The sequence below is a fragment of the Carcharhinus amblyrhynchos genome, chromosome 6 (genome assembly GCF_965287045.1).
Source record: "Carcharhinus amblyrhynchos chromosome 6, sCarAmb.v2.hapA, whole genome shotgun sequence".
Lineage (NCBI taxonomy): Eukaryota > Metazoa > Chordata > Chondrichthyes > Carcharhiniformes > Carcharhinidae > Carcharhinus > Carcharhinus amblyrhynchos.
The window spans coordinates 102089571-102161659 of record NC_137329.1 but is presented as its reverse complement, the minus strand read 5'-3'; the positions used below and the strand labels follow the sequence as shown (position 1 = coordinate 102161659).

Below are 72089 nucleotides of genomic sequence, written 5' to 3'. Positions count from 1 at the left end.
AGAACCCCCAGGCGAGATGGGATGGTAATAGCTGACACCACTCGCCCTGGTTAATATCATGCCTGGAAGTACCTTTGATCTGCCCCATCAGAATGCAGACCTTGTTGTCTTGCGTTCTCCATGATGCGCTTCAGCACTATGCAAGGTCGGGACTTATGCTCTTTGGCTGGGCTGAAGTGGGGGGAAGATGCAGGTTAGATGCCATGAGACAATAGAGGCTCAGCGCTATTCATCCTACTGGAGTGGAAGCTATGTGGCGATGTGGTTGTAGTGTCAGAGGGGGTGGTGTGAGGGAGAGCAAGAATTCACACGGGTAATGGGGATGCACACCTTGCTGCCTGAGATGATCGTCAAGGGCGTCCCATGGGACGGTCTGGAAATTGAGGGCCCCGGCCTGCTTTCGGGCAGCATGTTATTGCAATGCTGCCTTCATCAGTGTGTGGGGCTGGAGGACTGTCGCTCACAGGAAGGGGCAACTCAAGGAGGCTGGACACCCCCAGGATCTCCTGGATGGAAGGACCTGGGCTATGAACGCAGACAATCCTCATCCCTTCAGGTACCCGATGGGCCCGGTGGACCTTCATGGGATAGAAGGGCAGCTGGAGTGAGGTCCAGAAGCCCCACTATCCTTTGGTGTAGACACACATGGGTTCCCACAAGTGCCCACACCATGTAGTTGAAGCCCTCCACCATAGATTCATGCCCTCAGGTGAGGAGGTCGTGAGCTGAGCCATGGTGTGGACATCCCCAGACATGGAATGCACATCCTGTGCCAACGTTTCCACTGCGGATGCACATTCTTGACCTCACTGCACTGAAGTGATGCACCATCTGCTCTGATAGAAGGCAATGGGATCCTGCTGCTACAAGAGGGAGTGGTTGAAGTGAATAATATAGCTGAGAAACTAGGTAAGTATCTGAGGGAGAAGGGAGTAGTGGGTTTACAATGGTAGATTTAAATGAGAAAAGATGGAAGGAGAGTCGAGTAGAAGAATGGTTTGGCCAAATTCGTTGGGCCAAATGGCCCATTTCTACATGTTATGTGATCCTATGTAATATATTGACTAATAGTTGATTTCTAGATCTTAGAATTTGGATCTAGTGGTGATGAGGAACAGCTCCCTTCACAAGAAGGGCAGGACCCCAGGCATCCAGGGCGCACAGGAGAGGAAAAGGGTTCTCAGTATAGTATCTACCACCAGAGATGGAGCTATTTTCAGATGATCGAGACCCACAGCAGACTGAAACTCTCTAGGGATTGGTGACCTTGCCTTGTAGCATTGATTGCCATGTCATGCCAATAGCAGTCAAAGTCACCATGGCCTTGCAGCTTCTTGCTTCTGGCTCTTTCCAATGGTGGCATCTTGCAAATGGTTGCACACAACTTGCACTTTGCTGATCTATGATGATGTCTTTGCCAGAGCTGGAAAGCATATTCATTTGAGAATGGGCATGGCCTTACAGGAAACAGCTTCTGATTTCCTACCATAATCCAAAGATGTGCAGATTAGAAGAATTGGCCATACTATAAATTGCCACTTAGTGTCAGGGGGATTAGCATGGTAACTATGTGGGGTTACGGGGATTGAGCCTGGGTAGGATTGTTGACAGTGCAAGCTCAATGGGCTGAATGGCCTTCTCTGGTACTGTAGGAGTTCTATATATGTTATATCATTGCTGGATTTCAGCCTGGTGCCAGACAATATCAACTGCACCCATGTGACGATCAAGCCAGTGAAATCCTTTAATAGGGAAGGGCGTTCAGTCCCTCAACATCCAACTGGGTTTACAGCCAAACCAAGACCTCTCACTGTGCTCACTTTCCCGACAGCTGTCATGACTTCTTCATCCTCCACAGTCCAGACAGGTTCAGATCTTCACTCCATTCTCTAGAATGCTGGATCCTAGGGGTCAAGGAACAGCCCTTGAAAACATAGCTACCCACCCCACCACAGAATTCCCAGATATAGGCACCGAGACAATGATCAATCCAAGTTGCTCAGTTGGGAAATCTGGATATTGGCCTTCTGGGGATGACATTTCGGTGCTCAGACCGGTTGAGTGGCAGCCTCCTGCATGCTCCATTAGATGGCCCTCTAGAGAGATGTGGATCTTGAGGACAGTGAGGCCCTGGAAGGTTATAACACACTGGGGAAGGAGCAGAAGTAGAAAATGAGAGGAGAAGAGGAGAAGGTGGAGGAAGGTGACATTGAACAAAGAGATGCCCCTTGCCGCATGACATGGTGCCTTCTCCTGCCACCCTCTGACCTTTCCCTCATGGCCTCCAGCATTTATGCTCCAGTTGCCCCACGTGCCAGACCCCCTAGCTGCCCTACGACATCTCACTTCTCTTTGATGGCAAAAATCTATAGATCACTTGCTTTGGACAAGCTTCCCTGATGGCTGCTGTGGGGAGACTAAATCAGTCCCAAGCTTTGGGCCCACGTCCATTACTCCCTCTGGCTCGACAGTGGACAGGAAAGACATCTCGATACTAATTAAGGGCTTCCCCACACAAAAACCCAAACTCAAAAACCCAGAGCAGTGTTTCTGACCCAAGATCAGATGCAGATCCTGTCTTTCACCCTCTTGTGGCAAGAATTCAACCCCTGAAGATAACCTTTCGCAGCATTGTTAGACCACTAAAATCACGGCGGCATCACTCCCAAATGTCACATGAAACACAGCATGAAAACACAGCATTTAGTCACATGTAACGTGATCATCTAAAAATCTTTTGCTGGTCAGCTCTCAGATTTGTTTGAAATTTCGAAATTAAATTAAAAGAAAAGCAGCTGATCATATTAAAATCCCGAAGTTGATACACAATAAATGCATGAAAAGGGTATCTGTTCAGAGTTTAACTCTCATACTGAGACACAGAGAGACAAATCATGGAGCACTTCCGAAAATGTTAAAACTTAAAACATATTAAATGCTGATTTGATTATGCCGAGCCTTCCAGTCTCGAGACTTGACTGGCTAGGAACCTACATAGAACTAGAATTTACATCAAAGAAGCTGATCTTTTGGACCAACTGACCTTTGCTGGTGTTTATGCTTCACACAAATCTCCTCCCACCCCACATCATCTCACTTACTCCACATACTTTTCTATTCCTTTCACCCTCCGCCATTTCAGATATTTTAGATTAACGCAAGTTCCCCATCCCAAACACTCTCAGGATGAAAAGGTTTGCTTTAAATCTGTATCTTGCCTGTCACAATTGTCACAGTGGTGGTGAGGACTCACCAGATCACGCCTTGACCTGACTCCTTGCTCTTCTGGCACCTTCTTCTCCTTTGAGCTGCTCACCTTGTTCCCCGCCTCTCACCCCTCATTTAAAATCCTCGTCCGCTCCAGCCCTCCCAAGCATATTGAAAACATTTTCACCCTGATATCTTCACTGCCTTCCTCCTTCAGCATCCTCACTGAACACATTCTAATCCTCGCTGATTTCAACCTCATTCTCAGATCATCATGGGTTTTACTCCTCAGAATTCACTGCCCTCTTATCCTTACTCCTCCATGTAAACTCCTCAACTTATATTCAGCACCACCCATTTGACTTTGATTTGATTTGATTTATTATTGTCACATGTATTAGTATACAGTGAAAAATATTGATTCTTACACACTAGACAGACAAAGCATACCGTACATAGAGAAGGAAAGGAGACAGTGCAGAGTGTTGTGATATAGTCATTGGGTGTAGAGAAAGATCAACTTAATACGAGGTAGGTCCATCCAAAGTCTGATAGCAGCAGGAAAGAAGTTTTCCTTGAGTGGATTGGTACATGTTCTCAGACTTTTCCCAACAGAAGAAAGTAGAAGAGAGTATGTCCAGGGTGTATGGGTTCTTTGATTATGCTGGCTGCTCTTCCGAGGCAGTGGCAAGTATAGACAGAGTCAGTACATGGGAGGCTGGTTTGCGTGATGGACTGGGCTTCATTCATGATTGTTTGTAGTTTTTTGCAGTCTTGGGCAGAGCAGGAGAAAAACCAAGTTGTGATGCAACCAGAAAGAATGCTTTCAATGGTGCATCTGTAGAAGTTGGTGGGAGTTGATGAAAGTTCGTTTGCAAGTGCAGTAGGCAATTAACAAGCCAAATGAAATTTTGTCTTTCATTTTCAGAGGGTTGGAGTTTAAAAACAGAGAGGTTATGTTGCAGGTGTACAAGGTGCTGGTGAGGCCACAGCTGGAGGACTGTACAGTTTTGATCTCCTTATTTGAGAAAGGATATATTGGCAGTGGCGAGGGTGCAGAGGAGATTCACTAGTTTGATTCTAGAGTTTAGAGGGTTGGCTTATGAGGAAAGACTGAGTAGACTGGGACTATACTCATTGGAATTTATAAGAATGAGGGGAGATCTTATAGAAACATATAAAATTATGAAGGGAATAGATAAGATAGGAACCATAGCATCCAACCCTTGGTTTTGAACTCAATCTTCTACCCAACTTTACAGATACCCTTAAATTTGGATGGCAGGAGTTTTAAGAACAAACGTGCCGGACCTTCCTCTTTGCTTCAGAAAAAGCAATTTGGATCCTTTCCTGACCCCAGGAGCACAAACCCGTCTCAATCCTACAAAGTTTTCATCTTTGAGAAATGTAGGAAGGCAAGGTTTGCTTCTGCAGCCTTGCTGGGCAGGCCTGAGACAGTGTGTGAGGCAGACAGGTGGTGATGCAGGCTTGTTAGATGGCCTACCTCATCTCTCTGGTACTTGGCCATCCTCTACATGATTGTTGAACTCTTTATCCCACTCACCACCCCCCCAATCAGTTCTCCCCCAACCCCATGCCCCTCCATGGCCTCATATCCTCATGTCCCCTCCATGCCCCCTCATATCACACAAGACACACCATCTGATCCACATCCAGCAAGGTTTGGGCTGATGCAGGGGGCAGTTAGGTTCGTTGGTTGCTATGCTTGTTAACCAGAAAATGCATGCCATGGGTTATGTGGCAGAGTTTTTTGTGTAGTATAAAAGTTGGTCTCAGTACAGTTAGTGCTTGATAATGAGAACAGTTGCAACATTATTTAACATTCTGGATTTTTAAATTATTATTAATCATCTTATCACTGCATTCATGTGATCTTTGAGTCTTATGAGATTTAATTCAATTTCTCTCCTTTGCTGTGCATGCATCACAGTGTTTCTTTATCTTTGGTACAGCAGTTAAAATGGCAAAATAACTTAAATAAATGGGAGTTTAATGGATTTTTAAACAAAACCACAACACCAATGAAATATTAACAATTAAGCAAATAATTTCCCTACTTTTGTAGGAATATATCTTTCCTTTTGTATCAAATTACATTAGAATCTCACATTTCCACTCATCTAATTTTAATCTAAGTTTAATGTTTCAAGGTTTAAAATCATTTGGGAAATTTCAAGTCAGACAATAATTTCACTACAGAGTGTAAAACTTATATTTTCATATGTTGCGACTTTAAAAATTAAAATTACCATTTATTTTATAGATTAAAGAGAGTAACCACCAAACAAAAGTTTACTAACACTTGCTTATTAAATGGTTATTTTTATTGATGAGTTCATTCTAAAGAACTTACATAAAGAAAATATAATTACACCACACAGGAATTAATGCTGATGAACCTAGGGGGACACAGTGGCACAGTGGTTACCACTGCCACCTCACAATATCAGGGACTTGGGTTCAATTCCCAGCTTGGGTCACTGTCTCTGCGAAATGATTATGTTGTCTGTGTGGGTTTCCTCCAGGTGCTTTGTTTTCCTCTCACAGTCTGAAAGGCATGCTGGTTAGGTGCATTGGCCATGCTAAATTCTCCCTCAGTGTACCCAAGAAGGTAATAAGAAGTCTCACAACACTCACTGCCGGACCCAAGAAGGTGCCAGAGTGTGGCAACTTGGAGATTTTCACAGTAACTTCATTGCCATGTTAATGTAAGCCAACTTGTGACATTGAATCATTATAGTACAGAAGGAGGCCATTTGGCCCATCAAGCCTGTTATTGACCACAATCCCACCCAGGTCCTGTTCCTGCAACCCTACATATTTATCCTGTTAATCTCCCTGACACCAGGGTCAATTTTAAATAAACTTTAACTTCACTAAGACGTCTGCAGGATATTGTACTTCTGGGTTATGCGTAACAAACAGTATATTCTTGGGTTTATCTCATCAACATATGTATCAACACCCTTCATTTATAAGCATGGACAAAATGGAGACATTATCAGTAAGGAATAATTTATTATAATTTATTATTCCTTCAGCAATTTTATCCAGGTTGCATTAATCCTTACTGCTTAAAAGATTTAGCTTGCCTATTTCCTTAAAGGGCAAACTTAGTTTCTCTGTAATGTCTGTTTATCTGGAGTGCTAATTGCATGATTGCTGTTCTACATTTATATTGGCAGACTGCACTGCAGGCTGACTCATCTTAGCTGCAGTGGAGAGGAAGATCTGACCTCTCAGCTTGCCTCCACTTCTCTTCCCAGGACAGAATTTTTAACAGTGTATTAAGAGTTTTTATTGGTGTCTAAAAAAAGCTTAACTTCGGAATGCAAGACGTCAGGAAGGAAGTGGTCTCACATTGGGGAAGCCTTTCAATGCTGTACACTGATTTATAGGCAAGAGTTTACATGAGAATTTTCTTGCACCATTGCATGATGTGGTTGTCCTTGTCATGCAGTTTAATATTTTTTGATTTGACAGCCAGGAAAAAAAAGAGGGATTAGAATTTGTGAAAAGAACTGGCATGGATTGGGACAAAATATAACAACAAAGTCTTGCCCTTAACTGGAGCCCACTCAACCCCCAGGTCCCTTGAACGACCCTTCCACTGCAGCCTGGCAGTGACAGAGGGGTAAATAGCAGCTGGATCTATCTCCTTGACCCCCACCCCCTGCCCTGACAAGCCAGGGGGTAGAGCACTGTTGGCATTGGCAAGGCATCTGAGTTGAGTGGAGGGATGTAAGTGGGGTCCTGAGGGGGAAGGGAGCTGAGCGGAGTGTCTGAGGGGAAGGGAGGGCTGAATGGTGAGTCTGAAGGGAGGGGGTGCTAAGTGGGGTGTCTCGGGGGTGTGGGGGCTGAGTGGGAGGTCTGAGGGGGAGGGGGGGCTGAGCGGGTAATCTGAGGGGAATGAGGCTGAGTGGGGAGTCTGAGGGGAAGGGGGGACTGAGTGGGGAGTCTGAGGGGAAGGGGGGACTGAGTGGGGAGTCTGAGAGGGCTGGGAGCTGAATGGGAGGAGGGGCTGAGTGGGAGGTCTGAGGAGGTTGGGGGGGCTGAATGGGGAGGATGGCTGAGTGGACAGTCTGAGGGGTGAGGAAAGTTGAGTAGGGATCTGAGGGGGGTGGAGGCTGAGTGGGAGGTCTGAAAGGGAAAAGGGCTGATTGGGGAGTCTGAGGGGGAAATGGGCCTCAATGGGGTGTCAGAAGGGAGGGGGCGGCTGAGTAGGGAGTCTGATGGAGAAGGGGGTCACAGTGAGGAATCTGAAGGGAAGGGGCTGAGTGGGAGGGCTGAGGGGAAAGGGAGCCTGTTTGGGAGGTCACAAGGGGAAGGGAGGATGATAGGAGATCTGGGGATGGAGGTTAGTTTGGCTCACTCTCACGCCTGGTGGTGTGAGAGAGTTGTGATTTACCCATAATTTGTTGGTGGGGGGAGGGTGCCCATCCTTGACCAGGGATTAGTGGTGGTCCCCTAGTCAGCGGAGGGGAGGGAAGCGCTATGTCATTTTTTTTGGTGGGAGAGGGCCTGTCTCTGAGCGAGGAGATCAGGGAGCCTTTTAAAATGGTGACCTGATCTCTGAACAGCAGGGCTGGCCTGCGGGTTGCTCAAAATGAGTTTATTAACATACTTCAGATGGGTGAATTCTACCTGACGGCCTCTGCCAGTGCCTATGGAAAACATTCCCATTTTTCCATTAGCGTGGACAATTAGTCCTAGTTCAGGAGAATCACAGCCAGAGGCAGCGAAGGAACTGTATCATCTCTTGGTCACTCCATTGAACAAGTTCCGATAATTGTCCCTTCAAAAGAAAATTACAAGGAAAACCAGTGAAAAGTGGATATTATGGGACCCAGATGGTTCTTCAATTTTATCCAATTGATAGCTGACGCATACTGACAAGAAAGATCTCAGGCTCATCCTCGGTCTGTGCTCTGCTCATTTATTTTAACTGTGCTGGGGATAGGAGGTTAAAAATCAGCCTTTAACAATCTGGCCACAGTCAATGTCAAGGTTGACTTGAGAAAATATTGGATGTTTCCCAGTGCCCAGTGGCAAGAGAACCAGAGAGGGAATTAAACTTTCTTTAGAAGTGAGTTGTTATGATCTGAACCTAAAGAGGTGATTGGAGCAGATTTCAAGGGGGCTATTGGAGAGACACTTGTCTCTGGAGAAAGAATAGGGGAGTGGGGACAACTGGATAGAGCAGACAAAGAGTCAGCACAGATACAATGAGACTAATGGCCTCCTTCAGCGCTACGTGTTTCTGTGACTGCATGAATGACCTCTTCACAAGAATCAAAACCTTCATGAATGGAGCACGAGAAAGTTTAAAGGTTATTTATTAGTATCACATGCAATGAGATTGTGAGATTGTGGTCGGTACAGGCTCGATGGGCTGAATGGTCTCCTTCTGTATGAAGTGATTCTATAATTAGTGTCACAAGTTGGCTTACATTAACACTGCAATGAAGTTACTGTGGAAATTCCTGAGTCACCAAATTCTGGCACCTTTTCGGGTACGTTGAAGAAGAATTTAGCATGGCCAATGCACTTAACCAGCATGTCTTTCGGACCGCTGGAGGAAACCGGAGCACCCGGAAGAAACCTGCACAGATATAGGAAGAACGTGCAGACTCCAGACAGTGACCCAAGCTGGGAAATGAACCCCCGTTCCTGGCTCTGTGAGGCAACAGCGCTATCCAATGTGCCACCGTGCCACCTAGGGACTTTAAAATTAAAAAGAAGTCAAAATACTTTACCAGGAATTTAAAAATAAGTGCACCTACACCTGTGAGATAAACAGGTTGAGATTCTCATGTTAAAGGGGAAGTCAATGGAATTGTTCAAGATTATAAAAGGGTAAACAAGAAGAAATTATCTCCAGTGGTGGAATGGTCAATAACAAAAGTGATTGATGACAGGACCAGTGGCAACACGTTATTTTAAACTTTGAGTTGTTATAGGCTGACTGAAAGAGTCATGGAAACAGAATAACTTTCCAATGAGTTTTGGACAAATATTTGAAGAAGAAATAATTGCAGGTCTCGGGGGGAAAAGACAGAGGAATGGAATTAATTGGATAGGTCCTTCAAAGAGGCAGCAGAGGCACAAAGTACAAAATGGCCTCTTTCTGTTCTGTATCTTCGACCATTCCATGATTCTATGATTAAAGAACAGTGAACATGGCAACATACAAAAACGAATCAATTAGAATCAAGCGTAAAGGAAAAGAAATAACAGAACACAAGATTGTATCACTATAACAGTGAACAAATTAAGGAAATAATAAAGGCTGGAACTCACAAAATTATACCTGGTAAAACACAAACCTCATTTTATATGTTTTACGCTGACACTAAACTGCAGGGCAGCCCATGTAGGAAAGTCGTTCATCAGTTCAAATACAAGGTGTCACTAATTTTATTGTTTTAGAACAAATGCTAGGAAATTATTCTTTGGACAATGTGATATAATATTCAGTTTTGGCAGTCAGCAATGCCTTAATGTTATTTTTTGAAAGTTTTGGAATGGGAAGTTATGACTCATTTTCCACATAACATTGCTCTAGCCAAGCCGTACGCTGTATTTTTTTAGATGAAATGTAAAGATTCTTCTCAATTTCCCAGATTCCCAGCCAGTAAAAAAGCATGCACTAAAAATGAGTCATTTTTTTTTTAATCTCAGCAAAGTATCTTAGCAGCTGTGGAAACTGTGCCTCTGTTTTGTTTACAACATCAGGTAAAAGGAAATGTTCTTTGCCCTGTTCAGATGGGGAAACAAAAGCAAGGTCGCCCATTCGATGTTATCACCAGGTGTTTTTGCATTCGACATCAACCGCACTTCAGTCAAAAATGCTTTGTGTGGACTCCAAGGACATATCTCAAATTTTTCCCTGCAATGCCACCATCAACCCTTTGCTGTAGCATCACACAGCTCAGACTGCATGCTGTCTCCAAGACTATAGAGTCAATGATATAAGACCATAATATATAGGAGCCGAATTAGGCCACTTGGCCCATCGAGTCTGCTTTGCCATTCAATCATGCCTGATTTTTCTTCATCCCCATAACCCCTGATCCCCTTATTAATCAAGAACCCATCTATCTCTGTCTCAAAGACATCCTGATCTACATTGAATGATTTTGGTAGGACCAAAGAACTAATGTTGTGCAGGAAATATGACTCCAAAACCGATATCCTCTGGAATGAGACCTAAGAGAGTCAAACAAGGAAGATTCAAGGTGTAACAGGAAGGATCTCAGGATCCTGGAGGATTGGTATGAGTTGTGGAAAATACAGTGGCTATACAGGAGAAGTGGACTCCAACTGAACTGAATGCAAGTCAGTATTTTTCTACCAATGTTAGAACTATGGATGCGAGTTTCAATTAGTAAATTCAATGAGAGGGTAGGGGTGTGGAAAGCTAAACTGGTGACAGAGAGGAGAGAAGGTAACAACTTGTATTTATATTGCACTTTTAACATAGTAAATCTTTACAAAACACTTCATGGGAATGGACAAGAAGAGAGGTCACACAACACTAGATTATAGTCCAACAGGTTGATTTGAAATCACGAGCTTTTGGAGCGCTGCTCCTTTGTCAGGTGAGGTGACTTCCCTTTTCATGGGAACGTTATCAAACAAAATCTAATCCTGAGTCACACAAGGAAATTTTAGGGCAGAAAGGATTTTAAGGAGTGTGTAGGGCCTTGGACACCATACTAAACCCTTGAGTGAGTATATTCTTACTGAGGAATAACCACATTGGCAAAAAGCACAATCACTAATTTAGAATCCAACTAACATTTATTGGACAATAAAGAACATTTCATTTGTCAAGGCATGGCACAATACTGTTTCAGAGAAAACAGGGTTCAATTTGAACAGTACCAATTTCTCCTCTCACCACCTATCCATAAACAGATAGGTCGCTTGATTTTGAATTGCTTCCTGCTTTATAAGCTGTGATGTATTTCCCAATCCCTCAATTTTAGTGTGATCAAATTTTAATAATAACCCCAACAGGAAATTCGAGATATGATGAATTATAGAATCATAGGATCCCTATAGAAACAGGCTTTTCGGCACATCGAGTCCGTACTGACTCTACAAAAGAGCATCCCATCCAGACTCAATCCCCATAACCCCATGTACCCCTTAATCTCCTTAACCTACACACCTTGGGACACTAAAAGACAATTTAACAAGGCCAATCACCCTAAGCTGCACATTTTTGGACTGTGGGAGGAAACCAGAGCATCTAGAGGAAACCCATGCAGATATGAGGAGGATGTGCAATCTCCACACAGTCACCCAAGGCTGGAATTGAACCTGGGTCGCTGGCACTGTGTAGTTGCAGTGCTAACCACTGTGTTGTGTGCAGCCCTGAACTCAAAGGACTGGTTTAATTGCACAGAGGCAAATATGGGAGAAGGGTTGCAAATCTACCTCCTTTGCACTCATAAAGTAAAAGAGGGATAGAGAAAATAAATATTGAGGGTTAATACCACAGAGTAAACAATTGTTTCACGTGGAATCCAGAGTCCAGAATCAGAGTCCAATGAGGAATTCCTTCACAGAGGTCAGCAGGCTGAAAACTGATGCTGCTTCATCTACTTTTCCAGTGGAGTCACCGTCACGAGAAGTTGGAGATGAATCAACCTTGTAGGCAATGGTATAGATGTTCCAATAGAAACAGTGTAAATCGGGCGAGGTATTCAATCTGGGCAGAGCTCCTTTTCTGTGCTGCTGCTTGTAGATGCTCTAAAGCAAGACATCATTACGAGGGAGGAAGTGTTAGGTGTATTAAAAAGTATTAACGTAGACAAATTCTTAGGACTAGATGGCATCTATCCCAGATTACTAAGGGAGACAAGAGATGAAATTCCCCTGCCTCTATTAGAAATCTTTGTTTCCTAGTTGGCCGCAGTGAGATTCCAGAGGATTGGAGGACAGCCAATATTGTCCCATTATTTAAGAAGGGTAGCAAGGAAACCCAGGTAATTATAGGCCAGTGAACGTGATAGTGAAATTGCTGGAGAAGATTCTGAGGGATAGGATCTATACACATTTGGAACAGAATGGTCTTATTAGTGATGGACAGCATTGCTTTGAGGGAGTCATGTCTCACTAATTTCACTGAGTTTTTTGAGGAGGTGGCAAAAATGATTGACAAGGGAAGGGCCATGGATGTTGTCTAAATGGACTTTAGTAATGGTTTTGATAAAGCACCTCATGGTGGACTGGTGCAGATGGTTAAATCACACAGGATCAAGTATGAACTAGCTAGATGGATTCAGAACTGGCTTGGCCATTGGAGACAGAGGATAGTGCTGGAAGGGTGTTTTTCTGAATGGAGGTCTGTAACTAGTGGTGTTCCACGGAGTTCAGTGTTGGGACCTCTGCTGTTTGTAATATATATGAATGACCTGGAAGAAAATGTAGCTGAACTGATTAGCAAGTTTGCAGATGATACTAGGATTGCTGGAGTCGCAGATAGGGATGAAGATTGTCAGAGAATATAGCAGGATATGGATAAGCTGGAAAACTGGGCAGAGAAATGGCAGATGGAATTTAATCTGGATGAATGCAAGGTGATGTATTTTGGTAGATCCAATTCAGGTGGAAGATATAAACGGCAGAACCATCAGGAGCATAGACACACAGAGAGATCTGGAGGTACAGGTCCATAGATCCTTAAAAGTTGCAGCACAGCTGGAAAAGACGGTGAAGAAAGCATGTAGCATGCTTGCCTTCATTGGCCAGAGCATCAAGTGTAAAGTTGGCAAATTATGTGGCAGTTATATAAAACGTTGGATAGGCCACATCAGGAATACTATGTCCAATTCTGGTTGCCATATCATGAGAAGAATGTCGAGGCTTTAGAGGAAGTCTAGAAAAGGTTTATCAGGATGTTGCCTGGTTTAGAGGGTATTAGCTATGAGGAGAGATTGAATAAACTGGGATTGTTCTCCCTGAAAAGACAGAAGCTGAGGGTGACCTGATAGGAGTCTATAAAATTATGAAGGGTATAGGCAAGGTGAGCAGTTGGAAGCTTTTTCCCAGGGCAGAATAGCAAGTACAAGGGGGCACAAGTTCAGTATAGATGTGCAAGGGAAGTTTTTTAAACAGAGGAGTGTGGGGGCCTGAAATGCACTGCCAAGTGAGGTGGTTGAGGCAGACATGTTAGCGACATTTATGTGGATATACACTTGAATAGGGAATAGAGGGATACAGGCAGTTGGTCTAGATAGAACAACTGTGATTGGTGCATGGTGGGCCGAAGGGCCTGTTCCTGTGCTGTACTGTTCTTTTTGCTTCGGTAGGATGGCAGTCTGGGTTTACAGTACAGTAAGGCAATGTTACTGGTTCAAATGACCCCCATCTCTCTGTTGGACAAAGCAGCCCAAAATGATTGGCATCCATTCACCACATTAAACACTAAACTTTCCAACCCTGATTCACTGTGGCTACACGTGAAGCCTCTACATAATGCACTTTAGCAACTTGCCAAGGCATCATTCACAGCTGCTCCTAAACCTAGGATCTCCTCTTGGAACCACAGGAGCAGCAAGTCTGTGGGAACACTAATTCTTCCAAATCATACAACATCTTGACTTGGAAACATACCGTCCTTCCTTCACTGTCAGTGTGTTAAAATTTTGGAACTCCCTACCTTTGTGTGTACCTATCCCACAATGTTCAGGAAAGTGGCACAACAGCATCTTCCCAAGGGCAGTTAGTGATGGGCAATAATTCTTGGCCTTGCCAACATTTCTCACACCTTGTGAGTTAATAAGAAAAGCCTTGGGTACGCAATGGAGAATAGGGATTTTAGTTGAGAAGCAAGTGTTTTGAAAAAGGCGTGGTACTTAAAGGAGGAAAATGTGCCAGGGGCCTAGAGCAGACAGACCAAGGTATGATTTGTTGATAGAAACCACACTGCCACAGTTACAGTCTAGATGGAGCAAGCTATAATGAGGTGGGAAGTTTTGGTTAGGGGAATGTTATCATCACCCCTCAACCGGGTTTATATCAAGGCCATGATACTGATGTAATCATTTACAATGAGCTCATGGATGTCAAAAATCTTATTCGCAAGTGAACGGACATTCTGGAGGGCGATACGGACAGCAATGTGTTGGCGTATGTCAGAGTGGTTAGCACTGCTGCCTCACAGTGCCAGTGACCTGGGTTTGATTCCAGTTTTGGGTCACTGTCAGTGTGGAGTTTTCACGTTCTCTCCGTGTTTGCATGGGTTTGCTCCGGGTGCTCTGATTTTCGCCCACAGTCTGAAAGAAGTGCTGGTTAGGTGCATTGGCCGTGCTGAACTATGCCTTAGTTTACCCAAACAGATGCTAGTGTGTGGCAACTAGGGGATTTTCACAGTAACTTCATTGCAGAGTTAATGTAAGCCTACTTGTGACTAATAAATAAACTTTGACTTTAACTTTAAGGGACAGCACTGGGAAGGGTGAGTTAGCTTTGACGGAGATCAGCCGGACTAACCTGGCAAGCATGCTGGGTTGGAATACAGGCAAGAGAGTGGACATGGGAACGTTGGTGCTGCTTCTAGCACGAGGCACAAATTAATGCCTCGATGGGCCTTTTGGAGGATGCCAAGGGAGGCACAGACAGACACCTTTGGCTTGTCTCTGAGGGAAGCAAGCCCGGCACAGCAGCAGCAGCAGCAGAAAAGGAACATTAAGGAATACTGTTATATTGTGGTAGGGATTTGAGAGAGTCCCCCAGAGGGAAGAAATGGAAGAAGAAAGAGAGGGGGCAAAAGAATGGTAACCCTAAGATGTTAATTAGCACCCAAATATCCTTGGGTTATGACATTTTAAAGAGAGAGTATGATGGCCACAATTAAGAGCACAATTATTGCTATACAGAAGAAACTTATCAATGGTCCACCAACTGAGCAAAGCTGAAATCGGTATTGCCATAGAAAAAGTACCATGAATTTCATTAGAAATATCAGAAATTACAGGTTAGGTTTCTGAAAAGAATTAGCAAAAAATGAGCCCTTCCCTGTGAATAGAGAAAATTTAAAGGGAAGATATTATCGCTTTTAAAATTGTGAATGGCTTTAGAAGGCAAAATGCAAAAAGATAACTTTCATTGGCTGGAAAATCAGTTACGGAGAGCATAAATTGTGGATTATCACTAGAAGAAAAAGGGAGGATTGGAAGAAGGCTTTCACACAGAGGATTATTGGAACATTCAATCCTCTACCACAAGTAAATCTTGAGACAAAGGTTATGATGTTTAAAAATGGAATTGAGATCATTATTTGAAAAAGAAGATATAAAAGAATACGTGGAAAGGGTTGGGAAAAGGAATTGGGCCAGATATCTAAGCTGAAGAAATAGCGTTGGTAGAGGCATACGGGCTATTTGTCCTCCTTTTATGCTGTTAATTCTATAATTCCACGCAAATGAACTCTCCAGATACAATGCAAGTTTAGAAGAGCAAAATTTAACATTGTACTTCCATGTGTTTTCAATTCAGATGGATGCAATGCAAAGTTTACACAAGATTTGGGAAAGCGTTTGTTAGAATGCAATAGAGATTCTTCACTGTAGCGTTTAAGAGAATAATTAGAGCTTAAATTCCCAACTTTAACGTTGAGTCTGATCATTCTTCCTGCATGATACACAATTACTCACCCCTCCATTCCTTGAAGGGTGCTCATTCTCTGCGTTCAGTTTAGATTTAAAACTATTAGCCACTGATATCAGACTACACTCAGCTATTTATAGGATCTGTTTGTTAAATTGATAACTACACTCCAGGCTGATGAGTTGTCAGCCTTGTGTTTCAAAGTTAAAGTGAACCCATCCTTTCCTTACGCATATACAAAACTAGCGTCGAGGGAATGTGTTGCCAGGCTGTATCGCAATTAAGGTATTTTAGATTCTGATGGCAATGTAAGCTGCCACAGTGAAGTTATGAAGTCATCAGAACCCTGATTTATGCTACCAAATGCCTTTTATTTTCTAAACAACCAGTTAAAAATTGGTGCTGTAATGCTCCACTCAGACTCCATGAGCTGGAATTTTACCATCCCATCTGCCATGGGAATCGGAGCGGGTAAGGGGCGAATAACAGAAAGATCTGTTGACCTTGGGCAGGATTTTACAGTTTTGGGACAAGGGAGGCCATAAAAGCCTGCCCCGTGTTCTCCTCCACAATGTGTTAAAGTTAATTTATTAGTCATAAATAGGCTTACATTCATACTGCAATGAAATTACTGTGAAAATCCTCTAGGCACTATACTCTGGCACCTGTTCGGGTACACTGAGAGAGGATTTAGCAATTGCAGCTAATCTGCACATTTTTGGACTGTGAGAGAAAACCGGAGCACCTGGAGGAAACCCACACAGACACAGGGGGAATGTGCAGACTCTACACAGAGAGTGGCCCAAGCTGGGACTCAAACCCGGGTCCCTGGTGCTGTGAGGCATCAGTGCTAACCATCGTGCCATCATGCCACCTGTGTGCCATTCCTTGAATTTTTAAAGCCACTTTTCCTTGCACTATCCTTAGAAAAGATGAAGATTAAGTTTGAAGACTTTGTAGCCTTTGATGAGGCTATTTTCAAATCCACATAAATCAACTTATCTTACAGTTAACTTATCTGTAACACTTACATTTTTCAGCTTGGATGTTTTCCTTAGGTTTACTGCCAGTGATAGCTTTCATGTGAGCGCACATTCTCTATGAATCAGATTGTCTTTATCTGCTAAATATCTATACAACTATCGTCAGTGCAAGACCAAACAAAGATCACCGACAGTGTACTTAATGGATAAATTATATGGCAGGACTTGAATTTACAAAATTGTTGAATAAGCGTTATCAGATCATGCCTTAAGCTATAAACTACCAAATAAATATGGAACAATAGATCAGTCATAAAACAGTAGCAAAGATAACTAATTTTTATGTTTTAAAATTTAAATGCAGTTTCATTTTTTATCAATTCCCTGCATATCAAGAAAGTAGAAAATAATTCATTTGTTGGCATTGCTATTTAGCAGCTTTCAAATTTATCATTTTACTTTTGAAAACTGGCTAGTAATGGCTCATTGTCAAAGTTAGGAAACTGTTTTTAAGCTGAGACTTATGCCATGAATAAAATGTTGCAATTCATGAATGCAATTTTTTTATTATTATTGAATTTTGGGACATGGATATTGTTGGTCATCATATATTGCTCATCCTTAGTTACCCTCAAGAAGGTCTTGAACTACTGCTACAACTATGGACTGTGTGAATCATCATATCTGAGGCATCACGGAAGGAATTCTCCGGCTATTCACCTCGGTGGAACTCTCTGGTCCTGCTGGTGACACACCCCCACCCATGGATTTCCCGCCTGCCTGGATTGATATCGATCGGAATGCTCATTGACATTGGAAGCAAAGAATCCTGCCACTAGCAAACAATAACATGCCACATCCTGCTGGCGGGAAATACGTGTCTGGGAAGCCAGAGAATCTCGCCCCGTGAGTTACAATCACATTGTACTGGATTGTTGAAAGAGCAAGTTAGAAGATTGCAAAGTGCATAATGCGGTAGTGTGGGCACTAAGAGTGTAGCTTTAGCAGTGATGCGCTATTTCCGGTCGTGAAACTGGAGGTAAGCACCACTATTGCTCTCTCACTTTTGCCACATGATTACAATTAAAATTTGTAAGTGCCAGTGGTGTATGTGGGAAACATGTGGAATTCAGTGGCAGGGGATGTTTTTCAGTGGTGAAACCCACCTTCAGCACTCTATGCAACAGCTACAGGTGGGTCAGACAAGAACCTCCTGGATCCAGAGGTTCTGCATTATCATCAAAAGTTCCCTACCCAACTACATTGCCATTAATATAAGACTTTTTGGGAGCACAGAGGTGGTGCAGATAACTTGTAAGTAATTGCTTTCCCTTCATTCATGTCAGAATCATCATTACTTGTTGAGACTCAGCTTAGTCAGAAAGCTAAATATACTGGCTTGGGTATGCATTGATAAGTCAGGACATTTCTTCATTGTGGAAGAGACAATGATGTGTGTCATGGCCCCCATCTGACCCTCTGTCCTCCCTTGGATCCCTGTAGCATTTCCCCATGACACTGCTCCACTCCAAAACCCCCAACAACACTGACTCATCCTCTCAGATTTGGAGCCTCTGTGCATTTTCCTGCTCCCCTTCCTTGTGCTATGGGGTTCAACAAGGAAAACTACTGCCCTCAAACTCTGCTGCACAAAGCCAATTGGTGCGTGTCACCTTTGAACAAATGTGAATAGTGCACGATGAGATTCTCGTGCACTGCTGGTTTTATCTAGCAGGTAGGACATTATTAAAAAAAGTTTCACAATAATGAGTGTTCATGGCATGCAAGTGTTTCACTAGTATGAACCTGCCACAGGACAGTGTGAGGCCTGATACACTGCAAACACATTGCCAACATGTAGGAATAGGGCCTGGGTGGGCTTGTGGACGTTGCAGGCTCGATGGGCCAAATGGCCTCCTTCTGCACTGTAGGGATTCTATGATTATTTCTACATCTCAAATTACCATCAAGAAATTGAAATTTTGCATCTCACTGAATTCCATCAACGCACTATGTTTTCTTCACTTGTGCGCTCCATAAAATCTAATCCCTTTCTTGTCCCACCCCCATCCTCGTGTCAGTAATCAGTGTTCTGTTACAGATTTATTTACACAGTTCCAATTTCTCCTCTCACTACCTACCCATAAACAGAAAAGTGTTTATTTTTTGACTTCCACCTTTGTCCATGGTGGTGTATCTTCCCCAACTCATAAATTTGGAGTGCTCCAATCTTCTGTGAATAACTTGGGCAATAAACTCAAGATAAGATAAAATAAAAGGGGCTGGTTTATTTCACACACACACACGAAACGTGGGTAAGGGTTTTTGCAAAGTCCGCCCTATTTTTCATTCATACAAGAAAACAGGCATAAGGGATAGAAAGGGACACAGGACCAGACCACAACAACACAATACAATACAACAACAATGAAAGTTATTGTTTCATCTGACTCCAGAATCTAGAATCAAAGCTCTGATGGTGTTTCTTCAGAGGATAAGTTGGTTTGACTGTCGCAGGGTGATTTGACTTTCTGGAAGTGTAGTTTTCATGAAGAGAGAAGGTTTGTAAAGTTGAATTAGTCTCAAAGGCACTAGTTCCAATGTCTCAGTAGCTCACAATGTAGTTGCGAGCCAGGTAATTGTACCTGAACAGACCTCCTTCTGTTGCTATCTGTTCAATGGCATGATGGTAGACAGCCACAGGTTGCTGTCTGGAGTCCTGTTCCCCTCAGAGATTAAACAATGCCTGAAGATAAGATTCAACAACTTATTGATTAAAGGAGTCCAGACAGCGCAAGTCTCGGTCATGTGACAGCATCATTTCAGGTTGCCTAACAAGGCCCTGGGTTGAAACCCATTGTATTTTGGAAAAAGTAATAGTTGGGCCATTAAAATCACATTGGATATTTGGAGTCACAACCACATTTCTTGTGGCCAGAATTGTTCTTTAAAAATGCAAAGGAGCTTTGTACAGCTCCAGGAAGGGGCTTAAATGTCTTTTTTAAAGATAACGAGACTCTGTCAGTCTAACCTTCAGACTCTGCCAGTCTAACCTTCAGATAGAAATTTCTCCAGTATGAGAAATGGTTTAGTCAGGGTAAAGCCTTGTCCATTTTGAAAGTAAGAATGATTAGTTTACAGCATAGCCTGGTTGACATAAATATGTATTTATTTTTCTCTTGCAGACTCAACCGCGACAGTCTTACCAATTGAGTGATAAAACTTGGGATAAGGTGCAAAGGGCGTCGTGAGGAGTAACTTTCAAATTTTGGTTGGACCAGAAAACTAGTGGCGTTGGAATAACCGCTGACTATACATCCAACCCAAATTCCCTTTCCACTGACTTCAGTGGACGTTAATGGAAAGAAACACTGGGTGAGATATATAGCCGATGACCTGCTACTGTCAATTGTCCATTCCCACCGAGTTGAAACCTATGCCCCACTTTGTTCATGTCAGGCACCAGAGGGAGCCCAGGGGAAGCCAGATGTTTCCTCTGAACAGCAGAAGTGGGAAATTCAACAAGAGTCTCCATGACCACACCTTCTGGAGGTCAGTCTCGAAATGATATTGGCAAGGGTCTGGGAGTGCATTTCTCAGTTTCACTGCCCAAGCTTCTCAACTGGGAATTGTATCTTCATGGTCAATGGTGGGGGAGGGAAGTAAATACAAAGAATTCCACCCTTAAAAAAGAAACGTAGACACAGAGGTTTGGAAATCACAAGTCATTCATTTTCATAGCTAGTAATTTGCCACAAGGCAGTGCAGCAGGGGTATATACTCAATCAAGAAAGGCATGGTGCAGCCTGATGTGTTACTTCTGGTAAAATCTCTGTTCCTTCTTTGCATCACTAACAAAAGACATAGCGCTTGTTACAAGCATTTCTCTCCGTTATGTATAGTCTTCTTCAATGAGAGCTTTGTAGCTAATTAAATAGTGCAAAATCAATGGTGGGGATTGTCTGGTCTTGAACACCCTGCTACCGCTGACAGTGAGAATGGAGAATTTGGTGCTCAGCTGAATTTCCATTCACAGCAGCGGGACTGGATAGCGCCAGCAGCCGGTGAGATCAAAGAATTCCGGTCAATTTGTTGGATTTTCTGGAGTCAATTTTAATTACAACAACAATGTATATTTATATAGCGCCTTTAATGTGATGAAACATCCCAAGGTGCTTCACAGGCGCATTATAAAACAAAACACGACATTATGGATTGTTAGCCCCTGCCTGCATTAGGCCCACATGGAAAAGAGGGGAAAGAATGGTTATTGTCATCTCTTAAAGAGCTTCAGGCTACAATTAAAGGACCTGGGTTCGATTCCCGGCTTGGGTCACTGTCTGTGTGGAGTTTGCACATTCTCCTCGTGTCTGCGTGGGTTTCCTCCAGGTGTTCTAGCTTCTTCCCACAGTTCAAAGATGTGTGGGTTAGATTGGCCATGCTAATAAATTTGCTCCTTAATGTCCTGAGATGCGTAGGCTAGAGGGGTTAGTGGGTAAAATATGTAGGGATATGGGGGTAGGGCCTGGGTGTGATCGGTGCAGACGCGATGGGCCGAATGGCCTCTCTCTCTGTACTGTAGGGATTCTATGATTTTACGATTCTAAAGGGATGCGGCTCTTACAATAATCAAGTATATTATTCATGATATAGTATATCATTGACTTACTTGTCATGGTACTTATATGTTTAGAATACTTAAGCTACTAAAAGAAAATACTTGGAATTACCAAGAGAATTAACCAAAACTGGAGGAGCGATTTGAAGATAAATGTCTTTAATTCTCTTAGAGGAACCCACCATGGAAATTGGAAACATCAAGGAGCATGAGAAACATCACACCAACTTGGCTTCCTCCAAGTTCAGGAAGAGCGCTATCTAACTTGTCCTATGTTCCAATTTGGATTTACCGCACTCAGACAAAAGAGCCCATCTGAAGCCTTCAGAAAGACACAGAGATAATCTGTGTTATTGTGAGGTTGATAATGATCCAGGAGTCTGAAGATGACTGAATGATGAGGTTGATTAGAGATGTGCAGACCTTATGGCATTTGTTGTCATGTGGTATGTCCACTCGCATATTTTCAGTTGGGAACATGACATGCTCTTTTCGCCCCTCTTGTTTTTCCTCTTCATTTGGTCATCAGTAGGTCCCTAAATGCTGGAACTCTTTCCTTCCCACAAATCTTTGCTCCAAGGGGATGGCCTGCCAGAAGTTGACATCTTCATGGTGGCTTTCAGCACATCTTTGATACACTTCTTTTCTCCTCCTCTAGTGCACTTGTCCTGACTGAGCTGGGAGAAAAGCGGCTCTGGGAGCCTGGAATCTGACATCCAAAACGTATCACCAGCCCAATGAAGCCTATGGTTGAGGATCATAGCCTCAGTACTAGTGGTGCCTGCGAGGGAGGGGACACAGATGTTGGTGTGTCTCTCCTTGCACATAATGCATAAGATCTTCTGCAGGCAGCATTGATGGTGCTTTGAGGTATCACCTATACATTGTCCGTATTTCAGCCACGCACAGTAAGGAAGAGACTAAGACAGTGAACTTGGTTGTAGGTTTGATGTATTGATCATTAAACACTCGCTTCTCTGGGAAAGCCAAAGTTTACACCAACATTTTTCAGGCTGAATTTCTGTGAATTTCTTCATCAGTGTCAGCCTTCTGTGGACAATAACTTCTATGCTACTGGAAGTGTCCCATATTTTCCAGGATCCTAATCAATGGGGCTGAGGTTTGTATGTTTGAAGTTTGCAGCTGGAAGACTTTGGTCTCCTGAATGTTGAGCATAAGTACCTTTTTCTCCTTTGAGCACAGCTACGATAAGAGCAATCTGAGTCTGAATAAACATGAACCTCAGTCTAAGCTGCCAGTGTGGCCCTGAGCTGTTGGATGGCTTTTGCCTGTGCTACGATGGAAGTTGAACACTGGTAGAACTAGTTGTGAAGGAAAAGAATAATCATAGAGAAATTTGAACAGGATTCAAATCCGGGTTTCAGAACTGCCAAGTTAGTTATTGTTATATTAGTGTCACAGGACAGTATATTTGCATAGAATAACTGTTAGTAAATAGAAATCACACTGAAAATTACAATGAGTATATATAATTAAATTTGCCACATGTGACTTTTAAGTATTTAAATTATTTCAATGTGTAATTTATGTAAAATACCTCACCTGGGAATATAGTTATTTTTTCCATACTTCATGGTTGTTCCTCAGGAGAATAGTTTCTGGGTTTTGACTTTTCATTCATACAATCATAGAATCCCTAAAGTGCAGAAGGAGACCATTCAGCCCATCGACTCTGCACTTGCCACAATCCCACGAGGGCCTATCGCCGTAATCCCACATATTTACCTCGCTAATCCCTCTAACCTACGTATCCTGAGACACCATGGGCAATTTAGCATGGCCAATGTAGCTACCCCACACATCTTTGGGATGTGGGAGGAAACCCGAGTACCCGGAGGAGATCCATGCAGACAGGGGGAGATCGAGAATTTACAAATTGGTGCCTTAATAAAAGTGATCGAATTAGAATTGAAATTAGTACACACAGAGAAACAAAATGTGGTACCAGAGCAGACTATTCAGGCCAGTGTACCTTTGCTGATTCTATGAAACAACTGTCCACTTGATGCCCTTTCCTGTAGCCTCTTTTCCAAATATTTATCGATCTCCACTGCCTTGATGTTCCTTATTACTTCTCCCAATAGTCTTTTATGAGGATCTTAAACTTACTTAATTATTGACCCAGTAGAGATATTTTTCTACATAATCAAGCTCCTTCACTTCATAATGTTGAGTAACTCTATCAGATAATCTCTCTAACAAAGCGGCTGATTCTCCTGGCCCTTACCCCAAATTATCAGGGCCTGACACAGAGCAGTGCCTCATCTTCCTGTCCCTGCTGCAAGTTGCTGATGTCCTAACTACATTTCCCTTTGCTGAGTGCAACCCATTTGTTGCCATGCACTGTCTCTTTAAAACTGCTGCAAGACTGCACTGATACAAATCTTAAAGAACCCTACTGCTCATCTGTGACCTGTTTGTCCTCTGCATTGTGAGTTCTACATGCTATACAATTAGAGGGGATTTTGGCTGTGCCCTCTGCCTCTGGTGCAATTAGTCTCTGAGGGCATGGGCACAGGAAATCCTGGCATTTCAAGGCATTGGGAAGAGCTGCACACATGGAGTGCAGGGGCAAGGGCTAGAAATGTTACCATCTAATATGTCCTTTAAAATATTTTATTTATTTAATAGAAATTTGTCAGGTGATTGGTTAGAACAACTTCAGAATTTATCACTTCACATAAAGGGTTGATTTTAAAAGATTAATGTTACCTATCATGCTATCACGGTGGTGATGGAGGTTTGGGAGCACACGGTGAGTGGTTGGAGTTAAAATTGCCCCCAAAAGAATGCTGGTTAAGAAAAGCTTTTGCTGTTGTGGAAGTTGTTTCCATTTCAATGTAATGTGTGACTTAACTGGTGAAGTCCACCAGCATCCCTGAATATAACTAGGAAGGAAAGACTTGCATTTACATGGCATCCTCTGGATATCCCAAAGTACTATACAACAAATTAAATAATGCAAGAAATGCAGAAACCAATTTATCCGTAGCAAACTCTCACAAACAGCACTGTGAAAATGACCAGATAAAGATTTCAGTTTTGCTATGTAGATTGAGGGATAGATATTTGACAGAACACCCTGTGTTCTTCTTCGTAATAGTGCCATGGGATCTTTTACAATCCCTTGAGAAAGCAGAAGGAGCCTTTATTAAATTTCTCATCTGAACTTCAATAGAGCAGTATATTCCCTCAGAACTACACTGATGTCCCACCCTCATTTTTATTCATAAGTCTCTGGAGTGTCATTGAACCCACAACCTTCTCACTTACAGGTGAGAATCATAGAATGCCAACAGTGTAGAAGGAGGCCATTCAGTCCATCGAGTTTGCAATGGCTCTCTGACAGAGTATCTTAACCAGGCCCTCTCCTGCACTCTATCCCCCATGTACCCCCAAACATTTTGGCTAATCCAATTAACCTACACATCTTGGGATACTAAGGAGCAATTTACCATGGCCAGTCCACCTAACCTGCACTTCTTTGGGCTGTAGGAGGAAACCAGAGCACCTAATGGAGACCATGCAGATACAGGGCGAGCTACACACGGACAGTGACCCAAAGCTGGAATCGAATCTAGGTCCCTGGAATTGTGAGGCAACAGTGCTAATCACTGTGCCACTGCGCTGCCTTTCCATGAATGACATCGTATATAGAATTGCTTCATTATATCGTTTGTAATGTCCGTCTGGAATTAACAGTACAAATTGCACGATAACATTAGAATTAACGCACAATCCATTATTTAACATGCTCACCTCTAAGTAAGAGCATTTCTTGAACTGTTCATATTAATAGTATATCACTTATTTTTATACTTAATTTGAGATGATACCAAATGCTATTCTACAAGAGAATTTAAAGAGGCTGTTACAGTATTGGTGAGACATAGTATTTGTGGCTTCAGGGCGCTAAACAACTTATGTATAAATGACAGTTCATTTTTGTAATGAATTAATGCATTGTCAGCATTAAAAAATGCTCTTTACAACTCTGGTGAAGCAATAAATACGTTGTCAGATTATTATAAACTACAACTATAGGCATTCAGTTAACATAAACAACATGCAAATAAGTTCCACCCACTTCCATTACTCTATAAATCTGGTGTGAAATGTTAGATAAAGTATCTTTTTATGGCTATGATTAAGTTGTACCAAAGACCAAATTTGATCTTATTGAACTTGAGGAAGGAACATCATACTTTGCAATATTAATAGAAGAAAAAATACATTAAAAATACTATAACTCAAACTCATTAGTGTAAACATTTGGTTCTTTATTTTTTTCAAATAATTTCAGCTCTTACATGCTAACATACTTTAAATGGTTGAACATCTACTGCGTCAATAAGCTCCAATATGACTTGGAAAAATCTAACAGAGGTCAAATAATTTGCAACACAATGCAATTAAAAGGTGACAATAAAAAATAAAGGCTAAATTTTATATACTGTATGATTAATAAGTGATATAATTGCATTTGTATAAAATAGCTTCTGCAAAAAAAATCCTATGGTTATAAAATTATTTCTTTTTAATTTTGTGGAAGACCTTAAACTATATTTTGACTATATACAACCCCCATAAGAATTTTCCAACAAGGTCTCTGTAGAACAGCAGATATAGCAATCCCTATCTTAACATCTTGTTACATGTTTTCAATGTGATAACAATAGCTGATGTATTTGGTATGAAGAAAGATTGAGCCCATGAATATGTTTGAAAGTTTAAGAAGTGGAAGGTGTGGCGCATACAGTGTTCCACAGGTAACTCTCCTTATCAAAACATATCCTGCTTCAGTAGTATATGCTGTGCTTTTTGGCTTTAGGTTATTGCTGGAATTGTTGAAGCTGGAAAATTCTGGATTTTAACCCCTTTGGGTTGCATTTTTTTTATATAAAGCTGGTTCACATGTCGCAATGTACAATGTAGAGAATCTTAGTTACATTCAGTAATTTAGCGTGGTCATTGTATGGCACGATGACAAATTGTCACCATTTTTCAAACGGTGCCAGCCTCAGGTGTATTGCAACACTTCTTTTTTGCCATTGCTCCCTCTGATACTCCGGAGCAGGTTTAGAGTGTTTAAAAAAGTTACAGGCAAAGGAGGCAAAAAATTTCTCAAATGCTTACTGAAGGAAAACTTTAATAAAGACTATGCTACAATTTGAATGGCAGTGGGGAGGTGTCGATCATGATGGTAGCAAGATGCAGCATTACTCCTGTGGATGCTGGAATCTGGAACAAAAACAGAAAAATGCTGGGAAGTCTCAGCAGGTCTGACAGCATCTGTGGAGTGAGAATAGAGCCAACGTTTCCAGTCTGGATGACCCTTTGTCAGAGCTCACTGTGGAGTTTTGTTTCAATTAAGTTGACTTTTCAACAAATATTTAGCTGGCTAACAGTAGTTAACACTGCTGCCTCACAGCTCCAGCCACCGGGTTCAATTCCGGGTGACCGTCTATATGGGATTTGCACATTTGAATGGTTTCCTCTGAGTGCTCCGGTTTCCTCCCACAGTCTAAAGATGTGCAGGTTAGCTTGACTGGCCATGCCAAATTGACCTTTAGTGTCAGGGGGATTTTCAGACTAAATACATAGGGTCACGAGAATGGAGCCTGGGTGTTGTTGGTGCAGGTTCAATAGGCCGAATAGCCTCCTCTGCACTGTAGGGATTCTATGATTCTATTCAATGATTACAGCTGTAGTCTAAACCGGACTGACACTCCATTAATGTGTAAATTATAATTAAACATTTTTTTTTAGAAACTCCGACACCGCAAGTAAAACTAAACAAAGGAAATTCTTTGTCGTATTGCCTTTTCGGAAATAAAACCATTATCACCTCACTGCAAAATTAGTCTTATCTCATTTTGTTGCAAGTCTCTACTATTTGAACAGTATGAAGGATCCTACGCTCAGTGTTTAATCCTTTATCATTGTAACTACAGTACTGTGAATCAGAGAATCGGTCTCTGGTTTTATGGGACACAAGGGAGTGAAAAAGCAGTTTAAGAAAGGCAATGACTAATTTTGTTTACAAAAGCAGTCATATGGTATATAACGGTGAAGAAATTGAAGTGTGAAGCTTTAGATCAGTGTTAAAATGCAGAGTACCATAAAAGGATAACAGAATGCTCCAGGGATAAGTAATAAAATGAAAGATCATGCACCAATGTTTTCCTATGTCAGTGCTATTAAGTTAGACACCAACTTGTTTCGCTGAAAGGAAACTGAACTTCCATTTGTTGGGAAGCCTTATATGATAAAGTGGCCAACCACTGCTATCAATATTTCCCTAATTACACTTCTTTCTGCATTGTTACTCGGATGCTGCTGAAAATTTTCCCCATAGCTTCATAGAAGGGGTCACAGAAGGCGTGAATGCAAATGGAGTAGACTCGGCTTATGCACTGGATTTCAATCAAATAGCTCTTAATGCAGGGCATCACGGCCCAAATGTGGATGAATGTTATAATTGCAAAGTAAATTCCCCAAATAATTGCTAAAGGTATCCCGAAGAGCGCTGACAGCAGGCGGTAACACCAGTATTTCGACACAGTGAAGACAGTAAAGCTGGCTTTCCAGACACCATCAAAGCTATGAGTTCCCTCTGGTTCAGCAATCACCTCTTCAAAATCCACCTATGATGGGAGAAATACAGAAGCATCCTGATTAACCTCTGCAGAAAATGCACGAGATTTGTACACAAATTAACCGTTAAAGATATACTCAGTGGCAACAATACTGAACTGCTTATTCTGCATGGATAATATCTAAAAGCGTTGTTCTCCATGAATCAGAAAGATTGGAATATGTCACATTCACCAACTCATTATTTATGAATTCTACTAAGCAGTCAAAATCGCAAACTAACGTCGCTTGCCTGCTTTGCAGCAACACCCACACTTCCCCCTGGTTTCAAATTCTTCTCTGCTGTCTTGCAATCTGGCTGCCTCCAATCATTCACCTTCTGTTTAGAATGTTTTTTTTCAACTTCCTCATCGTTTAATGTCTAAGCTCTCCCCTTTCTCAATCCCTTTGGTTACAATTTTAGCTTTTGGCTTCTCTCCATTAGGACTGATTTTGAAAATGTTAAAAGTTCATTACGCGCAAGGTCTTTTCAACAGAAAGGCAGGAAAATGTTCATTTTCTCTTCCTGACATCCTCCTTTAGCAAAAATACAAAAAAGAAACTGGTTTTAAAGTTAAGTTGAAGTTTATTTATTAGTCACAAGTAAGGCTTACATTAACACTGCAATGAAGTTACTGTGAAACTCCCCTAGTTGCCACAGTCCGATGCCTGTTCGGATCAATGCACCTAACCTGCACATCTATCAACATGGAGGAGGAAACTGGAGCACCCTGAGGAAACCCACGCAGACACTGGGTGAACGTGCAAACTCCACACAGACAGTGACCCAATCCTGGAAATCAAACCAGATCCCCATCACTGTGAGGCAGCAGTGCTAACCACCGTGCCATTGTGCCGCCCTTAGCGTTAGAGTTTATGGTGATAATTAGATTGGAAAGTATATATGGTAAACAATGGAATTAGGATATATAATAACAGCAGATAGGTTTAAAGTTAAGAAACTGTAAGAGGTGTCCAAATGAATCAAACCAAATTTTTTATGTATATGGTCAAAACAATTAGATAGAATATTTCATATGATCATTTGGAAGAGCATATATGAGAGCTTGGAAGAATGGTGCACTGTATTATGAAGCAGGTAAATACATTGAAAATGGCAATTATATCAACATTTGCTATGCAAACATTACATAGTTACTGATACGGTAAGTTCACTGGTTTTTAGGCAATGTTACATTGTAATGATAGCCAAAACTATAAAAATGGGGGAGGGGGGGGAATTCTCCGGCCGTCCATGCCGGCAGGATTTTCCGGTCCTGCATACAGTGCACCCCCTCCCACAAGTTTTGTGGTGTCGTAGGGTGACATCATTGAGAACTCCCATTGACAGCGGAAGGACCAGAGAGTCCCACTGCTATTGAACAGCACACCGACTTCCACTGCCAGGAAACAGCGGCTGGGATACCGGAGAATTCTCCTATGGACTAATCTGGAATCGCAGAACTATAAAGTCCCTACAGTGCAGAAGGAGGCCATTTGGCCCATTGAGTCTGCACCGACTCTCTGGAAGAGCATTTTACCCACCCTGTCGCTTTAACCTTGTGCACTTACCATGGGTAATCCACCTAAACTACACATCTTTGGACACCAAAGGGCAACACAGCTTGGGACACTAAGGGCCAATTTAGCATGGCCAATCCACCTATCCTACATGTCTTTGGACCGTGGGAGAAAACCAGAGCACGCGATGGAAACCCACACAGACACAAAGAGAATGTGCAAACTCCACACAGTCACACAAGGCCAGAATCGAACCCTGATGCTGTGAGGTAGCAGTGTCAACCACTATGCCACATGCTGCCCATGACTTTTTCACCCCCCCGCCCCCCCCCCCCCCCCCACTCCCCCCCGCCCCCCCCAAGGTGCCTGTTGAAAAACTCTATTGCATCGCTCACATGTAACAGCTAACAATGTACTGTTGTACTCTGGGCAAAGCATAACCAATGTGATACCACTGGGGAATAGAAAACTTCAGTTCTAGAATAGCTTGGCTCTTTAAGGAAATGTGTTACATTTATCCAACAGTCTGATGATTTTCATGTGTGCATGGAGACACACACAGGAAATGGCACTTAAACATTAACTCAAACAGAATATGGCTAATTTGTACTAATTCGACCAGAATGGCTTGCACACAATGCAAATAATAATGTCTTGGTATCATTCACTTATAATCTTCTGATACATCACTGTACTGGGAATACTACAGCTCAAGTACAAAAGATAAATTTTGATAGTAAGCTTTCAGCTGAAAATGTTAAGGCAATGAACTGCAAATTTTCGAAGTATTGTAACTCTTGCCTCAACATAATTAGCAACTGTTGTCCATAATATTGACCATGGTTTTCTTTAATGGGTGAATAGTATCAGACAAGTATAGTGTTTGAGAAAGTTGTGGCTTAATAGGGGCTTGCAATGAGCTGACACTAGATGAGGAGTGGCACCAGAGAGAATGGATAGTAGAGTGGGAATAGAGGGCCATTTACCTCCCTCTATCTCTCAAAAATGTCTCAAAAGTGCTTGAAATGAATTGAATAAATTTGAAATACAAGGGGCTGGATTCTCCGACCTTGCCTGTGACTGGGATTTTCTCATCCCGCTGCAGAGAATGGAGTTTTGGCTGTGTATCAAATTCTCCAACCTCACTATAGTGGGAGCATGGCATGAACAGCCGGAAAGATAGCACCCAATGACTATTATCCTTGTAACTTGATGGCACGGTGGCATCTTTGTTAGCACTGCTGCCTCACAGCACCAGGGATTCGGGTTTGATTCCTGGCTTGGGTCACTGTCTATTTGAAGTTTACACGTTCTCCCTGCGTCTACACAAGCTTCCACTGGGTGTTCCGGTTTCCTCTCACAGTCCAAAAATGTGCGGGGTAGGTGGATTGGCCATGCTAAATTGCCCCTTAGTGTCAAGGGGACTAGCTAGGGTAAATGCATGGGCTTATGGGGATAGGGCCTGGGTAGGATTGTGGTCAATGCCAACTTGATGGGATGAATGACCTCCTTCTGCAATGTAGGATTCTATGATAACTGGAGCAGAAATTCTACACATGGCAAGGATACGAACGAGCAGTCAATATGTGATATCTGCAAGACGTCAAAGACATTCTATAAATGCAAGTTATTTACTTCAAACTTGACCACTCTACAGCTTCATAGATATGGCAAAAAAACTGCACAATCTGCTATTTATAACAAAATCATAAGTGCCTTGTTTATTATTTTGCTATGGCCAATGGTGGAAATTTTTATATTTTTATATAGTTTCTAAAAATATTTACACATCTTGTACATAATAATGTTTGGCACCCACTTGAATCTGCACAATTATGATGCTCCACCAATCTAGGCAGGAATAAACTTTCTACCTACAGTGGAAACTTAAATTTAGCCTTTTTGGAGAATTGCCACATTCTATCATTTTGTAATGGTGTTGGACATGTTTATCCACTCTCCTAAGGTGAGTCGAGATCCCTGCAGCACAAAATAAGGCCATTCAGACCACTGCACCTTTGCCAGCTCTCTGAAACACCTGTTACATTAGAACTACTTCAATATACACCTTTAAAATGTCCTCTTCAAATGCTTATTTTTTGAAAACGCAGATTCTACTTTTCAGTCAGGAAATGCATGGCATAGGAACACAGGCCTTAGGAGCAGGATTAGGTCATTCAGCCCTTTAAGCCTGCTCCAGTATTTAATAAGCTGATTTGATTGTGTCTCAAATCCACTTTGCCATATGCCTCCTATAACTCTTGACTCCCTTGTCTAGTAAAAATCTGACTACCTCTGCCTTGAATAACTTCAATGATCCAGCCTCCAGTAACAATTCTTTGCGTGCAAAACTTGCCCTTCTAACCTCTCCCTTTTCTTTAGTGATGTTCATAAAATTAAGCCTTCCAGTTGTTAACTTAATTGCTCACTTAAAGGTTACAATTGGCAGAGGGGTGTGAGGTTGTTTATAGGCTTTCCTGTCGTGGATTTTGGGAAGGAGGCAAGAGGGCGGTGGGGTGTGGGGGTGGTGGTGTGGGTGTGGTCCCCATATGCCACCCTCAGGATTGATTAAATGCCTCCCTGCTATCAAACCCACTACAGGAAATGGCACAAGATTCCACTCATTATTTCAACTGCGGTCTATCCAATGATTTATATATGTTCACCATTACCATAAAGCAGCCTTGGCTCAGCAGAGGGACGTTGGTTGTGGGTTCAAGCCTGACTTCAGAGCATTGAGCCTATGATCTAGGTTGACTTTGCAATGCAGTGTTAAAATGTGAGAGGTACATTCTTTTAAGTGGCATTTTAAACCAGTGTTTGCCCAACAGAAACTGCTGATTAATCACAGGTAAGGCATTGGTGATGCAAACCAATTTTAGTAGAAAGTGGCTTCTGCACACTCGTGTATATTAACGATAAATCTATCACTGTTCAGTAACAGAGGCAGTAAAACATGTGCAATAAAAATCTGACTATATTCTGTTTTTTTTTATTTTACCAACAGATGTGAATGAAGAGTTTTTTGTTGCAGTTTTTAGTGACAAATTTATGGAAATGCAGAAAACGTATAACGGAACAAGTTTTAAGCAAACACTGTGTGGCTATGAGAATTGAGATCACCTACCCAAGTATCTACTACTCATTTTATTTTGTTAATCGCTAATGCAATTAGTCACAAATGGGTTCCCAAGTAGCCACATGTGGCTAATATATTGGACAACTTTGAACAACCAAGGCCCATCTCCTTGTCTTCTCTGGTTATCTATCTCAATGTTTTTCTTGTGTGGAATCTTGCTGTGTCCATTTTGGCTGCCACATTTTCCTCTATCACACTTTAATTCCAATTCATTAGCTGGTAGGGACTTTGGAGCCGCCTGAAGATGTATAAAGTGCTGTCTGAATGCAAATTATTTTGTTTCTCCTTGCGTAAATACTCCTGTTAAAAATTAACATTTTGTGCTTTATGTACAACAATGTATTCTCCCATTCTTAAGATTTCATATTTGAACTCGTAAGTCTCTTTTGCTGATGCTTTTAAACTTCATCATTGCCTTTTAAGATGTAGTGCTTTGTATTTCTCTTTTTCAAATTTAATCTGACTTTTTTCATCACTACAAGTAGGCTTACATTAACACTGCAATGACGTTACTGTGAAAATCCCCCAGTCGCCTGTCTATTGAACCAGCTAACCTCAGTATCTCCAACCTAATGACATTGTCTACAGTCCTTTTTCATAATCTGCCAGATGGAATATTAGCTTTTACCCTAAAAGTCTGCTGCTTGAATATTTTCCATTGCTTCTCTATTGCCTTATCTACTAGTTACTTTTTCTTTCAAATTTACCTGATTCCTTGACTTACTGAGTTGAAAATAATTTCCCTTTTCTTTTCAATATTTTTATCTTGAACCTAGTAATAGCCACTGTTCTTCGATTTTTCCTGCTTTAATTGCATAGCATCATAATATCTCTTTTACACCATCATTTTGTAGGGCATCTTGTTGGTGTGGCACTGTCACACTACCTTCATTTTACATAGAATCCCTGGAGTGCAGAAGGAGCCATGTGACCAATTGTGTCTGCACCGATCACAATCCCGCCCAGGCCCTATCCTCATGAATTTACCCTAGCTAATCCCCATGACACAAAAGGGCAAGTTAACACGGCCAATCCACCTAACCCACACATCTTTGCACTGTGGGAGGAAATCGAAGCACCCCGAGGAAACCCAAGCAGACATGGGGAGAATCTGCAAACTCCATACAGACAGTGGCCCAAACCAGGAATTGAATCCGGGTCCCTGGCGTTATGAGGCAGCAGTGCTAACCACCCGTAATTCAGCTCCATTGTAAATTAGTTGTGCTTCTGAAGACTCCCAACTTTGACTGGATAATTGTTCCATAAAATCTCTACAGTGCAGAAGGGGATTATTCAGCCCATTGAGTCTGCACTGACTCTCCCAACGAGCATCATATCCAAGCCCATTCCCGTAACCCTACACATTTACCATTGCTAACCTACACATTTTTGGGCAATGTAACATGGCTAATCCTCATTACTTACACATATTTGGATACTATTGGGCAATTTAGGATGGTTAATCCATCTAACCTGCACATCTTTGGAGTGTGGGAGGAAACTGGAACACCTGGAGGAAACCCACGCAGGCATGGGGAGAATGTGCAAACTCCATACTGACAGTCACTCAAATCAGGAATCAAACCTGGGTCCCTGGCACTGTGAGGCCGCAGTGCTAAGCACTGTGTCACTGTGCTGCCCATTCAGTAAAGTATGAATATTCCTTTCTACCCCTGCACTACATGTCGAGAGCTAGTTTTATTTTCCCCTGCACAGTAGGATTTCAGCCTGATTTTACCAGTTGTTAGTATCTGCTGGCAGCTAAAACTGAATTCCCTTGGCACTAACACTTTCCTCAAAAGCCAACAGGCCAACCACCATCTGCCAACTGTTGAAATATTGACACAGGTTACAAGAGTTGGAAATTGGCTTTAACTCTGCAGGTACTTTGTCATTTTATTTTAAATCAAAGCCCCAGTCTCTCCTCTCAAACATGGTTCAAAGTGGCACAATTCCAAACATGCTCAAATGCCATATGATTCAGTGGGTGGGAGAGTGGGAGGAACAACAAAGAATTTTATTCACTGAACCCAGTTTACATTTATCACTTAGTTAGACTTTTGTGCTCTCCTTTTAACTGCCTATGGTGGTTGCAGCCCAAGGAATAAAGTAACCAAAAAGTTGGTGGGTGAATTAAATGCAGAACCCTTGCCCAAAAGTGTAAGGAGCAGTTGCATTTTTGGCCATTGGTTAATAGTTACTCAGGCCAGAGTAATGTGGCAGCCCCTAAGGAAATACAAATCAAAAATACCAATTAGACATGGCATACATTAAATGCCACATTTGGGTGCCAGTGATTTGGATAGTAAGTAGAAAATCAGACTCAAATGTTAGTTTATTCAAAATGGTGAAGGATTTTGTTAGCTTTGAATTATTACAGAAGAAAAATGCTAACGTACAGACTCAAGGATAGGCCGAGAATGAAAAGCGGCATGTATTTTGTTCCAGTTATTTTTCAAAACCAATATTTGTACACAGCTTTTTCATCCTGTCGTTTTATACTTCCCCGTCTAACATTAAGAGTAAAACCATGCATTGCCTCAAACATGGTTTGCAGTAAACAGTGTATGCTGACATCATCCGTACTCCTGGTCCATGCTGTTGCTGTAAAGTTTGCAGCTGTAGTTTTTAAAAGGTGGGGTGTACTATTTTTATATACACTCAGCTACAAATGCAACACAAGACAGCTGACAACTTATACTTGATGTGGGTATGCCGGCGTTGGACTGGCGTAAACACAGTAAAAAGTCTGACAACACCAGGTTTTAGTCCAACCTATTTATTTGATAATATACCCACTAGCTTTCGGGGTTACCCCCTTCGTCAGGTGAATGGAGAGTTCTGGCCTCGGACAGAGCATATAAAGCACAGACAGTGGGTATATTATCAAATAAATAGGTTGGACTAAAACCTGGTGTTGTCAGACATTTTACTGAACTTATACTTGTGCTTGCTTTCACAGTTTTATAATAGAAGATTTGGTGTTTGAGCACTTTTGTTTAAGAGAAAAGATTGTATTTTAAACTAAAAAAAAGTTTAAAAATTTTTAAAAAAATATTCATTCATGGGACATGGGCGTCAGCTGGCCAGCATTTATTGCCCATCCCTATTTGCCCTTGTTCAGAGGGAGTTGAGAGTCAATCACGCTGCTGTGGCTCTGGAGTCACATGTAGGCCAGACTAGGTAAGGATGGCAGATTTCCTTCCCTAAAGGACATTAGTGAACAAGGTGGGTTTTTCCGACATATGACAATGGTTTCATGGTCATCAGTTGATTCTTAATTCAAGATTTTTTTTCATTGAATTCAAATTCCACCATCTGCCATGGTGGGATTCGAACTCGGGTCCCCAGAACATTAGCTGATTTTCTGGATCAGTATTCTGGATTAATAGTCCAGCGATAATACCACTAGGCTATCACCTTCCCTAATACACGTAAAATATTGAATACATTTGTTTCTCATAGAATCGCTACAGTGCAGGAGGAGGCCATTCAGCCCAATAAGTCTGCAGTGACTTTCTGACAGCATCTTACCCAGGCCTACCGCCCCGTCCTGTCCCTGTAACCCCACACATATACCCTGCTAACCCCACCCCCAACCTATACATCTTGGAACATTAAGAAACAATTTAGCATGACCAATCCATGTAACCTGCAAATCTTTGTTTAAGACTGTAACCCTTTTGATCATAGTAAGTGGTTCTCTCAAAAGAAAGTAACATCTTTGAAGACTTAAAAGCACCTTTCTGTTCATCAATGCAATTGTCACACGTAACTGTATGTGGAAGAATTGCTTTGCAACTTCACGCAATTAATTTAACTTTTCTGCCATAAAGATTAATTTCAATATTTTATTGCAATGTTACTGTACATATTCCAAGTGTGGGCTTTGGAAGTAACTAGACATCTAACAAGCATAAATATATATAAAATGTATGATCGTCTAAACTTTTCCATGTGTCATGTTTCCATTGTGGTTGGAAGTGCGACATATAATTTTGTTTGCAGAGCTTTCATCAGAAAAATGCCAATGAAGACTACAGATTGCTAATTTACCATCCTCATGCTTCCCACAATTAGAACTAAAGACGCTATACTTTCTCTGATGGGGACAGTCTTCAGTTGCTAAACAGATAGCAAAGAAATTCTTTCCCACAGTAGTAGGTGATTACTGAATAATGAGCTTTAACACTATAGTTTCTATGCTTTTACTTTTCTTTTATTAAAGTGTAATAAAGTAAATTTTGTGTCAGGTACAATGAAACAATAACACCTGTACTGCACTGATTGTTATTGCATATGATGACATATATATATAGTCACAGCTGGGCTGAGTGGGAGAACTGCAGGGCAGACAGAACTAACTGCCGAGTGCAATGGGCTAGGCTGAGTCAGATAACTGCAGTGGGGAGGGTGCAGTGAACCTGGTGCTGGGGGTTTGTGCAGTGTGTTGGGGAGTGGGTAGCAGGGAATGGGTGCAGGGGGGATGCAGGGGGATAGGGATGGGTGCTAGGTATGGGGGTTGGGTGCAGGGGATGGGTGGAGGGGATGGGTGCAGTGGATTGCGGAGTGAGTGCAGGGGGATGGGTGCAGTCAGTTGGGGAGTGGGTGCAGGGAGATGGTCAGTGGGTGCAGGGGGTAGGGGATGGGTGCTGGGGCTGGGGAGTGGGTGCAGTTGGTTGGGGATGGGTGCCAGGGGCTGGGGAGTGGGAGCAGGGAGATGGGGAGTGGGTGCAGTGGGTTGAGGAATGGGTGCAGGGGATGAGTGCAAGGTGATGGGGATGGGTGCAAGGTGATGGGGATGGGTGCAAAGGTTGGATGCAAGGAGATGGGTGCAGAGGGAATGATGCAGGAGGTGGGTGCAGGAGGTGGGTGCAGAGGGATGAGTGCAGGTGGTTTGGATGGATGCTGGGAGTTGGGGAGTGTGTGCAGAGGGGTGTGGATGGGTGCAGAGGGGTGGAGCAGAGGGATGGGTGCAGGAGGAGAGATGAAGTGGGTGCAGGGGGTGGGTGCAGTGAGTCAGGGCCAGGGTGGGTACAGCAGGCTGGTAAAGATCTAATTTGAAGTGCTGTCCACAAGGTTCTTTCCAGTCGTCTCGGGGCACCCCTGATTTTTCACACTGCTCGCAAGAGCAGGTTCTTGTCGGAAGCTGGAATCAGTGAGCATTTCACAGTTGATTTGTTGCTGAATCAATTGCATGTTTATTTTCACTGCCCTGTGACGGGTTCACGCTGGGATCCCTCCCTGGTGTCTAAATTTAACCTCGCCCCAGTGGGGGTAAAAGCCTTGAGCCCTGTCTCAGGGGACAGGGAGAGGGGAAAGAATTACACTTCCAGAGGGATTTCACAATACAGAGTTAGGATTTCTGATAGGAATTACCCTGTCCATTCTGCCTTCTTCAACAAATGCTTAACTTAAACTCCTGCACAAGCTCCAACTTTGACAGATCTCTCTCCCTTACCTTAACCACATCATCGTTCAGATGCTTGGGATCCCTGTTGATCAAGTCGATCTCTTTGGTGTGAACATCAGGCACGTATTTCTCGCTCATCTTTTCATCTTCCATCTTATTATTCGGTTTGTAAATGTTCCCGTGGTCTCTGATGGTCGTTGGGTATAAAAGTCCCTGGGAAAGGTGAACACAGTTTCTCCTTAAAACAAACTGAGAGCCGCTCCGACATAAAACTCCGAAGGTAGCTGCCGCCTGATGCCGAAGCGGAACTTTTTGGAGCCTGATCGCATTTAAAGGGAAAAGTAGAGCGGTACCACACCCCTGTCAGCCTGGGCTGGCGGCAACAGCTCTATTCCCCAAGTGGCAGCAGGGGGCAGCACAGGGACCACAGGGACACAGTGAGAGGGATTCCAGCACTGCGATATCTACTGGGAAACCTCTCACTGAGAGACTCCAGCAGAACACTGAGATATCTACTGGGAAACCTCTCACTGAGAAAATCCAGCAGAGCACTGAGTTATCTACTGGAAAACCTCTCACTGAGAGACTCCAGCAGAGCACTGAGCTATCTACTGGGCAATCTCTCACTGAGACTCCAGCAGAGCACTGAGATATCTACTAGGAAATCTCAGCAGCGTACTGAGCTATCTACTGGGACATTTATCACTGAGACAGTGAGGGACTCCAGGACTGGGATATCTATTGGGAAACCTCTCACTGAGAGACTCCAGCAGAGCACTGAGCTATCTGCTGGGAAACCTCTCACTGAGAGACTCCAGCAGAGCACTGAGATTTCTACTGGGAAATCTATCACTGAGAAAATCCAGCAGAGCACTGAGATATCTACTGGGAAACCTCTCACTGAGAGACTCCAGCAGAGCATTGAGATTTCTACTGGGAAATCTATCACTGAGAAAATCCAGCAGAGCACTGAGATATCTACTGGGAAATCTATCACTGAGAGATAGAGCGAGGGACTCCAGCACTGGGATATCGACTGAGAAACCTCTCACTGAGAGTCTCCAGCAGAGCACTGAGCTATCTACTGGGAAATCTCACTGGGAGACACAGAGACACAGCCCAGCACTAAGATATCTACTAGGAAATCTCTCACTGAGAGACACAGTGTGGGACTCCAGCAGAACCCTGCAACTATTTACTAGGGAAATTCCCCCACCTCCCAACGGATCCAGTGATCAAATCCAGGCTCCCATTCCCAGTAAAATAGCGGAGTAGTCTGCTGGGTAATATTCCTTGAGGGAAAGCTATTGAGTCCAGGAGCTGCAGTCTAAACAGTGCAGGAACAATCTGCTGGCGATTCCCCCAGTACACCCTCACTTCCCCCGGTCACCGGCTGGACTGAAGAGTTGTGTCAAGCCTCACACTGGCATCTCCGATTCCCAAAAGTTATTAACAAAAAAAATTAATAGAAAATGCAGGATTAATACATCAGCACAGGTTTGGGGACTCAATGAGCGGCAGCGGGAATGTTAACAGGAAAGGGATGATTGGGGAGCTTCTCCTGGCGGGGTCTGTGAGTTTAGAGGTGTACAGTGTGGTGCAGGATGGCCCCAATCCTAGTACCGGCTCACTGAGCGTTGCCCCGTTGCCTTGGCCCCATGCTAGGTGCAAACCAGGGCTCTATATTACCTGTCCGAGAGATACTGTTCATCTCTGATTGTTTTAAAAGTCGGGAATAGATAAAGTCGACTTAATTAATGCCATAAGTAGTGAAATACAAAAATACACAACCCTCCTGCCCGGGGAACCTAGAACACAGGGTCACATTCCCAGTCTCACAAGGTCGTCAATTTAAGGCTGAGATGAGGAGACATTTCTTCATTACAAGTCCAGTGAAACTTTGTGGAATTGCCTGCCCCGTTGTGAATCTGTCTTTGAATCTATTCGAAAGAGATGGATGTAACCATGGGACAAAATGGGAACATTGAGACTGATGTTAGATCAGCCACGATCGCAAAGGCTGGATCACGTTGAGGGGCCGAATGGCCTACTTCTGAAGTTCTCAAGCCCTGATTATTTTTTTAAAAAACGACTCCTGCTCCACGAAGTGTAGGAAAAAAAACACCCCCGGATATTACTCCAGCTCACTTTCAACTTTCAAGGAGTTCCATTGGTTTTTAAAAAAATCCATTTGTTTAAAGAAAAATTTCGAAATTGTTTTAAAAACCCTATTTTTTTATTACCACTTGGCAGAATATTTTGCTTCTCAAAGCACCAACTATTCTGCAGTGTCTGCCCACTAACACTTACCTTCACAATGGGCAAGAGGCGCAACTTGCAAAGCCAGCTCCCTCCCCCCGGCTATAACTGATTCCTTCGCTGCTATTCTTGCATGCCTGACACTACACCCTCATTCTTTGCAAGCTCCGGTCTGATTCACTCTCCAATCGTCGCTAACAAATGAGGCGGCTGCATCCCTTCCTTACCTCAAAGTCTCCGGACTTGTCACCAGACATATCTCCCCGAACAACGGGACGCTGTCAGCAAGTCTGCCGCAAACCTTCGGCCGATGTATTCGCAGCCTTGCGGAAGGAAGATAATAACGTTGACTTAGGTAGTGAGCGCTGGGCTTTTGTGGCGGATAGCCAGTTCCCCTGGGCTGTGTAGGGAGTTTGGAGTGCACCGCTTCTCAACGCAAGGAACACCAGGATCCCAGTGACAGCGGGAAATAGGGAATTGCACGCACACACATACATGCATAGGCGATGAATCATAGCAGGGCTTGCGGGACCTGGCCATGGGCTAATGCCACAGAGTGAGAGGAAGGTGAAATCTGCATGAGGCGAGGAAAACAACACGAGAGAGGTGGAGAATGTGAGGTGGCGTGTTTGTAGACACAAGCAGAAAGGACAGGGCAAAACTCGGCGTATTGGTAAAAAGGGCAGATATAAGTCCAACAAAGTAGTCACGAAAGTTTAACGGATTGCTTATATGTCAATACAAGTGCAACTGGGAGAAAGCTCATGCAGTAATAGTGAGAGATGAAATTTAGTTTTCAGCAAATACGAATTAACATGTGAACAGGGAGTGAGTGGGGATTTGCTTATGACATATTTACCAAAATACATAGCGTTGCTATAGTGCAGAAGGAAGCCATTCAGCCCATCGAGGTAGCACCCACAACGATACTGCCCAGGCCCTATCCCCGTGACCCCACGTATTTACCCTGCTGGTCCCCTGACACTAAGGGGCAATTTAGCAAGGCCAGTCAACCTAACCCGCACATCTTTGAACTGTGGGAGGAAACCAGAGCACCCGGAGGAAACCCACGCAGACATGGGGAGATTGTGCAAATTCCACATAGAACCACCCAAGGTTGGAATTGAACCCGGGTCCCTGGTGCTGTGGCAGCAGCGCTAACCACTGTGCCACCACACCATCCTTCGTGTAATCAAATGAGCAAAACTGGTGCAGTTTAATTGTATTATTAATTTAAGTTTATTTATTTGTGTCACAAGTATGCTTTCATTAACACTGCGATGAAGTTACTGTGAAAATCCCCTACTCGTCACACTCCGCTGCCTGTTCGGGTACACAGAGGGAGAATTTAGCAAGGTCAATGCACCTAACCAGCACACCTTTTGGGCTGTGGGAGGAAACTGGGGGGCCCATAGAAAACACGTGTAGACATGAAGAACCTGTTCCTGGTGCTGTGAGATAGCAGTGCCAACCACTGTCCCACCATGCCACCCTATTAATAATAGGACTCCACAAAAGTCTTCTCTACCTGCACCTCAATTACCCTGATTTGTACATTTTGTACTATAGTGGCAAAGATGAGGCAACCAATCAAAAATATAAACACGCCTCTATGTCTTGATCTACAATATAATTTAAGAACAAATCTACCAGTACAATTAAAGCTCCATATAAGCATACATTCCTTTCATTTCCAATGATTTCTGGTACATTCTCTATGGTTGTTAGTGCTCCAAAATCTCTACAGCCTTTGACATGGTGGAACACTCCACCTCCGTTCCTTGGCACCATTATCCACAGACATGGGATCACCGCCCATTACATTGAAACACCCAATGCTCTTAACCTCTCCATTGCCTCATTGTCATCAGCCTGCTTCTCTAACTCCCAGTCTCTTACAGTAAATACTAGCTTGACCACAGCTGTTTTCTTTATACCACTCTTGCCTCATCTCAAATGCTACCATTCCATCTACTCCCCCAGACAGTGATCTGGACTGTTCACAACTTTAGTGACCTATTCAACCCCATTTGCATTCCTTCCATCACAAAGATCACTTACTCCCATGTCCTGGACATTGCTAATCCTTCCCTATTGCAGCTGAGAACTTCTCCCAAGCCTTTGCAACATCTGGATTTGACTATTTTAATGTTCCTCTGGTCAATCTCTCCTCCTCCACCTTTTGCAAGCTTTAACTCTTTCAAATCTCTGCTGCCAATATCCTATCACATGCCAAACCCCATTCACCGATCATGCATGTTTTCAGTTACCATCATCAGCACCTCCATCAACACCACAAATGTAAAAAAAATGTCCTTGTGATAAAATCCTTTCTGTACCTTGCCCTTCAATCTCTGCATCCTCCTCCAGCCTTAAAATTACTTCCTGCCCCAACTCTGGAATCTTGAGCATCCATTGCCCTGCTGGAGCTGTCATCTTCCAGATGTTAAAACAAAGACTTGATCTCTCAGTTGGAATGAAAAAGCCTGTAGCATGATTCAATGAAGAGTAGGGCAACTTTCCTTAGTGATTTAGCCACTATTTCTTCCTCAATCAACATCATTAAGCAGATTATCTGGCCATTATCACTGTGGTTCACTTGCAGTCCATCCTATTATTCTCCATTGTAACAGCGACTATATGAAGTATTGAATTGTTTGTCAAGTACTTTGCAATTGAAAGATGCTATATACACTCAGCTTTGGCTTTATGAATAGAGTACGAAAGCCAGGAAATTAAGCTAAACCTTTTTGAAACACCATTTTGACCCCAGATGGAGTATTGTGCCAAATTTTGGGCACAACACTCCAGGAAATTTGTGAAGATTTTGGCGCTTATGAAAAGAGATTTACTAGAAAGGTTCTGGTGATGAGGGATTGCAGTTTTTCAGACATGTTAGAGAAGCTTGTGATCATAGAATCCCTACAGCGCAGAAGCAGGCCATTCGCATACCTGTGTCTGCATTGACTCTCCAACAGAGCATCTCACCCAGACCTGATCCCCATAACCCCATGTATTTATACTGCTGATCACCTAACCTACACATCTTGGGACACTGAGGGGCAATTTAGCATAGCCAATCAACCCAAGCTGCACATCTTTGAACTGAGATGTTTGCCTTATAGCTGAGAAGGATAAGTAGAGATATGATAGAGATTTTTCAAATCATGAAATACTCAGAGTCAATTAAAAGGAGTCAACAACCGAGGACACAGATTTCAGGTGATGTATATAAAACTAGAGGTGATACGAGGAAAATAATTTTTACATGCGTGATTGAGATTTGGAATAAACTGCTGGATACAGATTCAGTAGTGGGTTTCAAGAGGGATTAGGAAAACAACTAGAAGGAGAAAAAAATCAGGCCTATGAAGAAGTACACACTGGATTACTTTTCAAGAGTCAGTGCAGTCTCAATTTGTCAAAAGACCATCTTCTGAGTTGTACAATTTTATGAGTTCTTTGTACATGTAATCTAGCTCAGTTATAGATGATACGTTTCCAAGGTTTACCAGGTAGTCTATTTAGCTTGCCACAAATCCTCAGTGTCAAGAATTAAGTTTGCAACTGGCATTTAGGTTATGCACTGAGGTTACAATTGATAATTTAGTTAGGCTTTGAGATTGGTATTTAGGTTTAGATATCGAGGTTTATAAACAGAGCTTTAATTATGCATTGAGGTTATAGTCAGCATATGAGGCAGTGGCTATTAGAACATAACAGCACAAACAGGCCCTTCGGCCCACAAGTTGCGTTGATCACGATTAGTTGAATGCGATTATTTGGAGTATAAACTATTACAGACATGAAGACACATTAAACGGAGTGCAGTATCTCAGCCGTAACTGGGTTCTTTTGGTTACAGTACAGTAAGCTACGTTCAAAGTCCAAGACTGCCAGACAGTTCAGCAAGGCACTCAATGTGACAACTGAATATAACAGCTGGTCTCCAGAAGGCTGACTTTATGGTTCTGTCTGCAAGTGTCCTCATGGTAGTTTGTGGTGAACTTTCTATAGCCAAAGGGCATTGAATGAATTGTGGTCCTTCAGTTGTTGCCCTGACTGTGGTCAATTAACTCAGCACGGAACATATTCTGGTTTGTCTGACAAAACAATATACAATTACAGGTCCTGCAATGAAGTCAGAGTGGAAGATTTTAATTTAAAAAAATAAACTTACTGTAACTGTATTCAGTAATGGTACAGTCCATGTGATAATAGGACAGCATGGTGGTACCGTGGTTAGCACTGCTGCCTCACAGTGGTAAAGACCCAGGTTCAACTCCCAGCTTGGGTCATTACCTAGGTGGAGTCTGCAAGTTCTCTCCATGGACTATACCATTATTTCCACAGTCCAAAAGAAGTGCTCGTTAGATGCATTGGCGTGATAAATTCTCCCTCACTGTACTTGAATAGGCACCGGAATGTGGTGACTAGGGGATCTTCACAGTGTCTTTATTGCAGTGTTAATGTAAGCCTACTTGTGACATTAAGAAATAAACTAAAAACAATGATATTTCTAATGCTCTTATGAAAATTGATTCTGGTTTCAAGCTAATATTGGACCAAATGATGGAAAGTAAATAAATAGGAAAGTATCATACCACTGAATTGTTTTAATTTATAACTTTGCAATGGTACCTCAAAATAAATCTTAACTGGGTACATTCTGTGCACAGAACTCAGCCTTTTAAAACACAGGTGTGACTATCCACTGATGTACAAACATTACACAGCAGAGTCCTTTACATAAGTGCAATGCATAATTGGTTCAAGTGCTGCAAAATACGATGTCAATATTTCACCATAATTATACATCGTTACAATAGCACAATTTGGTCAATAATTACAACAGACAGCATTATAACAAAGCAGTGTGTATACTTTGAATATTCATATCCACTTGATTTGATAAAATTAAAGTAAAACCCAGAAACAAGATGGGATTGTTTTGATACAATTAGAGTATTACTATTGGGTATTCAACCACACCAGTGATGATTTACATAAGATAGAAGTATAGGAGCAGTAATAGTCCATTCGGCCTTTACAGCCTGCTCTTCCATTCAATAGGCTACACTAATTTGTGGCCTGAACTCCACTTTCCTCCCTGCCACTCACATAACCCTTGCCAATCAAAAATCTTTCGAACTGTGCCTTGAATATACTCAATGACCCATAAGAACATAAGAAATAGGAGCAGGAGTAGGCCATCTGGCCCTTCGAGCCTGCCCCGCCATTCAATAAGATCATGGCTGATCTGTCGTGGCTCAGTTCCACTTTCCCGCCCTCTCCCCATAACCCTTAATCCCCTCTCTTATCAAAAACCCATCAACCCACTTCTTAAAAATATTTAGCGAGGCAGCCTCCACCACTTCAACGGGCAGAGAATTCCAGAGATTCACCACCCTTTGAGTGAAGAAGTTCCTCCTCAACTCCGTTCTGAACTGCCCCCCCTTTATCTTGAGGCTGTGTCCCCTAGTCCTACTGTCTTTTTTGAGCGGGAAGAGTCTTTCCACCTCTATCCTATCCATCCACCATTGTTCTCTTTGGAAGAGAATTCCAAATACTAATGAGTCTTTGAGAGGTGAAACTCATCCTCAGCTTCATCTTAAAAGTGAGGTCTCTTAGTTTGAAACTTCCCTAGTTCTAAATTCCCCCTGTCAAGCTCTGTCAGAATTTTATACTGTGCGTTTCAATAGGAGCATTTCTCATCTGGCCACATTTGGAGTATTGCATGTAGTTTCTGGTCACCACACTAGCAGAAGGATGTGGAAGCTTTGGAGAGAGTGAAGACAAGATGTTGTCTGGTCTTGAGGGTGTTGGCTATGAGGAGATATTGAATAAACTAGGATTGTTTTCACGAAAAGCTGGAGGCTGAGGGGGAGACCTGATAGAGGTCAACAAAATTATGAGAGGCACAGACAGGGTTGATAGTCAGAAGCTTTTTCCAAGGGTGGAAGTGTCAATTAAAACGGGGCACAGGTTCAAGGTGAGAGGGGGAAAGTTTAAGGGAGATAGTTCAAGGGAGATGTGCAGGGGAAATATTTCATGCAGAGAGTGGTGGGTGCCTGGAATGCTGCTGGAGGAGATGATGGAAGCAGGCATATTAGCAACATTTAGGAGGCATCTGGATGGGTAGATGAATAGGGAGGGAATAGAGGGATATGGACCAAGTAAGGGAAAAAGGTTCTTCCTTTATTTAGGGCATCATGATCGGCACAAGCTTGGAGAGTCAAAGGGTGTGATCCTGTGCTGTACTTTTCTTTGTTCCTCTGAACTGCAATGAGTACAAACCCAAACTCCTCATCCTGATTTGCATTTAAATACTGTTCTTAGTGCAGAGAATGTGGCAATGCACTTTTCAGAGGAGTAGAAAAGGGGAATGGATGTCAAGACATGAAGGAGGATATTAGGAGCAGTGACTGAAAGCTTGGATTTTGAGAAGGATTTGAAAGGTATAAAAATGAGAGATGGGGTTTTATCAAATAAGATGGTGGTGACTGAAGGTTCTGCCACCAATGTGAGAAGTGGATGGAGAAAAAGACAGAGTTGGAAGCTCAAAGATTGTTGGTGGAAATCCCATGCTGAACAAGGGTGGAGATCAGCTGGGGAGGGGGGTTTGGAAGGATTTGAATGTTAAGGTAAGAATTTTAGACTTAATATATAATGGAACTGGAAGTCACTGTAGCTCAGTAAAAACAAATGCAATGGATGAGCATTTTGGACCAGTTGCACATTATGGTGGATGGAAGACACAAAAGAATATGTCAGTGTAAGAGCAACACAAGTCCCTAGTCATACAAATTAAGTTTGCGGGGGTGGGAATCATATTTTGAAAATGTATTAATTACTAGAAATTATTTATGGTAGAATATCATTTATATCTTGTTACTTTTGCAAATCACCCTCTGCATAGTTACTGTCCATTGTCTGGCCCAAAGCAGGTGAAATAATTCTACTTCCCCAGCTTTGCCTTCTCACATTTTCAAATAACAGAATAATAACTGAAATTAATCTATTTCCTACCCTCAAAACCTATCAAAAAATTAGAACCTAATGAGGATATCAGCGTATTAAGAGGATATGAATATTTCTTGATATATAATACAAGATTGAATTATTGCATGGCAATATCTTTGTACAATATTCCTTAATTATTACCAGTCACAGTGTGCATCCTGGCTTATAATAGAAAATATCAATTATAAGTATTCATATTTCTAAATGAACTTGAGGCGTAAGTGCATATATACTTAAAAAAAGTTACTTTCTGAAAGTGCATTTGGAATGGAAAGTATAAGAGCAGATAATGTTAGTCTTTTTTTGTAAGATCTGGAAAAAAAAACTCCTTTAAGGTACTGGTTGTCCTCTTCGACCACCAACCGTCTTTCTCTAGCTCCTCTAAACTTCAGTGCAGCGGAAATTGACAGCAGAGAAGCAGCGTCCCACACTCTGATACAGAGGAGAAATAAACATGTCCATGATAGTTTTCCAGATGATTCTGAAGGAGGGCAGTATCATCATAAAGGTCTTAACGATGGGCATCAGAAACCTGAAGTTAAAATGTGGACTCAGTTACTCACAATCATCTTACAGATTCATAATAATACACATCAACACGTGGAAAACTCAACATTTTAGTCTGTGCATTTTACCTCTGTACTCAGAGCTGCAACAACCTCCCACCACAAATCAATTCCATACTATCACTGGCAGATGCCTGGAATTAGTAGGCTTTGTATTTTTTGTATTAATTTAGCTCCCAGCCTATTAATTGTGTGTATGTGAACCAATTAAGTATACAAATGGGACAGCGAATAACCCATAAAATAAATCTGTCAAAATCCAAGCTCCTTTGAACTCAGTACTTCTACCGGTTGCTTTCTCCTCCCCCTTTATATCAGTAAAAAGGGCTTGTCCCACCTCATCCTGCCTATGCTGATGAGGAATCCCACCTGAAACATTAAACTTTCTCTTTCAGAAACAAACTGTCCTGGAGATCTTCAGTATTTTCTCATTTTTCCGCATTTCAATTTTGCATTCTTGTCCTTTTCGTAACATTAAAATGTTCTATCACACTGATACATTACCTTTGTGCCAAATAAGTTTTCCTATTCTATCTGAACAATGGTTAAACTTTTAAAATGGTAAAACGTTTAAATTTCTTTAAAAAGAAAGGTAGGAAAATTTGGAAGCAACATCTAATAACTCCTTTTAATACAACATTGGTCTTTCATCACGTTTGTTGCCAAAATACACAGTCCTTGCACGCGGTTTTCTAACATACTTTCAGCCAGTATTAAGCGCATTCTGGCTACCAATCAAATGCATAGCTTAGAGGGTCAAAAAATTTGGGGCTTAAATTAATGAGTTGTGTGCACAACAAGAATATGTCCAAATCTCTGATATTTTATGTTGTCTATCATTTCCTGCACCCAAGCACAACTCTTCCCATAAAACTGGCCACATCCCAAGTTATAAAGCGTTATATATGAATTATATATCTGCTGCTGTGCTTTCTCAGAGGTACTTTGAAAATTATGACCAAATTTTCAGACGCTATAGCAAAATAAGTCATACTTCTGACATTTTCCTTCTCAGCCTTTTGGCAAAGATCAAGTGTTGTATCTGTTCTTATCAGCTTAATCAGTTACATGGTAAGACGGGCATAGAGGGATATGGGCCAAATGCAGGCAATTGGAAATACTTTAGTGGTAAAAAACTGGGTGGCATGGACAAGTTGGGCCAAAGAGCCTGTTTCCATACTATAAACCTCTATGACTCTATGACTAACTATTTTCGCACTTTTCTTAGCTCTTACTAAGACATAATTTGTATCATCCGTTTGCCTCCACACATTTATAAGGAATAAGCATAAGTCACACTAACAGTTTAAAGACTTTCCTGATTGCAAATACTAACTATTTGTAATTCATGACACAAAATTTACACCATGGGAACAGTTAATTCAGCCCAGTTGGTCTGTCTTGGTGGTTATGTTCCACAGGAGCATCCATCCACCATATTTTGTCATTATCCTTCTATTCACTTCTTCCTTGTTTGTTTATCTATCTTCTTCTTAAAAACATCTATGCTATTCAACTAGATTACTCCATTAAAAGCAGTAACTGAATTTCAATCCAAGTTCCAAATTCTAACCAATCTCTCAGTGAAGAAGCTTCTCTTGAAACTCCATTTTGATTGATGAGTGACTATCCTATACATAACAGAAAGAGTTTTTTCCATCTTTTTGCCCAGCCTGGGTGGCATGGTGGCACAGTGGATAGCACTGCTGCCTCACAGTGCCAGGAACCAGGGTTCAATTCCAAGCTTGGGTCTGTGCAGAGTCTGCATGTTCTCTCTGTGTCTGCATGGGTTTCCTCTGGGTGCTCCAGTTTCCTCCCACAGTCCTAAAGACATGCTGGTTAGGTACATTGGCCATGCTAAATTCTCCCTCGGTGTACCCAAACAGGCGCAGCAGTGTGGTGACTAGGAGATTTTTACAGTAGCTTAATTGCAGTATTAATGCAAGCCTACTTGTGACACTAATAAATTTTTAAAAAGCCTGTTTGATTCTTCCAGTATTAGCTCCTGTTGCTTTCTTTTTCGATGTCCTTTTCAGATTCTATTTCTGTTACAAACTTCTTTCACTAACAGTAATTGGCCTGTAATTTTGCTTGGAAATATATGAACATAGGGCCAGGCTTAAACTCTTCAGCCCGTTCAAGCCTGCTCTGATTTGCATCTGAACTGCATCTACCTGCTGCTATGCATGAATAGTGTTTGAACGAATTGAAACTTGACGAGAAAAATGTATCAGCCCAGAGGTTGCTGTCAAAACTATGTAATTCAATGGTGCACTGTTGTTAATGTGTAAGCTTTAATGTCAATGCTGAGATAGAGCCTGTTTTTAAAAATTACATTTTCCTTCTGCATTTTATTCCTTGCTTTCTCTTACTTTAATCCTTCTTTATCCTCTTTCTATATCTCACTGGACTGCAATTCTTCTCTTATCTGTAGTTCCATTTTATTTTTCAGTTTTTCACTCTCGGTGACTAAGGAGGAAGACTGGTGGTTCCTTCAGTTGCCTGTCATCTGGTTGCACTTCCAGCAACTTACAGGGGAAAAGAATTTTGAGCTGAGACATAGAATGTGCAGAAGGAGGCCATTTGGCCCACTGAACCAACTTTCCAACAAAGCATCTTTCCCAGGCCCTATCCCCGTAACCACATATATTAACCATGCTAATTCCCCTAACCTGTACATCTTGGGACACCAAGGGACAATTTAGCATGGCTAATCGACCTAACCTGCCCCTCTTTGGACTGTGGGAGGAAATCGGATCACCCGGAAGAAACCCACGCAGGCACAGGAAGAGTGCAAGCTCCACACAGACAGTGACCCAAGGCCGTGAATCGAAGCGGGGTCCCTGGCGCTGTGAGGCAGCAGTGCTAACCAGTGTAAAGTACTAAGCAAGAGGGAAGAAGTCAAACTAACCGAGGATGCTATGATATTCTCCACTCTAACAAGTAGCTCAGTTTTTTTTTGAGGCTCTGACTGTTTATTCTGACTTACACCATATTTTTCCGTGTGGTTACGGGGATAGGGCCTGGGTAAGATGCTTTGTTGGAGCGTTGGTTCAATGGGCCGAATGGCCTCCTTCTGCACATTCCATGCCTCAGCTCAAAATTCTTTTCCCCTGTAAGTTGCTGAAAGTGCGACCAGATTGATAGGGAATTTTGAGATTGGGGGAATAGACTGGGAATAGTACCCACACAAGAAGTTCAAGATCAACATCTCTGCAATGCCATATAAGGTTTAGTCTGTGTTGGCAAACCGAGCCTCTTATTAGCAGGAAATATATTTCTGTCCTGGCATAATAAGAATTACCCTCGAAGATAAACGTTTCCTTATGCAGGACAAATAACTTGTAATGAGTGAGCAATGGGTGCAGGCAGGTTGCAAAACAAAACACCGCCTTCTGAATTTGGGGAGAAGGTTAGACTTACCAAATGTGGATGTAGCTAATGATTGCAAAGAAAATGCCAATGGCGAAGGCGAGGGGGATGGCGAGGAACAGCGTGAGCACTTTGTACAGCACGAATTTACTGAACTCGAACGAGACGTGGCTGCAAATCCACACTCCGTCGAAAGTTTGCGTGGCTGCCGGTTCCGCGATCACATCTTCGAAAGAAACCTGCAGGGAGACAGAGAGAAAAGGAGATGCAGAGTACACCGTGTCAGTATAGGCACCGTGTCAGTATAAGCATCGTGTCTGCACACCTTTTTAAATATACAGAATAGGGGGGAAGACACTTCAGAATAACAAATTCAACTCTTTAATCCTTTCTACATTATCTCTATTCTTTGTACAATAAGGAAAGGAGGGACGTCTGCTTGACACTAATCTGATACAAATTACTCACAACTCCCCCTTTGTTGGAGTCTTGTCCTCAACACATTGTATCTGCAGCCGGATTGTATTGCAAGCTGCTATTCGGCCAGGTGAGCGGAGCAGGGTGAATAGGGGGGTAGGAAACTGGGTGTATCCGAGCTCTCACCTTGACATGAGTGTTGATTCCATTAGGGTCTCTCTTGTGGCGCTCCTTCTCTTCCGGCTGCGCTTCTTCCCGGCGAGGAAGCAATCTGGTCGATTTCAAAAACTCATCATCTTCAAACTTCACCCCGCTCTCCCTTGGACCCGTTTCCTTCCCCATTTCTCTCCCCCCGCCGCCACCGCCGCTTCTGACTCCACTTCCTCTGCTTGTTCTTCCTGCAGTGCTGCCCCGGCTCGATGGGCAAGGGAGGGAGGGGGGGGGGCGTGGGTCACAGCCACGCCCGCAGCCAGGGCGCTGTCAGCTCGGCTCAGCTAGTCTCACAGCCCTGCTGCAGCAAGCAAGCCATCTGTCCGCCCTCCCCCCCCAAACAAAACAAAGATCTCCAAAAATAACACCTACTGGCACTTTGGAGCGATCTGGGAGCGACTGTAACTGGGGTGCGGAAATTACAACTTTACTAACAAAATGGGCAAACTGCCACCTTTTCTGTGTGTGTGTGTGTGTGTTTCAGCCAATTAAATTCTGCAATTTCAGTCAGCCGATTATCAAGTTGGTGTGGATGGATGCAACAACTCGTTTCCCACTGGATTCTCATTCCTTCTGCATCCCAAATCCCAAAGCTTATTTCAGAACAATTGCACCCCCTCCTGCTTTTCTTTTCTTGGGGAAAGGGGATGACCTGGGGGTGCTGTGTATACTGCACATCCATACTCAGTTGCTGTTACTCTTTTTCAAAATTTGTTTTTCTATTGTTATTCATTCATGGCGAGTGGGTGTTTTTGGCATGGCTGGCATTTGTTGCCTTTGTGAAGGTGGAGGTCAGCCACTTGAACCACTGCAGTCTGTGCAGTGAGATACTGTCACTGCGCTGTTAGGGTGTTTCAACAATGTGGACCCAATGTCATGGAAGGAATGGCTACATCGTTCCAACAGTAAGAAGTCTCACAACACCAGGTTGTGTCCAACAGGTTTGTTTTGTAGCATAAGCTTTTGGAGTGTCGCTCTTTCTTCAGGTGAGTGAGGAGTTGTGTTCACAAACAGGGCATATAAAGATACAAACTCAATTTACAAGATAATGGTTGGAATGCGAGTCTTTACAGGTAATAAAATCTTAAAGGTACAGACAGTGTGAGTGGAGAAAGGGTTAAGCACAAGTTAAAGCTGTGTGCATTGTCTCCAGCCAGGATAATATTTAGATTTTGCAAGCCCAGGCAAGTCATAGGGGTTACAGATAATATGACAAGAACCCAAAATGCCGGATGAGGCCGTTCTCATGTGTGCGGAACTTGGCTATCAGCCCCACTTCTTGCCTTCAAACAATCGCACAATCTCAAACAGACCATTGTCCACACCAAATTACCCAGCCTTCAGGAGAACAATGACCACAATACCACACAACCCTGCCACAGCAACCTCTGCAAGACATGCTGGATCATCAACATGGATGCTATCATTTCACGTGAGAACACCATCCACCAGGTACACGTTACATACTGTTGTGACTCGGCCAACGTTGTCTATCTGCTACGCTGCAGGAAAGGATGTCCCGAAGCATGGTACATTGGGGAGACCATGCAGATGCTACGACAACGGATGAATGAACACTGCTCGACAATCACCAGGCAAGAGCGCTCGTTTCCTGTTGGGGAACACTTCAGCGGTCATAGGCATTCGGCCTCTGATCTTCGGGTAAGCGTTCTCCAAGGCAGTCTTCATGACACATGACAACGCAGAGTCGCTGAGCAGAGACTGATAGCCATAGACTGATACCTGTAAAGACTCGCATTCCAACCATTATCTTGTAAATTGAGTTTGTGTCTATATATGCCTGTTTGTGAACACAACTCCTCACTCACTCTGAAAGCTTGTGCTGTCAAATAAACCTGTTGGACTTTAACCTGGTGTTGTGAAACTTCTTACTCTGCTTACCCCCAGTCCAATGCCGGTATCTCCACGTTATATTGTTCCAAGTCAAATGTTTGACTTGGAGGTGAGCTTGCAGGTGGTGGTGTTCCATGTACTTTTGCCTTGGTCTTCCAGGTGGTTGGCTCAGGTGATGCGATTGAGGAGGCCTTTGCGAGTTCCTACAGTGAATCTTGTAGATGGTAGATGCCATCTGTTGAAGCTGGTAGATGTGGTGCCAATTAAGTGGGCTGTTTTGTTCTGAATGATCAGATTTCTTGTGTGTTTCTGTAGCTGCACTCATTTAAAATAGTGGAGAGTATTGCATCACACCTCTGACTTGTGCTTTGTAGATGGTGGACAAGCTTGAGAAAGTCAGAAGGTGAGTTACTCACCATAAAATTCCCAGCCTCTGACCTGCTTTTGTAGCCACAGTGTTTATATGGCTGATCCAGTTCAGTTTCTAGTCAATGATGACCCCCAGAATGTTGCTGATGGGTATTTGATTTCTATTGTTGGAGATGTTCATTGCCTGGCACTTGTATGGCACAAATGTTGCTTGCCACTTATTAGCCTAAGCTTGAATGTCTTTCCAATCAGGTATTGGCTGGCTTATGATTTGAAAAGTTGTAGGTAAAACTCAACACTGTGCAACCATCAGTGAACATCGTACCCCTGACATCATGATGGGGGAAACATGATAGATGGAGCAGTTGAAAACGGTTGGGCCTGTGACTCTACCTTGAGGAATTTCGGCAAGAATATATTGGGCTCGGTGATTGGTCTCCAAAAACCACAGTCAATCTTGGAATCATAGAGTCCCTACAATGCAGAAGGAGGCCATTCAGCCCATCAATGTCACTACTTTTTTATTGTACACAGTCTGTTCACTTTAATGTGTGGAACGTTTCATTTTGTTATATGGTGGCTGTGCACGTGCTTTATCTAAAATGGAACAACTTGTGATCAGCCTGTGCAATACCTTCTGCGTTACTGTGCACCCATACACTTATGCACTTGATCACAATCATCCTCCTTTGTGCTAGGATTGACTCTGTGGAGATGTTTACCTCTGATTACTTTATTTTTATTAAGCCTTTTAACTTTGATGACATACTCGCTCAAATGTTACATAGAAGCATAGAAAATAGAAGCAGAGGTAGACCATTCAGCCCTTCGAACCTGCTCCACCATTCATTTTGATCATAGCTCATTGTCAAATTCAATATCGCAATCCCAATTTCTCACCTTATCCCTTGCTGTCATTAGCCCCAAGGGCTATATCTAATTTCTTCTAATAACCTTGATGTCAAGGGCAGGCACTCTCACCACATCTCTGGAATTCTTCTCTTCTGGCAATGTTTAGCTCAGGGCTTTAATGAAGTCTGGAGCTGAGTGAACCTGCTGGAATACAAACTAAGTTTCAATGAGCAGGTTATTACTGTGTAAATGTTGCTTGGTAGCACTGTTGATGAAACCTTCCATCACTTTGCTGATGACCAAGAGTAGATGGGTAGGGCAGTAATTGACCATGTTGAACTGTTCTCCCTTTTGTGGACAGGACATACCTGAGCAAGTTTCCACTTTGGAGGTTAAATGCCAGCAGTACTGTAGCTGTGCAGGAACATTTTAACAAGAGGCAGAGTTAGTACTAGTCTTCAGCATTTCAGCTGGAATATTGTTGGGGCCTTTAGCCTTTGCTGCATTCTGTGTGTTCAGCGATTTCTAGATATCATATAGAACAAATCAAATTAACTGAAAATTGGCTTCTGTTATGAATGACTGAGGAGGAAGCCAAGATGGATCATTCATAGAATCCTTACAGTGCAGAAGGAGGCCATTTGGCCCATCAAGCCTGCATTGACTCTCCAAGGAGCATCCTACCAAGGCCCTACCCCTATGAGTCAACATATTCACCTCATTAATCCCCCTAACCTACATATTCTGGCACATGGAAGGGCAATTTAGCATGGTCAATCCACCTGACCTGCACATCTTTGGAGTGTGGGAGGAAATCGGAGCACCCAGAGGAAACCCACACAGACACGAGGAGAACATGCAAACTCCACACAGACAGTCACCTGAGGCTGGAATTGAACCTGGGTCCCTGGCGTGGTGAGGCAGCAGTGCTAACCACTGTGCCGCTCTTGGCACTTTGGTTAAAGATGATTATAAACAGTTCATGTTCCACCTGCAAGTTCCCCTCCAAGCCACACGCTGTCCTGACTTGGAACAATATCACTGTTTCTTCATTGAAAATTCTGGAATTGCGCCCCTAACAGCCCTGTGGGCATATCTGCACCTCATGGGTTACCACCACTTTCTCAAGCCTAATTTCGGGTGGGTCTAGTCAGCAATACCCACATCCCTTGAGAGAATATTGAAAAGAACTCAGCCTTGTCTTTTACACTTGTATGCTGGGCTGCCTCATCACTGAGGAAAGGAATGTTTATTGCTGTTATTCTTTCTTCATGTGCCTTTTAAAAGATGAGCTGGTTTGTTGGTTGAGCCAGCTATCAGGAGTAACTATTTCAATCCAGCCATGGTGGCTGCAAATGCAAAAATCCGCACTGGTTTTGACTGGCAGCTTTTAAAAAGGCCTAGGTAATAAAAACTCCCATATCTGGGGCACTTGTCAAAGAGCTAACTGCTCGAGAAGAGAAAGCAGGATATTTTAATATTTGAACGAAACTAAATTCTGTGAAAAAAATAAATGGAATGTCTTAGTTGCAGGGTAAAGGTTAATCTATTCTACTTAAGCAACTTTTTTTAACTGCAGCTCTGGAAGAGTTACACTGCAAAGTTTAGTGTTCCCTGAGTGAGCTATGACAAAAATGAAATGCTTTTACTGGCTTTGGCTTGATGGCAGACCATTTAAGTCCAGTTACAATACGTAGGGGATATGATATTCAATTGTGCAGTGCTGCCTTTGATGGAGCTAAAGAGGCCTAAGGCTACTTCCGTGGGGTGCCCGTCACCCCCAGGTATTTCTCTCAATGTCCTTATGCTGTGTAGTGAGGGGCGCATGTTGTGACCACCTTTGCTTGCATCATTAGCCCTTGTGTTAATGCTGTCCTTATGCCAGGACATCAAATTTGGCAACAAAGTCTTCAATTACTCTGTGAGAAGCAAGTGTTTTGCTGCAAAGTAGGTCTTGCATTTGCATTACTTAAAGAATCAACTTTAAATTACAGGTACAGTTATGTGAATTTTCAAAACATTTTCTACCACAATTTTCAATTGGATGCACAGTAGTACAGTGGAAAACACTGCTGCCTCACAGCACAAGGACCTGGGTTCAATTCCCAACTTACAACACTGTCTGTGTGGAGTTTGCACATTCTCCCTGTGTCTGCGTGGGTTCCCTCTGGTGCTCCGGTTTCCTCCCACAGTCCAGAGATGTGCGGGTTAGGTGGATTAGCCACGTTAAATTGCCCCTGGGGGGGAATTGTCAGGGGAACTAGCTTGAATAAATGCATTGGTTCTGGGGACAGAGCCTGGGTGGGATTGTGGTCGGTGCAGGCTCGATGGGCCAAATGGCCTCCTTACGCACTGTAGGATTCTATGATACTCTGGGGTGTTTTGGAGGTGTTGCGGTGGGTTCCTGGAAGAATAGTTGGCTTGTCTACACAGAGGATACACGGTATGAGGCAGCACTGACAGTGGTTCTAGGTCAGCAACATGACAGGGAGGTGAAGCAAAGGTTGCAGAGAAGGCAACACCTGTGCTGTGTCCTCTGCCAACTGGAGTTGGATTCCTTCAGGAGGCTGCACTGCAGGCCATTGCATCCAGACTTTCAGGGTGCGATGCCCATCGGTGAAGATCACAATAGATGGAGAATAGGAATATTGGAAGCTTGTAGGAGCATAGACACATTACAGAGATAGGGAGGGTTAAGGCTGTAGAGGGAATAGACCACAAGGATGAGAATTTTACAACTGAGGAATTGCTGGATCAGGAGCCAATGTAGACCAAGATCACAAAAAATAGAAGTAGGAACAAAAGGCATGCAGCCATGAATCAATTCTTATTTTAATTTAATATGTAGAGTTCTTATCTGCAACAATCCAAAATGTGGTATTCTACACCACACTGATTTTGACCAATGGAAGCAAGTGATGGATGATCAGTGAAGCAATGTTGGGAAGAATTGATGCAACAGCTAAATGGTGTTCGAGGTGAATAACAATGACATCTTGGACAAGTCACACCACCAATGAAGAGGTATGAGTAAAATCTGATACCCAAAAATCCTGCTAACCAAGATTCGGAAGAGGCAATTGGAATTCCTGGGCTGGGAATAAGAAATCATCACTTAGAAAGTCTGATGCTGATGTGAAAGAGCAGTGGTAAAGAGAGCAAGGTAGGCAAAAAATGTTCCTTTCAAAGAGACATGCAAATTGGATGAATGTACCACCAACGAAGCTGATTCACATCTGTAGAACGAGATTAACATGGAGGTCCATGGTCACTAATACTCTCTTTGGACCTAATACCTGAAGAGAGAGAGAGAGATTGGGAGAATGTTTGTATTTGTACGTAATACTTTGAAATTTTTGTGGAGTATAGATTGAACAGCTACGAGTTGTAAAATTGAGTAGCTACAGTGGAAAACTGGCATAAGAATATAATTACAACATGGCAATCACATCTTGTATTCTCCCTCCTACTCCTCTGGTGCTCCTCCCTCAATTATCCCTCGATCCGCCCATTTGGCCTTTTCTAAACAAGGCCTCATTCTCTACTTTCCTTACCAAGCCCCACCTTCCACAAGATATCCTCCCTCAGCCTTTGCACTGAACAATTTGTTAACAGTGCAAACTTGTTAGGTTTCATTTCTGGAAGAATAGAATACAAAAGTAAGGAGGTAATATTACATTCATACAGCACTTTGATTAGACCATACCTGGAGTACTGTGTACAGTTCTCATTCTCATAACAGAAACATAATATTGGAGAAAGTGCAGAAAAGGTTTATGTGGAAGCAATCAGAATTGACAGCATAAACTATTATCTCTTAGTCATATTTAAATTCCAGCCTCCTTAAGATAAGGGCTAACATAGCTTCTCCCTAAGCATTTGGGTAGGATTGAAGGACTGAATCTCGCCCAGTTTACTCACTCACTGGCTGTCTAGACAGTAATATCACTAAAAACAATTGGCAAATGATGTGTTGCTGCTCCATGTGTATCTTGTGTCACCAGAGAGCCAATGAGACTCCATCCAAAATTATGCTGGTTTTCTTTTCAAAAAATAGATTGGGAGTTGGGAAGTGGCTCACAACCATGCCACGTGGCATCAATAGCAGACAGTATTGAGCTATTGAAATCTAGCTTTATTTTAACTAAGTGGTTAGACTATAAACCGTTCTGCCTTATTGTCCATCGAAGCTTGAATAATGTAGTTGATAATACCCCCATGATCTTCTCAACTTTGTGTTACAAGGCTGTGCCGCTTTAATTTTGGAAATATGATATTCAAACTTGACTGGAAATGTTGCAATTTGAAATGAGACAGAGCAAACTACTTAAAAATGCAAGGCCACCTTCCAAGGTTAAGCTGGGATTTCTCTCTCCCTCATTTGGAATTAGTGCATTACCCTGTTCATAAGTCAACATTATTAGAAATCTGTCAGTCAACAGGGATCTCATAATAATTCTACATCTGACTGTATCCACAGCACCAGTTAACTCAAATTGTCTGCAACATTTAAAAATCTATGCCTCCAGGACAAGGAAAGACATTTCACTATATCTTCTTCTAATAATTTTACATGTGTGTGTGTTCATGCATCTATGTGTGTGTACATGTGTGTATGTGCATGCATGTGTGTGTGTGCTGCATGTGTGTGTGCATGCGCATGTGTGTGTGAGAAATGTCACGTTTTATATTTTTCTTGGATTAAGTGGTTAATACAATTGCTCTTTCTTTAACTCAAGAAAACCTTGTTTGTTTGGTTCCTTATTGTTCACAGCTTAAATGGTTAACTACATTTGGATTTGGAAAAGGCATATCTTCATGAAAAAGAAACTGAAACCTTTGCTGTGACCAATTCAGCAGGCTTCTCACTTTCTCCTAACACTTGCAGAAGTGAGATGTTCCAAACAGCCTCTATAGTTCCCCATGTTCCAAACCTCTGGCAACTCTGCCCTTCTCATGCTGATAATCCTATACCAGATGTGGGTGCTTTATTGTGAAGGAATGCCCTTTTCTCAGTATACCATTCACATTGAATGGAAGTTTGTAATGGGATATTCTGTCTTCAGATCTGGTCACCACATGACTAGAACTCTCAAGCTTGATTGCTTTATGAATGACTGTTGTACGTTGGGGAGTGGTTTAGTTCACTGACCGTTCAGTTGCATTCACAATTTCTTACAACGAAGCAGCCCATGTCATCCTACAACAGGATCTGGACAATTGGCAGACAACCCTTGTGATAAATAAATGCCATAGACTGATTAAATCCAACAAAAGAAAGCCAAACCAAATTCCCTAATCCGCTATGGCACAACTACCAAGTTACCAACCACAAGCATCCTGATTTCGATTTGGAAAAGGCATATGGAAAATCCAAGTGACCGCATTGGTGTCATTTTCCAAAATTCTTTGGACTCAGGAATGATTCTTACAGATTGGAGGATAGTTAATGTAAGCCCGCTTTCCAAAAAGGGTGGTAGAGAGAAATTAGGAACTATAGACCAATGAGCCTAATGTTGGTAGTAATTGCTAGAGTCCATTATCAAGGATGTCATAGCACAGAATTTGGAAAGCAATGGTTGTAATCAAACAAAGTCAGCATGGATTTATGAAAAGGAGATCATGCTTGACAAATCTACTGAAGTTCTTTGAGGATACAACTATGGATGTGGTTTATTTAGACTTTTGGAAGGCTTTTGACAATGTCTCAGAAAGCAGATTACTATGTAAAGTTAAAGCACATAGGATGGTAGGTAGTTCTTGAGATGAATAGAAAGCTGGTTAGCGGGCAGGAAGCAAAGAACTGGGATAAATGGGTCTTTTTCTAATTGGCAAGAGAGGGGATTAAGGGTTATGGGGAGAGGGCGGGAAAGTGGAACTGAGCCACAACAGATCAGCCATGATCTTATTGAATGGCGGGGCAGGCTCGAAGGGCTAGATGGCCTACTCCTGCTCCTATTTCTTATGTTCTTATGTTCTTATTAGTGGGGCACTGCAGGGATCTGTGCTAGAATTCCAATTGTTGACATGAGATATTAATGATTTGGAAGAGGGAACTAAATGCGTTATCTCCAAATTTGCAGATGATACCAAGTTGGGTATCAAGTTGGATACCAAGTTGAGCTGTGAGGTGGATGCAGAGATGCTTTAGTGTGATTTGGACAGGCTGAGTGGGCATATACATAGTGTGTAATATGGATAAATGTGAGGTTATCCACTTCGGTAGCCAAAATATTGTTATTATTTAAATTAAAATTATTATTTGAATGGATGAAAATTGAGAGAGGAGGATAATTAGCAAAACCTTGGTGTCCTCATGCATCAGTTACTAAAAGTAAGTGCACAGGTACAGCAGGCAGTAAAAAAGGCAAATGATACGTTGGCCTTTATAGCGAGAGGATTTGAATATAGGGATAAGACATTGGTGAGCCAAATCTGGAGTATTGTGGGCAGTTTTAGTGTCCTTATCTGAGGAAGGGTGTTCTTGCTGTAGAAGGAGTGCAGCAAAGTTTTACCAGGCTGATTTCTGGGATGGCAGGATTGTCATATGATGAGAGAATAAGTCAGTTAGGATTATATTCATAGCAGTTTAGTAGAGTGAGAGGGGATTTCATAGAAACTTATAAAATTCTAATGGATTAGACAGAGTAGATTCAGAAAGAATGTTCCTGATGGTGAGTGAGTCCAGAGTAGAGGTCACAGTCTGAGGATAAGAGGTAAACCTTTTAGCAGTGAGGTGAGGAGAAATTTCTTCACCTAGAAAGGTTATCCACTTTGGTAGTCAAAATAGGGAGGCAGATTATTATTTGAATGGGTGGAAATTGAGAGGTTCCACACTATCTATGGAATTCAATACCACAGAAAGTAGTTGAGACCAAAATGTCGTGTGATTCAAGAAGGAATTAGATATAGCTCTTGGGGCTAAAGTGATCAAAGGAGGAGGGGGAAGGGGATCAGGATATTGAATTTGATGATCAGTCATGCTTATGAATGGCGGAGCAGGCTTGAAGGACCGAATAGCCTCTTCAAACCCCTATTTGCTATGTATGTTTCTATGTATGAGGCCACATTTGACCCAAAGTTTGTCTGGACCAGGGATTTCCACACAATGACTCACATCTCCATGATTTACCATTTCAATCTTGGTTAAAAACTAAGCACCTTCTTGGAATTGAACTTTGAATTCCTTGCATAGATAGCATGGCCCCTATCTTAACAGGAGAGGAAGCCAACCTACAAAGTGAACAAGATTTGACCCTTGTTTGTCAAGTCACTGCAGAGACTTTTCGACATCTGGCAAATCATCTTAGCAATGAGAATAGTTACTGTAAACTATGGAAACAATTCTTCCAAAAGCAAACCCTGTAGATATGTGTTTGGCCACCCACACACCCTACATTGTGACTTCATAGTTTTCAAATATAATGATGTGGCGATGCCGGCTTTGGACTGGAGTGGACACGGTAAGAAGTCTCACAACACCAGGTTAAAGTCCAACAGATTTATTTGGAATCATGAGCTTTCGGAGTGCTGTTCCTTCTTCAGGTGATCACCTTTAACCTGGTGTTGTGAGACATTTTACTGCGCAACTATAATGATTGAAGTTGCCGGTAGTTACTTAAAACTGACACTGTTGGTCAAGTTTTAATTCCATTGATATGATGCTTTTTCTAGATGAACAAGGAGCATTTTCCCACTTGGCAAGATAATGAAAGTGTGACAAAAAACCTCTGAAGGTTTTTCAAGGAAGGGTGACTTTAAAACCACTTAGGGATCGAAGACCAGGCAAAATAAATTTTTGACAGTAATTGATTATTTGATGATGACACCAAATGGTAATCATTACTCAGGAGGAACCCTAAGTAATTATACTACACTTAAAAAATTCCTTGTGACTTTGTTTTTGGTTAATTAGACCATGTAACTGATGCTAAAAGCTGCACATTGACTGGTAATTGTTTTGAAAACAGAATTGTTTCCATTGTATTTTTTGAAGGACAATAATGATGTAATCGAAGCAGGGAGTTCCTATTATAAGCACTTCCTGCAATAGGTTAAAATCCTTGTTGCACCCATTTTCCTGCAGTTGTTTTCTTAATTAATATGTGCAGTGATGTGTGGAAAAAATTAAAAGTTACACTTTTTTTAACGCAGGAAGAACTTATAGCTAGAATGTCCTGTCGTGTATTGTTGCATTGTGGAAAAATACTTCCATAGTTACCAGCTGCATTTGTTTATAATGCATGGATAAGATTGTCCTTAAAAATGATAAAATATGAATTATGATGAATGATTTGGCTGGTTATGACAGATAAAAAGTTCCAAAGGAGAGTAAATTCTGGACATTGTAAAGCAAATGACAACCAACTCATCGGACACAACTGCAGCCACGGGCTATGTGCAAAGTTTGGCTGCGTGATCATTTTTACTTGTCAGCAGAAATCAGCAAGGCAGCAATGGATGAACTGCTGATAGATCTATATCTTTACTCAAAAATGTTAAGCAGAGAAATTACTGTCCAGGCATGCTTCATTCATTCATACCTAACAAGTAAAACAATCCACAACATTCATCACTGCACCAGTCTGGATTCCAAACCCAGTCACTAATTTGGAATTCTGTTGTAAGTGTAGCTTTTGTTTAGCTGCAGTAACTGACCTGTAGTGGTGCAAAGCACACCTTATGTATAAAATATAAAATTTATTAGTATCACAAGTAGGCTTACATTAACACTGCAATGAAGTTAGTGTGAAAATCCCCCAGTCGCCACACTCCAGCACCTGTTCGGGTACACTGAGTGAGAATTTAGCTTGGCTTAACCAGCACGTCCTTCAGATTATGGGAAGAAACCAGAGCACGCGGAGGAAACCCATGCAGACAACGGGAGAGAATGTGCAGACTCCGCACAGACAGTGACCCAAGCCAGGAATTGAACTCGGGTTACTGGCACTGTGAGGCAGCAATGTTAACCACTGTGCCACCTTGTCAGGATATCGTGAGACAATTAACTTTATGTCCATTGTGGGTAAATTCCTTTCCATAAGGATTTTGCTTTTTGTTGTAATAGTGGTAGATTTTCACTGAAGCAGAAAATCCTCCAGAAATTCTGCTGCTGTCTGCTTCAGCTGGCGGAAGGGAAGTTCCTCCAACACTTACTGCACTGTCCTGCTATCAGTGGAGCATATAGCAGGCATAAAATAATTTGCAAAACATTTAAATTTACCCCTTTGCTAACGCACTATATCTCTTGATTGATAGACAATCTGCAGCTATTTAATTTTAAATTCCTTCCTTTGCACATTGTAACCCTGGATGGTGCTCATCAAGTTCACATTGCTAAGATTAGATGATAGGAAGAACACTGTATGGCATCTGTGTCTTAACATAATATACTCTTCCATCAGTGGGTGCATATATTAGAACTGGCATTACTTCCATTCCTGCCTTCCTAGGTTTCCCAGTGTAACATTGGAGGGAAGCTTGCCCGCATTCCATCATATGGTTAAAAATTAGTGAATACTTTGAAAGGCACAAACCAATCAGTGATTGTATGCACGGAATTGTAAAGCTAATGCTCTCTACACATTGTGCACACAGTGAAAACAATATGTATTTCTGACTCACTTCTACAAGGCTAATTGTGCTCCTTGATCTGTCTTCATTTATGAGAATCACAGCATTCAAATGCCTGCAGATAAAACACCAGAGGCTTTTCAAACTTGCACAAACTTGCTATAATCTCTACACATTTCATATTTGTGGTTTCACTCTTCTTGGTATAAAAACAGTAGATCAAAGCTAACAATTTTCTTGTTGTTTCATGATTCTTGCATTTTTTTAAAGCATATTTGTCATAATCATGAACCTACTAAGGGTAACCAGCCACATCGCAGAGCAGTTAATTGTTCTAATGGAAGTTGCTTGGTTTGTTGATAACATTACCATAACAACCACAAAATATTTGGAATTTGTGACAACTGGCTAAGTCCCACCTCTGAATCTCACAACTGTAATAATTATACCATTGTCTTATTATGGAAATTCACCCAAGTTATTATCTCAGTTTTCTGTTGATTCATTTTAACCCTCTGACAATCAGAGTAAGTATTGTGCACCTCATCCAGGAGTAGTACAGATTACTGACTTGAACATTGGTAAGGCCTCTTAACTTAAAGCTGAGAGTTTGTCACCTGTCACTATTGTGTCAAGCCTCAGGTGATTGACTTGGTGGAATGTTTCATATTAGTAGAAAATAGCAACTGTAGGAGGGAAAAAAATTAATTGCTGCTGTGATTGACTATGACTTCAAGGATCCCTAGAAAGCTTGAAGTCAATGTGAATCAGAGCAAACACACCACTGGCTGAAGTCATGCCAAGCACAAAGGAAGGCTTCTGCCGGGGGAGGTAGTGGAAGCAGATACGATAGTGAGTTTTAAGGGGTGTCTGGACAAATACATGAATAGGATGGGAAAAGAGGGATATGGTCCCCGGAGGGATAGGGGTTTTATTTCAGTTATTTATGATCGGTGCAGGCTTGGAGGGCCGAAGGGCCTGTTCCTGTGCTGTAATTGTCTTTGTTCTTTGAAGATGCTCATGGTTCATAGAATCGTAGAATCCTTAAAGTACAGAAGGAGGCCATTCGGCCCTTCAAGCCCCCCCCCGACAAAAATCCCACCCGTGCCCCTATCTCTGCAAAACCCTTGTGTTTACCCTACTAATTCCCCTAATGCTATGGGGCAATTTACCATGACCAATCAACCTAGCCCGCACATCTTTGGTTGTTTCAGGCCAATATTCTCAGTCCCAGGGCATTGTAACAAGAATTCCTCAGGATAGTGGCCTCGGCCTAACCATTTCTAATTGCTTCATCAATGATTTTCTCCACCATAAGGTCAGAGAGGGGTTATTCACTGTTGATTGCACAATATTCAGTATCATTTACCATTCCTGAGATACTGAAGGAGTTTCTGCCCACCTCCAGCAGGACTTGGGCAACATTAAGGCTTGGGCTGATTAGTGGCAAGTAAATTGTGCCACAAAAGTGCCAGTCAATGACCATATCCAACAAGAGAGAATCTAACCACCTCCTTTTGATGTTTCATGGCATTACCATGGCTGTTACCCTATCATCAACATCTTGAGGGCTTACTGTTGACTACTGCATATAAAGAGACAATATATTATTATGGCTTGTGAAATTGAATATTTGAACAGGGACAGTAGTATTAAAAAGTAGTACCGCTTTAGATCTTGGGATGAATGGGGTCAAAGGTGATGGGGAGAAAGCAGGATTAGGCTATTGATTTGGACATGCAGCCATGATTATGATGAATAGCGGAGCAGGCTCGAAGGGTCAAATGGCTTCCTCCTGTTCCTACCTTCTATGTTTCTAAAAACCTCTTTAATTAACAGTAGAAATCAGTATTCTTACTGGAGTGTGCCACGTCCCAGTTACTCATTGAATTTACATTTTCATTGACTCTCAGATAGCTGTTTTAAGTGGAAACTTCCTTTTGTTTACTTGTGCAGCTTTGGCTCAGAGGTAGCACTCTTGTCTTTGAGTCAGAAGGTGAACAATCAATTCTCACTCCTGAGATCTGAGCGTATAATATAGGCTCGTATTTTGCTGTATTGCTGAGCAACTGCTGCACCGTTGGAAGTTCTGACTTTCAGGTGAGATAATAAACTGATGCCCTGTCTGCTATCTGAGGTGGGTGTAAACAATGCCATGATGCCACGTGAAATTCTGCGGGTGATTTGGCTCACATTTTACTCTTTGGCCAACGTCACCAGAAAAAATTGTTCGGGTCATTTGTCTGAGTGTTACTTCTGGGATCCTGCTGAGCACAGATCAACTCCTGATTACATTACAACAGTGACTGCAGTTCAGAAATAATTGGCTGTGGACTTGTCCGGAGCACATGAAAGTTGCTATAAACAGGCAGGTTCTTTCCAGCATGCAGGACTTGCTGGCCCCATTCAAATGTGTTGAAAGTGGTTGGCAACCTTGCATAAGTACTCCGTTAAATGTATGTATATTGGAAAATAATATGTGTGAACACCAACTTGATTTCGATGGCTGCAATATTTATTTTATTTTAAAGTCCAATTCCCCGTTCCATCCATACGTTCACTTCCTCTGTCGATCTTATTAATTCACTTTCTACGTCAGATTTTGCATTGATGGCTATATGCAGCATGCCTGAATGCTGAATCGGAGAGTTCTGAATGTATATTCCAGGTAGGAATAGAAAGACTTGCATTTAAATAGCACTTTTCACAACCACTTGATGCCTCAAAGCACTTTAAAGCCAATTAAATACTTTATGAAGTGTAGTAAAGGTGGCAATCAGTATCCACACAGCAAACCCCATCAAACAGCATTGTGGTAATGGCCAGATAATCTCTTTTTGTGACTTTTATTGAGGGTAAAATATTGACCAGGGCACTGGGATTAACCCCTTTTGCTCTTCTTTGATATTATGCCATGGGATCTTTTACATCCACCCAAGCACGCAGATGGAGCCTTGGGTTTGATAACCTATTCGAAAGGCTACACCTTTGGCTGTGCAGCATCCCTGGACTGAAGCATTAGCTTTGTTTTCTTTTATTCAAACCATGAAGTGGGACTTGAACCTGGAACCTTGTCCCTCGGAGGATAGAGTGTTTCAACTGAGTCAAGGCTGACACTCTGAGACCATGTTCATCTTCACAAAATAGCAATTATCACTTCACCCCTTTTAACTTTAACATTCACATCTCAGATCTAATGCTTAGGTAACAAGGAAGAACCATTGATCTGATCTTGCTCCTACAGGTGCTTCCTTGCCTGACATAACAACATGTACCAAATGACTTCTTGCTTTGTGCTGTTACTCAAATGTATGAAGCATATATACCAACATTACAAACATGAGAAGGCATGGTGGTCCAGTGGTTAGCACTGCTGCCTCACAGTGCTGGGGACCTAGGTTCAATTCCTGGCTTGGGTCACTGTCTGTGCAGAGTCTGCACATTCTCCCCATGTCTGAGTGGGTTTCCTCTGTAAGGTGCTCCGGTTTCCGCTCACAGTCCAAGAGACCTGCTGGTTAGGTGCATTGACCTTGCTAAATTCACCTACAGTGAACCTGAACAGGCACCGGAGTGTGGTGACTAGGGGATTTTCACAGTAACTTCATCGCAGTGTTAATGTAAGCCTACTTGTGACACTAACAAATAAACTATCTGTGGCTGATTCTGACTAAGAACACACGTTGAAGTACAGAGTTATTTGAGATAGTCACCATGTTAAAAGTTAATTGTGCCAAGGATAGCATATTACTGTATTGTCCTCACTTTTAACATGTCACTCAGCAAACATTCTAACATGGGCTTGCATGACACTACATGAATGTAGCTGCTCAAAGCTTCATTTTTAAAGAATTCTTGTGGAGTGACTGCCCTTAAGATCATCTTTGCTAGGAAATATCTAGTTGTTGAATCTGAAAGGATGTTTTAATTAAGTTACAAATTATATTGTTCAATATTACATAGAACATAGAATCATAAGAACATTCAGCCAATCAGGTCTGCACTGACCACAATCCCACCCAGGCTCTATCCCCATAACCCCATGCATTTACCCTAGCTCGTCCCCCCTGACACTAAGCGTAGATAGAGGATTGGCTGTCAAATAGGAGGCAGAGAGTTGGTGTCAATGGGTGCTATTCGGATTGGCGGTTGGTGACTAGTGGAGTGCCCCAGGGGTCGGTGCTGGGGCCTCAGCTATTTACCGTTTATATAGATGATCTGGAGGAGGGAGCTGAGTGTAGGGTGTCAAAATTTGCTGATGACACAAAGATAATTGGAAAAGCAAATTGTGCGGAGGGTGTGGAAAGCCTGCAGAGGGATCTAGATAGGCTAAGCGAGTGGGCGAGGACCTGGCAGATGGAATACAATGTTGGCAAGTGTGAGGTTATCCTCTTTGGCAGAAATAATAGTAGGAGGGACTACTATTTAAAGGGCAAAAAGCTGCAGCATGCTACGGTGCAGAGGGACCTGGGGGTCCTTGTGCATGAGTCGCAAAAACCCAGCCTACAGGTGCAGCAGGTGATCAGGAAGGCAAATGGGATGCTGGCCTTCATAGCGAGGAGGATTGAATATAAAAGTAGGGAGGTCTTGCTGCAAATGTACAGGGCACTGGTGAGGCTGCAGCTGGAGTACTGTGTGCAGTTTTGGTCGCCGCACTTGCGCAAGGATATTTTGGCCTTGGAGGTAGTGCAGAGGAGGTTCACTAGGCTGATACCGGAGTTGAGGGGGTTGAACTATGAAGAGAGGCTGAATAGACTGGGCTTGTACTCATTAGAGTTTAGAAGGATGAGGGGGGATCTTATTGAGACGTATAAGATGATGAAGGGGATGGATAGGGTAGAGGTTGAGAGGTTCTTCCCGCTCAGAAAGGACAGCAGGACGAGAGGGCACAGCCTCAAGATAAGGGGGAGCAGTTTAGAATGGAGTTGAGGAGGAACTTCTTCACTCAAAGGGTGGTGAATCTCTGGAATTCTCTGCCCGTTGGAGTGGTGGAGGCTACCTCGCTAAATATATTTAAGGCATGGGTAGATAGGTTTTTGGTAGGCAAGGGGATTAAGGGTTATGGGGAGAAAGCGGGAAAGTGGAACTGAGCCACTTCAGATCAGCCATGATCTTATTGAATGGCAGGGCAGGCTCGAGGGGCTAGATGGCCCACTCCTGCTCCTATTTCTTATGTTCTTATGTTCTTAAGGGGCAATTTAACATGACCAATCCACCTAATTCACACATCTTTGGACTGTGGGAGGAAACTGGAGCACCCAGAGAAAACCCATGCAGACAGGAGGAGAATGTGCAAACTCCACACAGACTGTGACCCGGAAGTCAAACCTAGGTCCCTGGCACTGTGAGACAGCAGTGCTAACCACTGTGCCACCATGCCACCCTTCTTCTCAATCCGTCTGATTTAGTACAAACTATCTGCCTCAACATAATTTTGGAAGTGTGTCTTAATGGAAAAAAATGCTGTGTAGATAGTAAAACAGCTTATTTTGGAATGACTGGAGAGTACTGCTGTACAAAATAAAAACACTGGTGCAATAGAGTCCAACAGGAAAAAAATGCAGGACTAATCTCATCATGAAATCTAGCAGAAATGTATATTCAGTGAAAGATTGTACAGTACGATAAAGAGAAAGGTAAGATGGTTTAAGTTCTGCGTCACTGGTTTCAGGAGTATCTCTCCCTACTCTATGATAAAATGTTTCAAACTGATGAGTGAACCTTGGGTGAACTTGCATCTTTGGTACGGGGATGCCATTGAGCTGTTGACAAAAAAACATGCGCACAATGAGTTATATAACAGATGATTCCCCCATTGTTTGGTTAAATAATGCAATACTTCCCGTGATCAGTGAACCAGTGTTCCCCAGTAAATCGTGAGGTATGAATTCTATTCAGTGAGCGACTGTGACCTTACCAGTTAGTTCATAATTCAAGGAAAGAGGAAAATACAGATTTTTCTGCGGATTTTGTGGAAGTCCATTCTGCTCTTCACCTTTACAGATCTTATCTTCGCCTTAGATCCAGCAAAAACAAAAACACAATCAGGTTAAATTAAGCATTCATTGTCATAAGCATGTGTAAATGCTGTTTGTACATAGGGATGGGTTTAGCTTCTAAGCCCCTGCTACTGTGCTTAATTTCCTCCTAATATTCCCTGTTTCCACTCACACAGAAGAATGGTTTCCGAGGCTGATGTTGCTCAAGGAAAATGGCACAGTCTGAGTTAAGGGGGAGAAGAATGAAAGCTACATGGGATGAATCGCTTATAGAAAGAATAATAGCAGTAGTTGTGATTTTCAGAAATAGCTGAGTGTAAAGGGGAATAGAATTCACGGTGACACAGTGGTTAGCACTGGTGCCTTACAGTGCCAGGGACCTGGCTTGGGTCACTGTCTAAACATTGTCCCCAGGCCTGCGTGGGTTTCCTCCAGGCGCTCCGGTTTCCTCCCACAGCCTTAAAAATGTGCTGGTTAGGTGCATTGGCCATGCTAAATTCTCTCTCAATATACTGAACAGATGCCAGAATGTGATGACTAGGGGATTTTCATAGTAACTTCATTGCAGTGTTAATGTAAGCCTACTTGTGACACTAATAAATAAATAAAATTCATACAACGTTACTAAAAACAATAAATTGGTAGTAATCTACGAGCTCCAGAGTCATATTGGCAGGGTGGGAGGGTCCCTGAAAAATGCACTGGGGAGCCTACTCCTGGAAGGCCACAGGTAGGGTTTGTACAGCAATTGCTTGGAAGTGCAAAATCCTCCTGGGCAATTGCCTTGCACAAGGAACACTCTGAAAATGCGACTTAAATTGCATTTCAATGGTCCCATTTGTGTTGTGTTAATAGTTATCCAGAGAAAGTTGGAACAATTGAACTTCTTCTCACTCCTGAGTATTGTGATCGTCGCTTTAAGGATCAACCTGCGCAGTAAGGGTCATGTGACTCAGGGAACCAATTGGAACAGGATGGGGCATCATCCCAATGAGCTCACATTTCTGTTCTAGAAACTTCTCAGCAGTTGTCTGCAGCCACTGAACTGCAAGCCTCTGTATAGCCTTTACTTGTAAATAAATGTGTTGTTGTTTTTCTCTTAGCTGGTGAACAAGAATTATTACAGGCAGTTATTGTACAAAATCTACACCAACTCCCCCCATCAGGGTCCCCTTACACCAATGAACCCAGAGGGGACTCACACAATTCCTCAACCACCCTCATGTTATGGAACTCTGTCTACACCCTGGCTACTCCACCTTACAGTACTCCCACCCTCTCCACACCGAACCCACAGGGATTTTCCACCACCTGATGGCAACTCCCCAATCCAAGGGACTTTCCTTCCTCCACCAGCCCCAACTTTCATTGCTCCACCTCCAGCCAGTCCTGACTCTCACCCTCTCCCCCACTCTCAC

At 42.4% G+C, this 72089-nt stretch overlaps 2 protein-coding genes and 1 pseudogene across 3 annotated transcripts; 1 reads left to right on the top strand and 2 right to left on the bottom strand.

Moving 5' to 3' along the window:
• Positions 1–25730: 25730 nt before the first annotated feature.
• Positions 25731–40923, bottom strand: cav1 (caveolin 1). 2 transcript variants are annotated; one of them, XM_080191085.1, is made up of 3 exons: positions 40667–40923; positions 38229–38393; positions 25731–28118 (listed from the first exon to the last, which is right to left on the bottom strand). In XM_080191085.1, the coding sequence occupies exons 1-3, from the start codon at positions 40694–40696 to the stop codon at positions 27777–27779; spliced, it is 537 nt and encodes a 178-aa protein (XP_080047211.1). In that variant the 5' UTR covers positions 40697–40923; the 3' UTR covers positions 25731–27776. The 2 variants fall into 2 exon arrangements, with proteins under 2 accessions (XP_080047211.1, XP_080047212.1); XM_080191086.1 differs by lacking the exon at positions 40667–40923 and adding an exon at positions 40491–40597.
• Positions 40924–45975: 5052 nt separating this feature from the next.
• Positions 45976–52212, bottom strand: cav2 (caveolin 2). The gene is made up of 3 exons (XM_080191084.1): positions 52004–52212; positions 51452–51639; positions 45976–47994 (listed from the first exon to the last, which is right to left on the bottom strand). The coding sequence occupies exons 1-3, from the start codon at positions 52157–52159 to the stop codon at positions 47844–47846; spliced, it is 495 nt and encodes a 164-aa protein (XP_080047210.1). The 5' UTR covers positions 52160–52212; the 3' UTR covers positions 45976–47843.
• On the top strand, positions 49032–49152 carry LOC145344659 (U2 spliceosomal RNA; annotated as a pseudogene).
• Positions 52213–72089: the final 19877 nt, after the last annotated feature.

Excerpts from the sequence above, each read along its gene's own strand:
- cav2 (XM_080191084.1), bottom strand. The coding sequence starts at position 52,159 with ATGGGGAAGGAAACGGGTCCAAGGGAGAGCGGGGTGAAGTTTGAAGAT. Across the intron at positions 51,640-52,003 it reads GAATCAACACTCATGTCAAG|GTTTCTTTCGAAGATGTGAT; the intron begins GTGAGAGCTCGG and ends GTCTCCCTGCAG. Across the intron at positions 47,995-51,451 it reads ATTAGCTACATCCACATTTG|GTTTCTGATGCCCATCGTTA; the intron begins GTAAGTCTAACC and ends TTTTAACTTCAG.
- cav1 (XM_080191085.1), bottom strand. The coding sequence starts at position 40,696 with ATGTCTGGTGACAAGTCCGGAGACTTTGAG. Across the intron at positions 38,394-40,666 it reads ACAAGTCCGGAGACTTTGAG|GGACTTTTATACCCAACGAC; the intron begins GTAAGGAAGGGA and ends CACCTTTCCCAG. Across the intron at positions 28,119-38,228 it reads TGAACGATGATGTGGTTAAG|GTGGATTTTGAAGAGGTGAT; the intron begins GTAAGGGAGAGA and ends CTCCCATCATAG.